Below are 72,089 nucleotides of genomic sequence, written 5' to 3'. Positions count from 1 at the left end.
ACCCCAGATGCAAAGACTATCTAAATGCTAACCTTTTCTCCAGGGCTTTATTTTGTAGTGTTGATGACTTGGCAAATGATTATTATCACTTTCCTCCGTAAAATGAAGGATGACAATCCTTATGTTCTCTTATGCATTTCTAAAGATGAATTGGTTGCCTAAAACAAAATGCTTTAAAATTTAATTTTATGCTTTTCTAATTAATTAAAGGGGTATTTTTAAAAATAATTGAAAAAACCTGGTTTAATGAATCAGAACAGTAATATATTCTTCATCTTGGCTCAAAATGAATTGGCTTGATTTTGCAAAGGTCAAGGGATTTTTTCTGCCAATGCTGAGTTCATTCACCTTCTTTTTAATTTTTTCCCACTACACACCTTTATTTGGAAATTACATAAGTCATATATACAACATTTTATTTACTTAACAAATACTCATTATTTACCACATTTTAGTTCTCAGATGCTATATATGAGTAAAACATGCTTATTATACCACCTCTTATGCCAAGAATTATCTGAGCATCCCATGACCTAGATTCAATAAATAATTCAAAGTTATACACCTTCTTAATCTTGGTTTGAAATATGCAATATTATGTGCAGAGTGGAGACTGAGGATCTCAGAACAGAACAGAACAGCTCTTTGAGATTTTTTTTTTTTTTTTGCTCTGTCACCCAGGCTGGAGTGCAGTGGTACAATCTTGGCTCACTGCAACCTCTACCTCCCAGGTTCAAGCGATTCTCCTGCCTCAGCCTCCCTATAGCTGTGATTACAGGCACATGCCACTATGCCTGGCTAATTTTTGTATTTTTAGTACAGACGGGGTTTCACTATGTTAGCCAGGCTGGTCTTGAACTCCTGACCTTAAGTGATCCGCCCGCCTCAGCTCCCAAAGTGCCCAAAGGCGTGAGCCACCGTGGCCGGCCCTTTGAGCTTTAATATAAAGAATTAAAGATTCATATTAAGACTTGCCTCGGGGTGACTCATAGATTCAGTAGTCATCGCTTTCTAAAATAAAATAACCCCATGTTTTTTCGGGGGGAAATGATTAGAGGTTCTGACTAATCAAGTTTCAATTCAAAAGAACCAAAATTTATTTTTTAATCTCAAGCCAAGTGAACTTCTTGAATCTCAGTCGATTTTATTTTATAACTGGAAAGTACCGGGACCACCCTGAAAAAACAGATGATAATTTGCCTTTAAAGAATAAAAGATTTATTAAATAAATATTGATTTCCAGGAGAAAAGCTCAAGGCACAGATGTCCACACCCAGTGACTAGCTAATCTACTTTAAATGCCAAAGATGAATTAAAAAAAAAAAAAAAAAAGTAGAAAAAGAAGCTACAACTTTTATCTGCAAATTGACAGGTATATGAAATACTTTGACCAAATTTTAGTTGCCTGGAGCTTAGGCTCCAATTGCTTTACTTCTTTGGTTTTAAATGTTTAATGAATTTTTAATTAAAATATTTTAATATAAAGTGCTATTTAAATAATTCTTTTTAGTGTTCTCATTCCCCTTTCCCTATGACTAATGATTGAGGAAATAGTCATTTTCACTCAAATATTATTTGAAGCTAGTTGTCTCCTTTACCTCAAAAATTAGCATTAACACTGCTGACTATTCACACTTTTTTCTTGTCATTTTTCGTTAAAAACATTTAGCCTGTGAAGGCACAAGATAAAATGTAAGATGATCTGTGGTGTTTGTACTTCAAGTTGATGTGTAATCTTTTCAAATGTTTTAATGTTAATATGTAAATAAATCATTCCCTGCATACATTTACTAATTTATACCAGAATATTTTAGAATTTTCATCTATGAAGCTGATTTGTTTATGCAGTGTTGTGAAATTGGTATTAATATACTAATGAGTAAGACCTAGTATGTATTGACTGATTGCTCCTGTTAGTAAATTTTATATTTGGGGAAAATAGAGTCAGGTGAAATACGTTTTAATAATAAGGTTGAGAGTTTTTTTCAGACAATTAAAAGAACATTATCCAAAGATATACTTACAAAACGCCTTATTATCCAGACGTCATTTCCATATATACTATAGAGATATGAAAGTTATTCCCTTTACTCCCTAATAATGAGGGACCCCTCAGGAACTATGTGGTTGGTTATCTTTTTAAAGGATTGAGTGGCAAGCATTGTCACTGAATGAGGACTTCATTTTTCTCACTTTGCTTTTGGTGATAAGATGCCTTTTAAAGGAAACACTATTCAAAATTTGAGACAGAGTAAAATTATTAAGTCTGGTCTTCCAAATCATGTTCTCTCTATGAAAATATAGAGTCACAGGACTCCTGGCCCTGTGCTTTTATGAGTCATAGGATTTCTACGGTGAAAAATAAAAGATGAATAAACTTAAGATCTGAGAAAAATAAAAAGAACCCCTTGAATACCATGTTATGTCATAACCAGCCTCTCTATTTTTTATATGTGTGTGCGTGTTTATAAAGAAAATTTTTCAAAAAATTATTTTGTCACATCTTCAGAGCTTCTTGGGTTTGAAAAAAATTAGATTAGAGGAAGTAACTGGCAAGTTAGGCATTAGAAACCGAAGCCTGCCAGTGCCAGACCAGGCATGGTGGCTCACCCCTGTAATCCCAGCACTTTGGGCGAAGGTGAAAGGATCATTTGAGGCCAGGAGTTTGAGACCAGCCTAGACAACACAGCAAGACCTTGTATCTATAAAATGTTAAATGAAAAAATATTGCCAGGTGTGGTGGTGCACGCCTGTAATGCTAGCTATTCAGGAGGCTGAAGCAGGAGAATTGTTTCAGGAGTTTGAGGCTGCAGTGACCTATGGTCATGCCACTGCACTCCAGCCTGGTTGACACAACAAAACCCTATCTCTTAATTAAAAAAAAAAAAAAAAAGAAAACCTGCCAGATGATGCCTATGATTTCAATGAAAATGACAACAGGAGTTACCTTAGTGATGCAGAATCAATACAGTCCTGACTTACCAAGTGCTCTTGTATCCACTTTGCTTTAACAGAGCAAATTTTTATGAATGAATCCAGATGGCTACTCCAGTTGCCTTTCCAGCATATGCACGAAGGTGAGAGAGATTTTTTCTCATATGATATTCTACTTTCTAGTTGGTGACAAATATTTTGCCCCTTGAGTTGAATTTTAAAAATCTTTCCCTTGGCCGGGTGCAGTGGCCTATGCCTGTAATCCTAGCACTTTGGGAGGCCGAGGTGGGCAGATTGCCTGAGGTCAGGAGTTCAAGACCAGCCTGGGCAACACGGTGAAACCCCATTTCTACTAAAATACAAAAAATTATCCAGGTGTGGGAGGATGCACCGATAGTCCCAGCTACTCGGGAGGCTGAAGCAGGAGAATTGTGAGACTCCATTTCCAAAAAAAAAAAAAAAAAAAAATCATTTCCCTTTCTGGATCAGAGCACAAACGATACAATTAAAAAAAATACCTTGGTTTTCTTTCTTGTCTGTTTGCAGAAACCTGCTTTCAACCTCATGATTGTTTCTTCCAATTGAGATCTGATTGGCAAAGCCACAGACTAAATCACCTAGTCTCTCCCTTTGATACTCTCATGTTTTAGTTAGACAATATCACAAAAAGAAGGGACCTTAACATCACTCTGTCCAACCCCTCATTTTTAAGGCAATGAAACAGGAGCAGAGAGGTGAAGGGTCCTGTTCAAGTAACATGGCTAAGTAGTAACAGGTTTGGTTTAGATGTAGCAGAGGGGCTCTTTCTTATACATTCTTTGGGTTGCACAGCTTCTTCCTTTTTTTTAACTGTTTATTATATAAATGTTGTTTAAAAGTGGCCATTTTTTTTCCTTTTCTAACTGAAAATATAAACATGACATGTTAGGCTGATATCACTGGTGGTGTTGCCTGCCTGTCACATACACTCCCTTCCTTTCTTGGGCAAGGAATGGGGTAAGGAATTATCCATTACTTTCAGTGTCCACAAAAGTAAGAAATGACGGACACTTGCTTTTGCAGATTTTGCAGTACCTAGGATAAAGGCATATAACCTGCCAGGAAATCCACTCTGGAGCAAGTGATGCAAAGATAGAGGGACAAAGGAGATTTTTGTCCCAGTGCAGGTAGCAGAGACAAGAGTTCCAGAGTCTGAATAGTGCTGGTGACAGCACTAATGACGGACAATGTCTGGGGTTGGTAGGGGCAATATCTGGTATTCTGCAGTGCGCCATAACGCCCATCCCAGTGTTTCCTGAGGAATAATTTTGGCCATATTCCTGGCACTCAGCCTTTCTTGGTTCCTGCTCATTTTCTTAGTCTAACATTCCAGCTTTTCTGGAAATTCTGTGAGTATACAATAAACTTTGACAATTCCTTTTGGATTTAACTCATCTGAAGTTAGTTTTGGTTATACTCAATGAAAAATTTTGGTCGTAGTTACATGGCTCAAATAAATAAAACAGACTTCACTTTCTGGGTCTGGGAATAACCAGTGAACATCTTTCTGAGCATCAGTTTCTCATGCATAAAATTTCAGAAAGAAAACCTGAGGGAGGTTAGCTGAATCACTTCTTCTTTCTTCGCAGAGTCAGATTCTATAAGAAAATGTTAGAACATGGAAAAATTTGCCCTGTTCTCTTCTCCTCAAGCCCCCAAAATATTTGTCTTCTGATAAAATACAAGGAGAAAGAAGAGGCAATAAAAGCAGAAAAGGAAAAGAAAAAAAGGCCAAATAAATCCTTATTTTGTTTTGATAGAAGCCCATGAAATATAGCAAGTTGGTTTCCATTTTCTGAAGCTTTGCACGATCAATTAGTTAATCTTAATCACTGCCTATGGAATTCAAACACACACAATTCCAAAATTTTACACAATCTCATTCATTAAAATAAAGGCAGAAGCCGGGTGTAGGTAGAGTGATATTTTTATGAAGCATAAACCTTGTAATTTTCCAACATCTGTGGGGAGTTAAAAAACAATCACTACAATTGCTTCAGTTGCTCTGAAGCTGGTAATATGTGAGTCATGTTTAGGTGCTTTCTGGGCCCTACAAAATCATCAGATAGATTTTCAAATGTGTTTGCAGAAAGAGCCGCACCTCTTTTTTCTGGGCATGGAAAAACCATGTAAAATAGGCTCTCAAAGAAGCCAGCATTGTAAGCAGCAGGCACATAGTTTATTTTTAGAGACTGGGCTACCATTAGCACATATTTGGACACTTTTTAGTCTGACTCAAATACACAAGAAACACTTTACTAATCATTTATAGAGCAAGTTCTCTGTCTCCACCCTACCCAGAATATAAAATATAAAGATTCTAATAACAGGAGTACACTTAATAAATGTATTGATGGGTGTTTCTCTTTCAACACGATTAATTTGCCCTTAGCAGTATCTAGTTAATGAGGCCTTAAATTGTCAGAATAAATAGGTGGGCTCTGCTCTAACTTCAACACTAGGCCATGGCAGACATGGCTCTTCAGCTACCTAAGTTTACTTTCAATCATTTTCCTACCCATGCAGTGTCCCTTTAGTGAGAATGGGTCGTGGACTTCAGCTGTCTGTTTCCTCCGGAAGAGGCCAGCTATCTTGCTGCACTAATGATTCCTCCTTTGTTGGAAGCTGACTCTATACTAATAAAGAACTGCTGGCAAACAACTGTAATTAAGAAATTTAAGCTGGAGAGTATTAGGATGAGGCAGCGTAATTCCTTGTTACCTTTGAGCATTTTTGAAAGGCATGAGGTACTTTTTGTTTCTGGTTAAAACCGAAGAAAACACTGAATCAAGTCTAGCCTTCCACATAATAAAAAAAGGTGTATATTTGGACAGGCTTTATTCTTAGTAGTTACTTCATTTAGATCCTTACTTTTAAAATGTTTCTAATAGGGAAAAAATACTTTCATTCAACTTTTCAAACTAAGAAGTAAAATGACCATGTCCCTGAGAGATGGTACATTTATTTAAATTTAAGTTTTACATACATTTAAGGTATACATTACTTGTATCTTTTTATTTTCTGAAGGTGGGTTAGGATAAAAAGAAAAGAGGTAAAAGAAAAGAACATTGAGACAAAAGTTAAAAAAAAAAAAATCTCAGGAGTCTGGCAGGAAGCATGATTCATCCATAAAAAACCATGAGGCAAACAAGTCTTTCATGAGGGAGCTGTGAGCTGCCTTGAGGCTTATCCACTAGCCACACAGAGGCTGGAGCTGTAACTTTTGTTTTAATGGGGGTTTCTTGGTCAGGCTTAGCTTGACATCCAAAAAATACATGGGGGAAATCTTGGCAAATAGAAATTCCAGGAGTAGGACTTTTTGTTTATGGTCTCTCTTTACTTCTGGTATGTGAATTCCTGGAGGGTAGGGTGTTATTCACTACTAGATCCCTAGCACCTGAAAAGTACCTGGGACCTGAAACAGACTGAAAAGGACAGTTATAGGAAGGGAGGGAGAGAGGGAAGGACAAAGGGAAGGAGGGGAACAGAGAAGGAACGGTGTTCCATTGAGACCCCTGGGGGAAGAAAATCTGGGGTATGTGGCTTTCAGTAGTTCAATGAGCACATAGCTGTCTTTCAGCCTGCACCTGTGGTGTGTACAGATTCATAGCACCCCAAGGGCACATGGTTATGAGATCGCCAAAGCAACATCCTCTAGGTTGACAAAGTTTATCGCGATGTGCTCACTCGCTCCAAAGCTCTCTCTGACTTTTAACTTACCTCCCACTACTTAATTTCTCCTTCTTGAATTGCTTCGATATTTCTGCATCTCTCATCATGCTGCACTTTGACTTGTATTTGGCTGCTGGTTCTCAACTGAGGTCTTACCTTTATTCCTGAAATTTACCACAGGGCCTGCAACTGGCCTTTAAGCACCAAGTCTGGACAAAATATGTGGCTACCTGGTGTTTCAGGTTGAGTAGCAAACATTTAATCTCAAGTATTACCCAAATCTGGTCACTGCTTGACCTTACCAAGTCCTGTGTTCACAATGTGGTCGAAACTTGTGGGTGAGATTGAGTCTTCAAGGGAAAGAACTAAAGAATTCACCCATGAGAAGCTAGCAACAGCACAGACTGACTAAAGAGGAAGAGAGTGGAAAGAAAGGGTTCGTGGAATCTGGGAGCACAGAAAGGGGAATGGGAGTGAAAAAGCTCTAAATACTTTGAAGTCTGACCCTAGATTTGTCCTGTTGTGAGTGCTGACTGTACCAGCCTGTAATACATTTAGAAAGATGCACAACTGTGCAAACAAAGCAAATTGCAAACCAGTTTTAGTAATTTCTCAATGAAGGGATTACCCTGTAATTCTCTGCGAACCTCCTATTTTGCAAGCCCAAAGGGAAAATTGTTTTTTCTAGACACATCTATTATTGCTTGTCCCACCCACAGCTAGCAATAAGGGAAGCTGCCCTTGCCTTCAAGTCCCTGCTGAACACCAAAACCATGCTCAATGTCCTCATCCATAAAATACAGTCAAAAGAGTGTCTGCCTCATACATTGTCATTGGGATTAAATGAATCAAGTCTAGAGTGTTTAGGAGATTGTCTGGTACATAGTAAGCATCTAAGAAGTGTTAGCAATGATATTAACAGTAATCATAAGAGATGACATGATGGTGATTTTGATGGTATTAACACATTGGCTGTGCCTGATTGGACAAGGAATGCTTTTATCCAAAGGCTACCAATCCAGAATCTGCATGTTGTCTTACAATTCCTGTGGCTGGTTGCAAAAGATGAACTAGGCCAGGGTCCTCTAAAAAATCAATAAATTGTGGCCAAAAAAAGTTATAGGCTGGGATCAACATCGTGTGGCATTGTGAAGGTTAAAATTAGGAGGCAAAAAGTAATTGAAAGATGGGTGAGTAAAAAAGAAGAGACATTGTAAAAATAATAATAATAACAACAAAGAAACAGAGACACTTAGTGAGAGAGCCCAGAGTACCCAGTCAGCCCCTGCCTATATTTTAATTCTGCTAGTCCCGCTACCAGTTTCTTAAAGTTCTCCTAGATTCCAACCATAACACTCAGCTTTTAGTTTTAAATTCATCTGGGCTTGAATATTCTTTGTTTCTTGAGCCTATAGAATCTTGACTAGATTAAAAAATACTTTTTATAGCACAATTAATCATACTACAAGAATGAGTCAGATATCATCTGGCTGCAAGTCTTCCTTTCAACTATGGTTTACAAATTTTAAAGCATAGTAATTATTACAAACACTGATGAACAGATTTAGCTCTGTATGGATATCAGAATTTCCATGGATAGGCATCCTATGCAACTTTATTCTCTAGGCCATTATAAAGAGATTCTTAAATGTCAGTGATATGAGCCAGTAACTGAAGTAGCAGAGGAAAGTGTCAGGGAGTGCAAACTCAAATGTTTATAGGAAAAATTCATTCATATATTGGGTGTAATACAATACAGTGTGGTAGGAATTTTGCCAAAATAAAGAAGTCTGCCATTCTGCGCCCCTCCCCAAAACAGAAATTTCTCTTAAGATCAGTCTTCTGTTGATGGGTGGAAATATGTTCCCAGCTAAAAAAGCCAAAAACGTAGATTTTTTAAAGTTGAAAATCTTTTGATTTTTAAATGTTAGAAACTAATTTAATTTTTTCTAATAAAATATCTGACCCCCGAAAAATGTATCTACAGAACAAACTTTATCTGAGTTTCTGCCCTCCGATATAATAGCATGGGAAATAGTCTATGGTAAAGAACCAGATGGTACACAACTTATCATATTTCCTAAGTCCACATTCTACTCTGGTTATACCGTAAAAAGACAAGAGAGAGGAGACTTTGAGACTTTTTGTTAGAGGGAAATAAAAAATGCACATCAATCTTTGTCCAAAAGATTCAAAAACAGTCTTAACATTATGATCACAAAATTGTGGATTCTGGTGATTAATAATGCATACATATATTGGGATAAAGTCATGTGGAGTCCTCCAGGACACTTGCATGTCATTTTGCAGTTGTCCTCCCCATCATTTACATTTCCTCAACAATATCTAGGAAATCATAATATGTAGGTAATTTTCAAAACTTTAAAAGAAATTCTAAAAGATTAGGATGAAACCCTTGGCTTTGGAGTTGTATTTAAGCATTCTCTTTGATGATGGAAAGAAAATAGTTTAAGTGATGTACATGTGTATTTTAGTAGCCCTAGCATAATGTGTTCTAGCTGTTATTTAAAAAAAAAAAAAAAATTCATGACTAACCGAATTAATTGAAATAGGATTGACTAGATTTGGTTTGGTTTTGATGAAGCGCAAAATGTTCTTTAAAGATAAACTTCACCAGACACGGGGCACGACTTTCAAATCATAATCCAGTGACAGTCTTCTTTGTATCTACTGCAATTGTCCTCATTTATTTTCAAAGGACTACTTAGACACCTCTGTGAAATGTCAATCTATTATATTCCACCTTTTGCTCTAAGTTCTTCAAATCTAAAGTAAAGTGTTTTTAATGGAGCGATTACCTTCCTTCTACATCCTGTCACTCAAAACTTGTGCATCTAATGCCGGAGACAAAAAGATGAGAGTTCCAGTCACTGCTATTTAAGAACTCTGGATTTTGTAGGAAAAGGTGCTTACTACTCCTGGTGTTAGCCCCACCATCTAAAAAGCTTAGAAGTCGAGCAGGCGTGGTGGCTCATGCCTGTAATCCTAGCATTTTGGGAAGCCAAGGTGGGCAGATCACATGAGGTCAGGAGTTCAAGACCAGCCTAGCCAGCATGGTGAAACCCCATCTCTACTAAAAATACAAAAATTAGCCAGGCATGGTGGTAGTCCCAGCTACTTGGGAGGCTGAGGCAGAAGAATTGCTTGAACCCGGAAGGTGGAAGTTGTGGAGAGCCGAGATCATGCCACTGTACTCCAGCATGGATGACAGAGTGAGACTCCGTCTCAAAAAAAGAAAAAAAAAAAAAAAGCTTAGAAGTCATCACTCCTATCCTTAAATAACAAAAAGTTGAACAAACTAAGAATCAGCAACTATTCTTAGACCTATCAAAGAATTAAAGTTGCAGAGCAACCTGCCACTGAAATCTGGACAGGCAGTAGGAGGCAAAATAATGGCTGAAGAGAAATCCAAGTCATAATCCTTGGATTCTATGAATATGCGATATGACAAAGAAAGGAGGAATTAAGATAGTAGATGGAACTATGGTTGCTAATCAACTGGTATTTAAAGAGGGAGATTATCCTGCATTATTAGTTGGACCCAATATAATTATAAGGGTCTTCACATTTGGAAGAGGGCAGCAGAAGAGAACTATTGTGACAGCAGTTTGAAAAGTCCTTGGCCTTATATTAATGCATGGAAAACACAAGAAAATGAATTCTCCCCTAGAGCATCCGGAAGGAACAAAGCCGTGCTGACTAATTGATTTTAGCCTGGTGTAAACGATTTCAGACTACTGACTTTCAGAACTTTAAGATAATATATTTGTGTTGTTTTAAGACACCAAGTTTGTAGTAATTTGCTATAGTGGCAGTAGAAATATAATACATACGTGAATCCAGAGAGTCACAGTGGAGCAACTTATTGGAGCAGAAGCCATTAGCATGATAAGCTGGCAGAAAAACTAAAGCATTAATTTTAACAAATTCCTAGAGATTGAGTATGGATTATTTGAGAGCAAAAACCTCCTAGAGGTCACAATCTTAGAGAGGTTTCAACAATTTCATGGATTTTTTTTACCTCTGGGAGCCCCTCCAGGTTCTCATGGTAAATATTCATGAAAGTTTCCTTTGCGGCACTAGCAGGGGAAAGAAAAACTAGTCAATGTAAAATATACTCACAGCCTCCTCCATAATGGACTACTTTGCAGAGAGAAGGACTTTACCTGAGCCTTATCCAAGCTGGAAAAGAGCATTCCTCCCACTTTAGTTCCCTCTAGTGTTTCTGCCGCAACTAAGAGAGTACAAAAACTATACAACAGGAGAAATGCTTGTGAAAGTCACAGCCCACGGACACAGGCTGACCAAAAGAGTGAGATTTCGTCCTAAGTATATAGAAGGCATCCCCTCACCGACATTTTACCACCACACTGGCAGGACTGCAATATAGTAACAGTGGATTACATTGGAAAGAGCTGCAAGATGCAGACTCTGTGAGGAGGAGTACTTAGGGAATCCTGAAGTCAAGAGAGAAGACAAAAGCAAGGAAACTAGAAGAACATGAAGCCTCTGGCACCCATAGCTACAGCTCTGATTAAACACAGCCTAGATTCCAGTCAGATTAATGTAACTCCTGACAGTAAAGCACAATTCAACTCAGTTATAATTACCCCATGCAACATGTTTGACTTTCAGCAAAAACTTCAAAATGTACAAAAAGGCAAAACACGCGTGTACACATGTGTGCACACAACTCACACACACACACAGTCTGAAGAGACAAAGCAAGGATAAGACCCAGACTGAAATGTAACACAGATGTTTGCATTTCAGACCAAAAATGTAAAATACCTATGATCAAAATGTTAAGGGTTCTATATTTGTTAGCTAGGGCTGCCATAACGAAGTACCATAGACTGGGTGGTTTAAATAAGGGAATTTTATTTTGCTCTGGAGGTTAGAAGACCAGGATCAAGGTGCCTTCAAGTTTTTCTTTTTCTTAGGCCTGTCGCCATGACTCGCAGATGGCCACCTTCTTGCTGTGTCCTCATGTGATATTTTCCTCTGTCTGTGTGCGTCCTTGGTATCTCTGTGTGTTTGAGTTTCCTCTTCTTTCTGACTCGCTTACTAGTAAGAAAGCGAGAGATAAAACTGTCTGTATTCACAAATGATGTAATTTTCTATTTTAAAATATCATTGAAATGACAGTAGATTCCTGTAACTGATAAGTGTATATAGAAGGGTCACAGGATAGATGGTTGAAAGTCAGTTGATTTCCTATATACCAGCAATAAACAACTAAATTTTGAAATTAGAAAAATAATCAATACGATTTACAGTAGCTCAACTATATAGATATAAATCTAATCTAATATATATAGAAAATACATGTAGGAAATGACAAAACATCAATAAATGAGATAAAGAAGACTTAAATACATGGAGAAAGATGTGTTATATGTATATACAAAACACATATATATTTCTTACTCTACAATCAGCATTCAAATTCCTAGGTATTTACCCAACTTGTTTGAACAAACTTAAGTGCACTCAAAAATGTGCACATGGTTGTTTATGAAAGAGAAACTCGTTACTCTATATTTGTTTCTACAGATGAGTAAAATTTGAACCATCTACAGTAGTTCCCCCTTATTCCTTGTTTCATTTTTCATTGTTTCAGTTACTCATGGTCAACTGTGGTCCGAAATATGAGCCATTTTATTATATTTTATATGTAACTCGATGTGAACAATTGGGGGAAGTATTGGTTTAGGCCAGTGGTTCTTAAAAAGTCCCAGAACCAGTAGCATCGTCATCTGGCAACCTACTAGAACATCAAGTCATTGGAACTCACCCAGAGCTATTGAATCAGAAACTCTGAGGATAGGCCCAGAAACGTGTGTTGACAAGACTTCCAGGGGACTCTGATCAGCGAACATGTGAACAGTAGGAGGTTTCAGCAAAAGGAAAGCTCAGGATAGATACCTTGCACCAACATGGGCTATCTTTTGGTGTGAAGGTGTATAGACATGTTTTTATGCTTCCCTGGGGGTGCTGAAGAAGGCTGATGAGAGCCAAGAACCAGCAGGCCTGGAATGGCTCACAATGTTGAGGAATAAATCTGCCAAGAGCAGAAACTCAAGAGCAAGTAATCTCTTAAACTAGGGGCTGGTGGAGGAAAGCATGACTGAGACTCAAGGTGTATTAGTTTGTTCTCACACTGCTCATAAAGACATACCCGAGGCTGGGTAATTTATAAAGGAAAGAGCTTCAATGGACTGACAGTTCAGCATGGCTGGGGAGCCTCACAATCATGGCGGAAGGCAAAGGAGAAGCAAAGGAACGCCTTACATAGCCGCAGGCGAAAGAGCTTGTGCAGGAAATCCCCCATTTATAAAACCATCAGATTTCATGAGACTTATTTACTACCACGAGAACAGTATGAGTGAAACTGCCCTCATGATTCAATTATCTCCATCTGATCCCACCTTTGACACGTGGGCTTTGTTACAATTCAAAGTGAGATTTGGGTGGAGACCCAGCCAAACCATATCACAAGGGGTTGGTAGCATCCGAAAGCAACAAGGAGGGGCCAAAACAACAACATGGTGGACCAGCCACCCTATCCAGCAAAGAGCCAGCACGCAGCGCTGGCCCAGCAAGCTTTCTGGTCTACTCAGGTGTTCTCCTGTGAGACAGAAAGGGAAGAAGACAAACAGCACTTACAAAGATGTTGAAACTTACACCCTCTGAATATTTATAAAAAATCAACTATTTTCAACTGCTTAATTTAGAAGATGAAGTAACTCTCATACTCTCTTCCTACCCAAACCCTGACCAGCTGACTAAGATATATAAGCTACAGATACATTTTTAAAAAGAAAAGAGAAACAATTTTGCAAATCTGTATTGAGTGCATATATTTCAACACAACAACATAAATCTACCTGACTCATTTCATCATTTGCTTATTTAGAAACTATTTCAGAATAAAAGATTATTATTTCAGATTCCCTTGTCAGATCGTCTGGAAAATGTGAAGACTGCTTAGGGTTTTGAAACATTCACTTTGAAGTCGTCAGAAATGTTGCAGTGACAATTTAAAACCACTTGAGGGCAGTAAAAGCACATTTCTTGACTGTACATTGCAGATGATTTAACCATAACCTCCAAAATTAAAAAGACTTGGCCAAAATACCTTATCTGCATTTCTAACTTTTGTCTAGAGTTATGCCCCCACCCCCATCTGCCAGGTTTATATTCCTAGAGTTTCTCAAATGTAAGTAGAACAAGAAAAAAATTTAAAGCACACATTCTGTTTTTGGTTTCTTTCATCAGCAATATTTTTGCTGTGGCTTATAATTGATGTAATTCAGATTACATCAATTAAGTCAAAAGTTCAACTTCTTTACCTCAAATACTTTTTTAGGTTCATGTAAGTGTATTTCAACATCAATTCATGTATGTGAGCATGAATGTTTGTGTGTAGATATGTGTGTGTTTACCCAGAGAGATTTGAGTATATAAATAAAAATAGTTGTTATCATTACAGTGAATGAGAAGAACTCTTTTGGGCACATTTAGGTACTTTACTCTTTCCCATCACAGCCCTGCAAATCCACTATCTCAGCATCTTCTTCATCACCACCTTGAAAAAAATCTTGGGGAAGTCCCATAATTTCTCAGAAATTAAAAGAAGAAAGGTTTTCTAGTTACCTTTTCCCCCTAAATTGTTTCATTTCAATAATTAATTCACCTATCTATGTGTAATAAATTAAAATTGCTAACTTCACCTAAAAAACTTCTTCCCTTTATTTTGCCTGCTTCCCTCTGGAAGTCTGCAGTGAGGAGAAGTGGTGAGGTGGTTACACATGTCCTGGGTCTATGTCCCCACCAAGTTTCTTTTTTTGTTGTTGTTTTTTTGTTTTTTGTTTTTTTTTTTGAGGCGGAGTCTGGCTCTCTTGCCCAGGCTGGAGTGCAGTGGCCGGATCTCAGTTCACTGCAAGCTCCGCCTCCCGGGTTCCCGCCATTCTCCTGCCTCAGCCTCCCGAGTAGCTGGGACTACAGGCGCCCGCCACTTCGCCCGGCTAGTTTTTTGTATTTTTTAGTAGAGACGGGATTTCATTGTGTTAGCCAGGATGGTCTCAATCTCCTGACCTCGTGATCCGCCCGTCTCGGCCTCCCAAAGTGCTGGGATTACAGGCTTGAGCCACCGCGCCCGGCCAATCCCCACCAAGTTTCTACTCTTCTTCCCACCAGGCTGCCTCTGACTTGAGGGTTCAAGAAAAGAAGAGGGAAGAAGTAAAGAGCAGGCGGTGTTTTCTTTCACTAATACCTCTGCAATCTGACATTCATTTGGCGAGTTGGGCGGCACTGTGGCAGTAGTTCAAATCTGCCCATTTCTCTCGTGGTCATTTTTGAGGACTTTTGTGAGCTGTGTGACTGCACAACCAGGTCAGGGCCAACTTCGTGGGTGTGAGCCCCATGTAGAATTTTAGGACCACAGGCCTAGAGGGGTCCTGGGCTTGGTTTAATGCTCTGTTGTTGCCTCTTGGCATTTTTTAAATAATTTTTGATCAAGAGACCCTGCATTTTCATTTTTCATTGGGCTCCAGAGATTCTGCAGCTGGGTTTGACTCAACCCCTCCAACAGCAGCTTTACTGCAAGACAGTGCCTCTTTTTCAGCTGATGATTTATAATCTCCCTCTGCTTCTCAGGTGAGATTTTGCCTCTGGCAGATACCCCCTTGGACAGAGTCCCATGAATAAAGATCACACACCAATCTCTCTGCTTAGGTTTTTTGCTCCAGAAAAGCAAGGACTTGTTGGGAGTACAGCTATTATAAACCCCTCTGCTGGAGTCAGAAGTCATCTCAGCCAACTTTCTCCAGTCATTTTCTCCAGTCCTCTCACTGGGCCTGAGTGAGGCGGAGCATCATATCTTCCTCCTCCAGATAACTGTCAACAAACCAATTCTTTCCCTAACTCCCTGGCATCTTCAGACTTAACTCTTTTGTACCCATAAGGTGGGTGAGAAGCTAATGGTCAAAACTTCAGTTTTGGGCCTCTCCTATTTACAGGGAGTTTAGCCTCACGGAAGTTGCAAGTTCTTGCTCTCTTTGTTTTGCTCTCAGCCTTTAGGAAACTCTATAGAAATGGAGACAGAAAGAGTCTAAGTATAATGTCCAACCACATCATTTATAGGGAAAACTTTTACTCAGCATTAGAAATGTTGAAGTTTAAATATTGATTTGAAGAACATTTTAAATATCCTAAATTCTCTTAAGATATTAATATCTTCATTAATAGAAGGGATCAATTCAACAAATATTTTGAGCATCTCCTTTGTGCAGGAATCAGTAATAGGTTGAGCTAATATGCAAATTAGCAAGAGCCTCCGCCTTCTTGGGGAGTTCACAGTTAGAAACTGAAAATGCAAAGACAATTTTCTAAAGATGAGTAATAATAAAGTGATGTACAAATGCAATAAGATCACAGGGAAGAGAGCAAATAAAACTCTGGAAAAAAAAAGAGAACATTTCACCAGAACTAAAATTAGATTTGGATTTTAAAAAGATAAGAAAATGGTGGGCAAAATGTGGAGAATAATTTCAAAGTTAGAGACAGTAATTTGTTCAAAGGCTATTGCAATAATCCAGGTAATATAATGAGGGCCCAAACTAAATCAGGGTCTCTTGGGGAAAAAGAAAAGAAGCCTAAGTAGGTGGTAGAAATGAGAGAAATTATTGACCAATTAAATGAGAAAGAAAAAGGAACTGAAAAATAATTCTAGGAAAAAAACAATCTCAAAATACCATCTTGCAGAAGATGGAGTATTAAATATAAATAAATGGAGGATGAAAATGTATCATTTTTGTATATAGGTACATGTTAATTCATTTTAATTCAATTACCAAACAGTAGAAGTATGCTTTTTTAAATTGAGCATTTGTTTTATATAATATAGCCAATGTTGGATGTGGTGACTAGCCTGCTCTTTGCAAAATCTTACTGTTTAAATTTCCAAGAACATCGTGTAGACAGGTAAGTCGATTTTAGCAAATTCCAAACAAGGAAACTACATTATGTCCAAAACTGTAATATAGTTTGTGCAAAAGTAATTTAATTAAGTTCAAAAAATGTTTACTATATGCTGTGTGAGTTGCTGGTGGGAATGTAAATGATGCAACTACTTTGAATGACTTTTGGAAAGTTTTCAATAAAGAAAAATATGTACTTATCCTATTTCAGCAGAAATAAGAACACATGTCGGCTAAAAGATCAGAGTGTTTACTGAAGCTTTATTCACAATAACCAAAAACTAGATTGGATGATAAACCAGATCATGAACAATGCATTGTTTGTTAGCATACAATGTGTATTAGCCTGTTCTCACATTGCTATAAAGAACTACCCAAGCCTGGGTAATTTATGAAGAGAAGAGGTTTGATTGACTCACAGTTCCACAGGCTTAACAGGAAGCATAACTGGGAGGCCTCAGGAAACTTAGAATCATGACAGAAGGCAAAGGGAAACAAGCATCTTCTTCCCATGGGAGCAAGAGAGTGAGACAGCAAGGGGGCAACTGCCACACACTTTAAAACCATCAGATCTCATGAGAACTCGCTATCATGAGAACATCATGAGGGAAACCGCCCTCTTGATTCAGTCACCTCACACCAGGTTCCTCCCCTGACACATGGGGATGACAATTCAAGATGAGATTTGGGTGGGGACACAGAGCCAAACAATACCACAATGGATCACTATATAAGAACAAAGTGAACAAACTGTTACATGTGACAACATGGACATGAACATCATAGATATGATGCTGTGTGAATGAAATTTAGGCACAAACGTGTAAAGACTATATAATAAAACCTTCAATATGAGGTTCAAGAACAAGTAACACTAATAAATGATGTATTGATTTTCTATTGCTGTAGTAACAAATTAAATGTACTGATTTTAAACAATACAGTTTTATAGTCTCACAGTTTAAAGGGACTAGAAGTCTGGCAACAGCTTACCTGCTTACCTGGGTCCTCTGCTTAGGGTCTCACATGAGTGCAATCAAGATATCAGCCAGGATGTTTTCTCTTATTCAGGATTGATTAGGACAGAATCCTCTTCCAAACTCATTCAGAGTGTTGGCAGAATTCATTTCCTTTGGTTGTAGAAATGAGGGCTCTGGTTTCTTGTTGGCTGGTGGCTAGTGGCCACCATCAGTTCTTAGATCCTGCTCACAATTTTTTTTTTTTTTTCAAGACGGAGTCTGGCTCTGTCGCCCAGGCTGGAGTGCAGTGGCACGATCTCGGCTCACTGCAACCTCCAGTCCCCGGGTTCAAGTGATTCTCCTGCCTCAGACTCCCAAGTAGCTAGGATTACAGGCATGTGCCACCAACCCTGGCTAATATTTGTATTCTTAGTAGAGATGGGGTTTCATCATGTTGGCCAGGCTGGTCTCGAACTCTTGACCTTGTAACCCACCCACCTCGGCCTCCCAGAGTGCTGGGATTACAGGCATGAGATATCGCACCTGGTCCCTGCTCACGGTTTTTAAGTACTATCTGCATTTCCTTCTCAAGCTGGCTTTTTCACTTTGGCCACCTACTTCATCAACCCAGTAAGGAAAGACTTTAGAATAAGATCAAGACAGTTTTATATAGCATAACATAATGGAAGAGAAGTCCCCTCAGCTTTGCTGTACTAGGTTAAAAAGCAGTCACGGGTTGCTCCTATACTTCAGTAGAGGTTATTACACAAATTTGAACACAACAAAGTGGTGATCATGAGTGGCCACCTTAGAATCTGCCTGAAACAGATGATGATGAGAGAATATGATTAAGAGTTCCCTCTTTTTAGGAGTTGTGTATAAATTTGGAAGGGGCATCAGGGAACTGGGATGGTAGAAATAGTTCATATCTTCCTCTGAGAAGTGGTTAGGGATTATATACATATTTAAAAAATAATAGTACACATGTATACACTTTACTATATGTAAAGTCATACATCATTAAAAATAATAAAAATTGACTATTAGGAGTGCTTTTGGTTCTACTAGAATTATAAGAGAAACTGTAATGATGATTGTTAATCATAATATACTATTAGAGAAAGATATGTGGTATGTAGGTAGAGAGATAGATGGATAGGTAATTGGTAGGCAAGTAGAGAGCGCGAGTGAGACAGAGAGAGAGAGAGAGAGAGCTCAATCTATCTACCTACCAATTCTGATAGAACCCAAGTTCTGTGCTGTCACCACTTTTTAAAATTTTCACCTAGATGCCTCAAACTCCATATAGCCTGCTGAACATATTACGGAGCCCTCAGGATTGCTCTTCTTCCTATATTACCCCTGCTGACTAATGGCTTCACCATCTACTCAACCATACAAGCTGGAACCAAGGAAAACTTCTTTACTTGCCTATTATCAGACTCCATCCACACACTTCCACTCCATTTACCCATCCAAGAAGTCTCCAAGCTTTATTCATTGCAAAGACTAAGTATTTCTGGGCTCTGCTATCATCAATTGGCCAAGCCGGAAGCTCACAGTTGAACATATACTAAAGGGCAATCATAAAATAGAACAACAACGAAAAAATGAGAGGATGTTGTATAGAAAATGTACAGAGAAAATACTTTGGCATTTGTTTACAGGCAAACAAATCTGAGTAAAAAAGACAATAGATGATTATCTCTGTAGTCCCAGCTCCTCAGGAGGCTGAGGCAGGAGAATTGCTTGAATCCGGGAGGTGGAGGTCGCAATGAGCCGAGATTGCACCACTGCACTGCAGCCTGAGTGACAGAGTGAGGCTCCATCTCAAAAAAAAATTAATAATAATAGTCAGAGTGGGTGGCAAACTTCTTGGATTTTCTAACAAAGGCTGTAAAACTAGAACTTCCTGGGAATCTTCCTTCAAAACTATTCTAAAAGCTTACACCCAATCCACAAGAACAAGAGCATTTATTTGAAATGAATTTTAGTAATATGAGCAGTCCATAGGAGACATAATGGAGAGATATATACTTGTTATTAAAAGATCATGATTAACCAGTTTCTTGCATATTAATTTTTCCTCTTTATTGGTGATTTATTCTTAGTCCTAGATCCAAGTATCCCATTCATAGAAATAGTTTTGGCTTTTTATTTGACTAATCCATACCTTCCCCTTCATCCTCATCACCACTTTATAACAGGGGATACATAATTTCCCTTGGTTAATCGGGTGTCAGAGTCATGATTAGACCTAAGTTTGACCTCAAATTCGGGACTCATATATTCCAACTACTTATTACAGTGAGTCAGACCTTTCATAAAATAATCACTCCTTTCCTTTCCAGACTCATCTGTCATCGTTAGTCTACATGTCTCAGTGCTCCCCTCCAAATCGAAGTACTGAGATAATTCAGAATTTTCAAAAATTACCACGGATATTTATTCAGAGTGAGCCAAACTGTTAGGTTTGAGGGCACAGTCCACATACTGCCATGTATGCACAAGACTGCTGACACAGTTTTAAAGGAGCTAGGGTCCAACTACAAAGTTAGTGTGAAGAGTCCATACAAGACCACCCTCTTTTCTGACACCAAATACAAGTTCTGGAGGTTCTCCAAACCATTCTAAGTTTTGAAAAGTTACTGGAAGTTCTCACAAAACTCACTGAAAGCTATGATACTAGTGGTTTATTACAGGGAAAGGGGACAGATAAAAATCAAGTAAAGGAAGAGGTGCATAGGGCAGTGTCTGGAAGAATTCCAAACATCAAGTTTTGGTTTTACTCAGGATGCATATTTCATTATCAATTTTTGATAGCATGCGTGGAATACTGCCAACCAGGGAAGCTCACCAGAGTTCTGCTGCCCAGAGTTTTTATTGAGGCTTCATTCTGCAGGCATGCTTGTCGATTGCCCATGTAGTTGATCTCAGTCTCTGAGTTGACTGATACCATGCCCCCAAAGTCCCTACCCTAAATCATACGACTGGTCCTTCTGATGTAGCCAGCTTCTGCTGTAAGACTATGGAAATCAAATTCTATCCTCAAGAAAAACACTCCTTTCAGCTAAAACATAGATTATCTCCCCAAACCCAGGTCTGTTTTAGGGCAAGGCCAAATTCTTTACTACACATTAATCCTGCTTGTTTGTTTTTGGACATAGAATATTATTCTCTTTGTATATCTGGGAAATATTCATTGTTCCTTTGTGACTCAGTTCAAATGACAGCTACATCATGAGGCATTCCCTGTAAAACCTTTCTACCTCTTTCCCATATACAGTTAAATCTCCCTTTTTCTCTGCTCTCTTTAGTGTCTTTTCAATACCTCTGCTATAGCTGGTATAGCACATTTTATTATAATTTTTACTTCTTCCCTCTCTATAATGTGATCCACTAGTAGTCAGAGACTTAACAAGTATTTATCTACTTATCACCAATGTCTGCAAGCATTGCTTACACAGAACCAGTGCTCATGAATAGCATGCCAGGCAGCATGGAAACGTGAGATGGCACAAAGAGCTCTTGCTACCACCATGATTTTGGGTGAATATCCAAATTCCTTCTACAGGAGAAGCCAACTTTTTTCTCATGATGCACTTCTCATTGTTGTCCTGCCTGCAGTGGGTTGATCCAGTGGGCTTCAACTCTTCTGCCTGGAGAATAAGGTCTTTGGAGGAGCATTCATGACATCATGGTGTTATAACAGTATGTTTCTCACCTTTACCCAAAGTAAAGGGTACACTGGAACTACCCTTAAGGAGAGGCTAATACTTTCTTTCTCCTCTTCCTTGCTAATGGAGAAGAAAATGGGAACTCTTCTTGCCCTCATTTGGACCATTGAGTCATGAGTTTTACGTAAATTTTGGGAGTTTGTGGGTAGGGAGTGGCGTTGCAGAGCTGCTTCTGTGAAGCTTCCTGTTTGACAAATGGTTTTTAAGAACCTCTTGATAGCCCCATCCCTTGTCTCTGGGTCTCTGGCTCCAGCATATACGCAAGATGAAATCCCAACTGATATGCTTTCAGACATGGGATTCCATTTTACCTATCAAGTATTTTATGCTTATTTGAAACTAAATTCTACAGGCTTTGTAACAGGGCATCTTTAATTTTTTTCTATATAATTGCTGTGATAAATCAACATAAAAGTTGGCTGACAAACCCCTTATAGCTTCTCCTGCAACTTAGGAGAAGCAGCCTACAGACAGCCATGGATGGGCATAAGGCTCTGGTAATTCCACTAAGAGACAAAAAGGGAATCTAGTAGCAACACTCTTAGTGACATTGGATGCCTTGACTTGAAAACCTATTGCACTTTCTGCCTCCTAGGAGAGTTCCCATATGATTAATAAACTTGTTAAGTCTCTTTGGCATGGGCCACCTATGGAATGATAGCAGCTTTTGATCTCCAACAAGTTTATAATCTGTGGAGATTAATTGATAAAAATATTTCCAGATTGACTAAAAATAAAATAAAATTCCTTTGGTTGGAAAGAAAACAAGTGGAAAATTTCAGATTGGAATTATCTGGGCACAGAAATTATAAACTGATTTATAACTTGGAGAAAGTTGTCCAGATTTTGTCTCTCTGATTCTAAACACAGGAAAGTCAATGCATACTGATTATAGAGTGTAATGACTGAGTCATTCCCAGATATACTGATTTGCTGGAAAATATTTTTCTCTGGGAAAATAGTCACATTTTGTGTGAACATTAGCTGCTGTATCCTGCCTTATGATTGATTCTGGCATGTTTCCTTCCTAAAGCAAATTATTATGCCTCACTCTCAGCACAATGGAGCAGTATTTCTGAGCAAGACCAACTGCTTCCATAACTAGTGCCTTGGGCATGACGACACTATATCATATACCATTAATTGGTGATCATTTCTTCCATGCTCAGAATAAGGTTCTCATACTTTTAGGGAAGATGTAGATACACTTTGCTAGAATGCTTACCTTTCTCACTCCACTCTGATCCATACCTCCGAATCTGTCCCAAAGGCCCTATTATCAGTCCTTCATTTCCACTTGGAAAGAGGCTAGACTTGAAGTTGCATAATCCTCAGTTGCTGTCAGTACAATCTCTGGTGGAAGTACTAGATTATCAATCATGTCTCTGCCCACCCCAACTATGTGAGGCTCATTCAATCATCATCCCAAATAGAGTTTACTACTTCACTTAAGAGGGTATCAGTGGTCTGAGGGTGATACCTGCCTAACAGAGCATTTGCCTTCTCTGGCTAAACCTTGGCCAGCAACAACTCTCATAGCCAGCGAAACTTGTAGTACTGTCCCACCCAATTTAGAACAGTTGGGACATAAATAAGAAGTAAGAGTGTTGTTACTGGTCAACTCTTAAAAAGGTCTTTCAAACACATACACCTTAAATTTATTCATGTAGCCCACCTCTTCTATGAAAAGTCTACTTTGTGAATAAGAGGTTGAGCTTTTAGTCATGGACTAGCAAATGCCAGAGTTTCCATTCTCCAATTATTAGATTTTAAAAAATATATTACCACTCTTTGAACTTCTGGCCACCATCCGTGTGTGATGTGCAATGGTTAGTAAAGTCAGCAGAATTCAAATTGAGATGTTTGATTAAGACAAACATGTTTAATCTCACTAAATATTAGAGTCTCCTGGGGAAGCCTTAAAAGGAAAATCAATTACTTGAATTGGAATTTCTGAATTAAAAAAAAAAATACCTCAACAGGTTGTTTTAATAGTCAGCTAAGGGGGAGAACACCTGGTTGAGGGTTTAGACTACCTACTCCAAGCTTCCCTGGAGGTGGTAGGGTCACTCCTCTCTCTCCCACAGACACTATGGGCATCTTTGAACACATGGGAGGGAGCTTTGTGCTAATCAAATGCTTACAAGTCACATGAATGGGGATCCAGGTGTAATCTTTCACTGACAGCATGAAACACCAGCTAAACTTTCAAAGCATCTTTACTTCTCTAAATCTCCTGAAAGAGGCCAGCAGATAAGGACAACAGTTCCTCTGATGAGAAACTATATCTACTATATAATTAACAGAGGAAAAAGCGCAGGCACAACAGAACTAACACTTCTTAGGGAACATATTCAATTCTGACTCATTGGGATAGTCTAACACTATAAGGATTTAGTTTTGTTTTTTTTTTTTTTTCTCCAAAGTCTTTCCTAATACAATCACATTATCTAAATATCCTAACACTTGTAAATGCTACCACAAATCAGTAAATGGTATCTGGAGAAACTCCAATCCATTGTTTTAGGATAGAAATAAATTATTCTGAACAAATGAGTACTAAATTCTTCTTACCTGTTCTGGCTTCATAATAGCCATTCTTTAAAACTAACAGTGACTACTGTCTCCACTAGAAAGCCCAGGGCATACTAACAACAAGGTATATTGGTCAGACTTAGACCATTTGTTTAGTATATAATAGTCAACATCTATTTTTTTTTCTATATTTTCCAAGAGTCATTTGGACTCCAAAAGTCAGTTCTGTGATGATTACAAGGTCTTTCATATGGTATCATGATTTTTTAACCATACTTTATTAATGATCTAGTGTCTTATAATTGTATTTAATACTATTCTTTTTTCCAACAACCCATCCCAGTCTTAGAGACTATTGCATCCTTGTCAGGTAGATCCCTATTTTGTCTCCTTCTAATGTACAATTCTAAGGAGTTATTGGAGTCAAAATTGTCTAAACTCAGCTTTCAGGCTGCTTCCATTTGAAATTACTAGTTGGGACATGTTGGAAATTACATCTTTGGGTAAGTCTTCTGACATCTGTCAGTCTCCACAATCATGTGAATAATTATGGTCATATTCAGTTATTAGAAAAACTTCACTGAAAATTCTAATTCAAAGCCTTTTCTGCCTTGAGATTATACCCTCCTTTCTCTTCTGCTCTCAGATTCCTCTAAAGTTAGATTGTAGAGAGATAGGATTAAAAGAAAGAAGAAACAATCTTTTACTTAACTCATCTTGCTGTAGTCCCTGGTCTTAGACGTCATGTAGGTAACAAGCCTCCTAACAGTGGCCTGCATGGACAACAAGTATGAGTTCCTTGGAGGACCTGTAGGAAGTCTCCTTGATGCTGAGTTGTCTGGGTCTTGTGTTTTCAAGCAGACGTTTTTGAGCCACTCAGCAGCTCCAACTTGTTCCTATGATCATCTTAATGAGGTGATGGGTCTCTGGACTGAGGACTAGTAAAATGGTTCAAGCCTAATTCCCCTTGATCAATGAAAAACTCACATCTCTTTGCCAGGCTAATAAAAGTTGCATTGCTTTCACTTCCTATATCTGATATAGCTGATATGGACTAATCTAGCAAGTTTTTAATCTTCTCAGTCTTCAGGGTAAGAAACAGTTTGAGTCACTACATTTACATATACATTCAAACTTCTAGAGATTTATGTCTGGTCCCCTAAGAACTCTCTTATTTTACTATATCCTTTAGATTGACATCTTCTTTGCTGATTACATAGCAGAAAATTTTTGTCATGGGATCATCTTTATTTAATCTTCAAGAACTTCCTTTGAGAGTGAAACTAATTAATTGCCCTATTATTGCTCTGGTATTAAACTCTCATTCTATTCTATCTGCTGTGGCTAAAGAGATGGATTGTGTGGTAGCTTAGTCTGTTCAGGCTGCTACCACAAAATACCTTAGACAGAATAATTTATAAACAACAGAAATGTATTGCTCATAGTTCTAGAGTCTGGGAAGCTCAAAATTAAGATTCTGTCTCCTGTGAAGTCTCATGTTTTATACATTATGCCAATGGCAGAAGACGCTAGAGGCGTCCTCCACCTTCTTTTTATAAGAACATCAATTTTGGCCGGGCGCGGTGGCTCAAGTCTGTAATCCCAGTACTTTGGGAGGCCGAGACGGGAGGATCACGAGGTCAGCAGATCGAGACCATCCTGGCTAACCCAGTGAAACCCCGTCTCTACTAAAAAATACAAAAAACTAGCCGGGCGAGGTGGCGGGCCCCTGTAGTCCCAGCTACTCGGGAGGCTGAGGCAGGAGAATGGCGTAAACCTGGGAGGCGGAGCTTGCAGTGAGCTGAGATCCGGCCACTGCACTCCAGCCTGGGCGACAGAGCGAGACTCCGTCTCAAAAAAAAAAAAAGAAAAGAACATCAATTTTATCCTAATCACTTCATAAAGGCCCTACTTCTTAATAGTACCACACTGAGTATTAGGTTGCAACATAAGAATTTTGAAAGAAAATCTACATTCAGAACATAGCATGTGGTCCTTGTTCATTTAGGAGTTTATCTGGGAGTAGAATCTCTAATTACAGGGCATGGGCAGATTTGTCAAGGGTGAGTGAGGCAGAGTGGAAAAGAGTAATTTCATGTCCACTGTACTTCCAAAATGTAATTCTTCAAAATATAGACATCTGGGGAAGAAGAGAAAAAAACAAGAAATTTAGATACCTAAAGGAATTAGATTTTTAATAAGACCTGGTTATTATAAATTCTTTACCAGCCTTACTAACTCACCTAACAAGACAAGTAAAATTAGTGTAAAGATACTGATTAGATTTTCTAAAGTGATAACAATTAAGGGAAAGATGGAAGTTTCTTGCAGTAATTAACATTTACAGTCAGTTAAAAAAATTATCCTGCTACTAGATGAAAGGATTTTGTTTTATATTTTAAAGATCTATATATAGTGAAAAATAGACCCTATGCTCTTTTAATAGGTTTTTAGATTTTACCTAATATACTCTATGTGAGTCTCTGTAACTTACAACCAATGACCCCTGACTAAAATATGAATCATTATAGCCTTAAGTAGATCTTCAGACAACCACATCTTTTTATTTTACCAATCAATATGTAACAGCAGTGAGGGAATACCTGGATTAATGAGACCAGTTTCCAGAGGGTTAAAGATGAACATCTTAAGATGCAAATGTAGGAAAAACACAAGGTTTATGTGTTAATCATCCCAACAGCAAATAAAATAAAATCTGTGCATTAACCCACACTGGACTTAGGAACATTCTAAAGAGGTTAGTAATATGAGGGGCATGTCTCACTTTCAGTCATGTATTATTGCTATTATATGTATTACAGTCCATATAATGCTTTGCATGTATTACCTTCTTTGTGAAACTATGAAGCTCTAAGGATGTGGTTCCTAATTCCTCTCCATATCTTCTCTTCCATCAGCATGAAGTCTTGTATTTAGTATGTTTTTAATAGATTATTTGTTGAATGAATGAAAATGATAGGGGAATAGGATTAACTTGACTCTTACGGAAGATTCTGGCATTCAGGGATACCATATTTAAAAACAAAGGGAAGATTCCTTGAAAGAATAGACTCCCTGGGATAGCATCTTATAGATAGAGTAGTGGTTCTCAACTAGAACCAGTTTTATCCCAGGGGAAATTTGGCAATATCTGAAGACATTTCTTGTTGTCACAACTGGAGTTAGGTCTCCCTAGCATGTAGTGAGTAGAGGCCAGGGACACTGCTAAATATATAACAATGTCCAGAATATCCTCCAGCCCAGCAATAAAGAATTATCTGACCCAAAGCGTCAATAGTACCAGGGTGACAAATACTAGAGTTTTTTATGCTCAGACTTTTTCTTGCTGAGTGAAGCAGGAAGAAAACCTCTGGACTTCAGTTCTTAACACCAACAGCTGGGGCCAGAGGCTTCTATTTGTCCTGCTACAGAAACCTTCTTCTTATTTCTTTCAGTTATAGAACATCCTGAGTTTTAGCTGGAGCCTTGGCTACCAATTAGAGAGACTCTATGTCTCATTTTCACTTGCAGTCAGGATTGACGGTGGCACTAAATCCTAGCAAATGGAAAGGAGTGGAATGGATATGTGCTTCATGTGGTTAAAAAAGGAGGCCTTTTGCACTCTCCCTTCTCTCCTTCCTGAAACTTATAACGTGGATTTGGAGGGTGTATTCGACCATTCTTGCATTGCAATGGTGAAATACTTGAGACTGGGAAATTTATAAAGAAAAGAGGTTTCAAAAAACAGAAGGCAGGAAAGTAAAAGCAAACAAACACCTGCATTCCCCTGCATCACCACTAATAAAAAAGGAAAGAAAGAAAGAAAGAAAGAAAGAAAGAAAGAAAGAAAGAAAGAAAGAAAGAAAGAAAGAAAGAAAGAAAGAAAGGAAGGAAGAAGGAAATAAGGAAAGAAAGAGAAAGAAAGAAAGAAAAAGAAAGAAAGAGAGAGAGAAGGAAAGGTTTAATTGGCTCACAATTCTGCAGGCTTTACAGGGAGCATGGTACTGGCATCTGCACAACTTCTAGGGAGGCCTTAGGAAGCTGACAATGATGGTGGAAGGTAAAGGAGGAACAGGCACATCACACGGTAAAAGCAGGAGCAAGAGGGAGAGTAGGGTGGCGGGAGGTGCCACACACTTTTTAATGACCAGATCTCTGGAGAACTCACTCACTATAGTAAAGACAGCATCAAGCCTAGAGGGATCCCCTCCCATGATCCAAACAATGTCCACTAGGCCCCATCTCTAGCATTAGGGTTTACAATTCAACATAAGATTTGGGCAGGGACAAGTATCCAAACTGTATCAAAGGATGTAAATAATATTTATCCTTTTACATATGGATGTAATTGCATAGGCTGGTGAAGCAATCAGATAGAAGAGTCAACTAAAAAAAAAATCTATAAATCACAGTATCTATAAATTTGGAAAGGAGATTTTATTTCTTATAAAGGGTTACAGCTTGCAAGGTGGCCATTCTGACAGGCTGGAAAGCATAGCCCCTGGCAGAGGCCATTGGCAGGCACTTTGAGGGAGGGAAGGATGAAACAGGAATTTGTACAGAATGCCTTGATCAAATATATCCAACAGGTTACAGCTCTGAATATTCATGAAGGGGGTCTTAACACATGAAAACTGAACAAACATACACATGTATGTACATTTGTCCCATGTTCACTTTGGGGTGGAGACTTAACATTTAAATGCATGACAGTTAGGCCCTGTATGTCAAAATGTGAAGTGGGGACATGAAGGCATTCAGTGCAAAGCCTCAGTAAATAAGCCAGAACTTGTCCACGTGGGTGGTCTCTTATCAGGAGAAAGTTACTGAAATCAGTCTCTGGTCTAATCAAAGCTACAGTTAAGGCTTGTGGAACAGGGGGATCAGTGAGTCAGTGCCTGGAGGTGGATGAGCTGCAATTGTTTCAATATTGTTTATCTCAAGGCCAGTGCTTATTTAGCTGCTAGAGAAAAAGGAAATCCTTGTGGCAGTGAGAACATAGTTTATTCTTTAAGTGTAGGGGTGAATGATGTAACGTTTGCCTGCAATGGTCTTATGTCTTGTTTATAACTTGGTGTCTTTTTGTCAGAAAGAGCCCATTCTGTCTATCTTATCATCTCTATTTTTACATTAACACTGCTCAGTTGTATGTCTAAACCACAAAACGGAGGGGCTGTAATTAGGCATATCCAACCCCCTGTCTAGTTATGGATGGCCAGGAGCTCAGTTCTTAAGGTTTCTCTAGAGTCCCCTTGGCTAAGGGTGAGCCCAATCAGTTGGTTGGGGGTTTGGAGGGTGGGTGTAGAATTCTATTTTTAGTTCTCAGAAGAAAGCTGTGTCCCTGAATGACCTTGTTGTATGTCAGAAACCGTACCCTAAAGCATGGCGCTTTGACATGCTGGACTGAAGAAGCCTCAAGGTCTCTCTGACCTTCCCCCACCATTGTCTCCCCAAATCTTTTATCTGCCTAAGTAAGATCCAGATCCACCAAAAGGAAAAATTTTCTCCCCTGTTCTCTGTAAGACCAGGAATGTAGCCACGCTTGAGCAGACCCTTTCACAAGATAATGTGCAAATTAATGTCTGTTCTCTGATTCATTAATTCTCCCTAGAAATCTTCTCGATCTCATTCCTCTTCTCCCGCCTTCCATAACCTGATTTGCCAGGACTGTATATAAGCTTCTGAAACAGATGGGGGTGTGGGTAGTCACTCCGCGGTTCTCCCTGTGTACACGTTAATAACATTTGTTTGCCTTTTCTCCAATTATTCTGCCTTTTTGTGAGTTGATTTTTCAGTGAACCTTCAGAGGGCAAAGAGAAGCTTTCCCTTCTCCCCTGCATCTTCATGGAACAGAGTTACCTACTTGTCGTGCTCTGCCTGTTTCTTGCTAGACTGTAGTGTAAGAAACAAACTCCTTTGAACCACAGTATTATTTGAACCCTTTGTGACTGCAACTGAGCTTCAATCCTAAATAATACAAACCAGATACAGTTTTTGTTGTTCTGGATGATTACTGGAAATACATAGCACTACAGGAGATAGACAGCTACTCTCACATGGTTTAGAATGCTATAAGTAAAAATAATAAAAACTGATCAATACAAGGGGATAATGGACAAAAGGAAGTAGACCACACCTCAAAAGAGACCATATTATCTATGCGCTGTAGCCCTTGTAGCCATCAACTAACCATAGATCACACAAACTATATACCGGACGTGGTAGGATTTGAAGTTACTGTAAGTTTTCAGTTGTAACATCTAGAATATGCATTTTTTTTCTTTTTCTGTGTTGATACTGCTTTTAATTTGTTTGTTTATAAGCTTAGGAGTTGTGATTAGGATACATGACCATTTAGTAGAAAAAGATATTCCCCATTTTCTGGGAGAATGTTTAGGAAAGAAATGAACATTTGACTCTTATTATAAGCATTTGAGATCTTAAGAATAATGCAGTTGTCTTATTTAATAGTGTGAGGAAAATTTGGGGAAACTATACTTTTTTGAGCAGCTACCAAGTACCTGACACTCTGTTTCTTGTGGGATGAAACCTGGAGGAGATAATAACTGTTTTGTTCTTTTTACACTTTTAGGTTTTTGCTCAGATCTCCACCCATCAAGTTAAATGGCTTTTATCCTCTCCAGGGAGGGCAAATGCAGCTGAGAAAGAGGAAATCAATTGAGTTCCTAGGAAATCTGTTAAAACTCTTGAGCCAGGCATTTTGAAAGCCAAGTCTTATAAGAGCCAAGCTTTTTGAGAACACAAAGGACTTTTGAGCTACAAAAGGCTAAGCCTCTGGAGACTGCTGAAGATGGAGTCCTGAGGATAAAGTTGGGGGGGGGGGGTGGGAAATGCATCCTGAGATAAGAGTATTTTCTCACACCAGTGGCGATGAGGTTTAATAAGTGAAAGGGAAGAGCATTAGCAGAGACCAAGAGGATAGAGTTTAGAAACTGACAGTAACTGAGATGGCACATTGTTTCCTACCTTCACTCCCAGCCAAGCTCTGGATGGTGTAAAATGCAGAGCCCAGATAAATTTGGCAGAGGTCTTGAAATAAAGGATACAAGTTTTCTTGAAGCCTGAGGGAGCACAAGTCTTGAAGGTAAATCTCAATATAAAGTCAACCAAAGTCATCATTGTCTAGAAATTGAAGAGTAGAGTCAGAGATGTTTAATCAGAGATGGAGAGTACAACCTATTTCAAGTTTCTCACAATTTTGCACTAGCACAGAAGAATTTCAGAAAGTTTTCTGTGTCTTTGAGACAGGCACAAGAGAGCTGATTAGTGGTTTGGACAGACTCTACAGGTAAAATAAGCAGGATGTAGAGTGGCCTGCTTAGTCACGGCAGAGGGAAAGTAGAGGGGTATGTGGATGCTGTGGCAGTGGGCACAGGCAGGCTGGAGGCTGAACACATAGCAATAGACCTCCATCATAGGACCAGAGAAAGTGAGAAAAAGAAAGAGAAGCACCTGCTCCTCAGTGTATATCGATGGAAATTGAACCCCCTCTCCCAAAATAATTTATGTCATCTCCTAGAGGAAAAAAGGTGAAGGGAATGAAAGTAATCTGGAATTGGCTACTTACTCATAAGAAACAAAGAAAATCTCATAAGCAACTGAGTTTAGTTTTAATCATTCAGATTATATTCAGGACCTTTAGTAGAAACTGGAGAGCAGGGGGAAGGGTGGAGAAGTGGAGAGTAAGGTTATTGATGATGATGACATTGTAAAATGTCCACTTTTGCACCACTGACTGTGATTGAAAATTCAAACTCTACCTGTATGATCTAATCAGAATATCAAAGATTCCCCACACCATACACACCTGTAACATGGCTGGTAGTTTGTAAGTTTGCTTAGAGCGAACTTTTCTTTGGAAGTGAAAGATGTCCTGGGCAAAAGGAGAGGGACACAAGCTGATTTTAGTGTTTATGTTGTAGAACTGCATCTAGATACACTGAACCTCTTTTAAGTGCAAGAAAGCCAACTCTGGCTGTGATATCTCTAATCATAAGTGTTATCAAAACAGAGTATGTGGGAGAGTTGAGCTGAGCCATCAACCCAAATGAACTCCCGAGTTAAAAAACAAAAAATAAATGATCTTAATCTTTTTGCAAAGCCCAGCCCAGGCTAAACATCCTGAGGTTGGGATAAAGTAGGAAAGTTTGGTGGTATAGCAATAGGAGGAAAGAGAGCCTTTTGCATAAATACACAGTGAACTCCAGTGGAGGGAGGTGAGAAAACCTTTTTATCCACAAAATCTTAGCTAGCCATGGGAGAGGTTTTAGAGCAATGAACTCTAAACAGAGACAATAGATCCCAAATTCTAACAGTTAGAAATGGATTAAAATAAATATTCTTTAAAGGAGAAATTGAGGGACAAATGTGATAGAATAAACTTGGGGGGTGATATCTGTAGCTTTCTACCATCTTCCCAAAAGGTCTTGATGCTCATCATGTAGTGTGGGCATGAATTGCCTTGAGAGAGGAATTGATAGAGTTGAAAAAAAGAAGTCATTTCATATATATATATATATATATATATATATATATATATATATATATAATGAAAACTAAAGTTTATTAGAACAAAAGCCAGAGTTATGAGAAATAAAAGATATTTACATAACACATTTCTAAATGCAAAGATCACCAAACTTTGAGTTTAACAACTGAAGAGGAAGAACATATGATGATTTAAGGGTAGTTTACTCAGTCAAAAGAGAGGAGTTTTACCACAGGCAAGGAAGAGGAGCTTCACACAGCATAGGACTGAACCTTCAAGGTTTGTGTGCTTGGGAATGGGAGCTTTCAGCCTCCCTCATCACCTCCATGGATCCCAAAACTGTGCAATAAATAAAGCAGAAAATAATTGGTGTCACTGGAGTGGTATAAACTACATATTCTGTCTGGATGGCCAGACTCATGAAAATGGCTACCACCTACGTAGAGAGTCAGGTAGAAAGCTGAGTTAAAAACAATGTAACATCCATGAGGAAAGTTTAGTCATGAAGTTTTCACATGTAGAAAAGAAATACAGAGAAGGCTGGGCTTGGTGGCTCATGCCTGTAATCCCAGCACTTTGGGAGGCCAAGACGGGTATATCATTTGAGGTCAAGACTTTGAGACCAGCCTGGCCAACATGGTGAGACCCCATCTCTACTAAAAGTATGAAAATTAGCCAGGCACCATCTCTACTAAAAATAGGAAAATTAGCTAGGCATGGTGTTGCGCACCTGTAACCCCAGCCAGTCAGGAGACTGAGGTAGGAGAATCTCGTGAACCTGTGAGGTGGAGGTTGCAGTGAGCTGAGATCACGCCACCGTACTCCAGCCTGAGAGACAGAATGAGACTGCATCTCAAAAAAGAAAAGAAAAGAAAAGAAAAATACAGAGAACAAAAAGACAGTGGTGTTCCCTCTACCACAATTTGCTGAAAATGGAAGACTTGCCTTATTTTACTAGATTTTTAAAAATTATAGTTGCCAGATGAGTTCATCCTGCCCTCTGCAGAGACAAAGTCAATTCTCTGGGACCAAAAGAAAGAGTTTAGTTGATGCGAGGCCAGCCATGCCTTGTAGGAGGCAGAGTTGTTACTCAAATCAATCTTCCCGAAGGCTCAGAGGGTAGCTATTTTCAAGGATAGTTGATGGGCAGGGGACTAGGGAATGGGGAATGTTGATTGACTGTGGATGAAATCATAAGGGTGTGGAAAACAGTCCTTGTGTACTGAGTTCACAGGGTTGGTTGAGTCAAGAGCCAGGAGTCTGGGTGGGGTCAGTCTGAAAGACATCTCAGAAAAACAGCTTTAGGTTCTGAAACAGTGATCTTATCTATAGGAGTAATTGGGGAAGTCACAAATCTTATAACCTCTGGACACATGACTCCTGAGCAATAGGGATTACAGAAACTACGCCCACATTTCAGCAGAGTTCAGGCCTTTCTCGGAATGCTAACCTTGTGGCCTTTCGTTTGTTTTACAAAGGTGATTTAGTTTTGGGAAGGGCTACTATCATCCTTGCTTTAAGGTTAAACTGTAAACTAAATTTCTCCCAAAGTCAGCTTGGTCTATCCCCAGGAATGACCAAGGATAGCTTGGTAGTTAGAAGCAAGATGGAGTCAATTATGTCAGATTTCTCTTACTGTCATAATTTATCTATATCCCTACTTCACACCATTTTATTTCTCTCTTAAAAGCAGGTAGTGTTTGCCATAGTATAGATATGAATCCTAAGGGCATAGGGCAAAGAAAAGAGGCCTGAGCGCAGGAGCCAGGCTGTGGAGCGTGTGTGTGAGCCTGCATCTGGGTCTGGGTCTGAAGCTGGAGCTGGGGCTGGGTCTGAGCTTGGAACTGGGGCTTGTTCTGATGCTTGATCTGGGTCTTGGCCTGGGGTTGAGGCTGAGTGGGACAAGATCGAGGCCTGAGCCTGGTCCTGGGTTTGGGACTGGGCCTGGGACTTAGGCTGGGTGAGCCTGGGGCTGAGCTGAGGCTGAGGTTGTGACTTGGGCTGAGCTGGGCCTGGGGTGGTAAGTTTCCACCTATAAGAGGAAGTCAGGGCTGCTGCTGAGCTCCAGAGGCCTTGACCCTGATCAAGTCAGCAGATATCAGGAGTCCTATCTACACTTTCTCTAATAAGGTCACTGAACTGTCAGTGACAGTATTCTGCCCCTTTCAGATGCAGACTTTCTTTTAAAATTCAGAAATCTTGATATCTGAATTAAAAGAAAGGTTTATCAAGAGAAGAACAAAAGTGAAGATATAGCTTTAGTTTGGGCAGAGTCTTAACAAGTAATTTGTATGCAGAACACATTTAGGTTTTTTAGTTTTTTGAACCTTGAAAACTTTTAGTTACTAGGTCTTACGAGTTTCAAAGTAATATTTTTAACTAAATATTCCTTTTGTTTGTTACTGATATGTTTGGAATTGAGGGATTATTTCTGTAACTTTTGTTTCTAAAACTTTGTGTATCTATGATTCTATAAAAGTAGCTAATAGTTTTTAGCTATCCATGTTAGAGGCTGTGTAACATACCTTGAGAACAACTCCTTCAATTCCAGCTCTGCCTTTAACTTGATTTTGAATGTTTCAGTTAGCTCTCACAACCTCATTTTTGATATAATAGCGTTGCCTCAGGGAATTGAGAGCAGTCCGTCAGCTAATGAGAACAATATATGCAATAGATAAGCTATAAAATATTCATTCCCTTCATAGGTCGAAGCATCCCCATCCTCCAGATCTCACTGTCAAAATTGTGTTCCAAGAAGACAAGAGCTACTTTCAGCTGAGTTGCTTTCTGAATTGAGTAAAAGTGGCTATGAGATTGTAAAATATCTCATGCTAAGTTGTTGAAGTTACTATTCCAATGCGGACTCATTTTGCTTCTTTGGTTTGGTCTTGGTAAAAGAAAATAACCATTATTAAGTTTACAAGATGTGTCTAGCACTTGAGACTCATTTTCTCCTTTAATCTTCACAACAACCTTCAAAGGAGAATTATTTTCCCTATTTAATATCTGAGGAATATGGGTTTGAAAAGGTTTAATAACTTGCTCCCAGTTACGTAAATGTACTAGAGAAAGCCTCGATTTGATATAGGGCATGGTACTGCCCTTTGCTCCTACAACAGGATACTGCCTGATTTCTTCCAGTTCTCTGACTGCAGTGGTGCCTATGTAGGTAACAGTAGATTGCTTTCTGACTCATAATCGTATACCTATCTTCTGGTTTCTGATATTTCCTAGATTCCCCGACTCTTGGCTATCTTTCAGTATTGTGACTTGGCTCTTTCTGTCTTGAATTGAGCCTTATGCCTGTGAGTCACTGTCAACCATTCTCTTGGTATGGTGGCTAAAGCTAGAGTTTTAAATGCATATAAAACTTGTTTTATTTTGACCTATGTAATGATAAAGTAAGATATATGATATATAAACCAAGAAAAATAAATATAGCATTCTTTCTTGATTTTCATGAGAAAGAGAGAGAGTGTGTGTGTGTGCTACTCAAGATAAATTACAAATCCTGAGGCAATTTCCTATCGTGTATGCTGCTGGCTCCACCAGTCTGTTGTTGTTGCTTTTTTTAAGAATGCAAATTAATTTTAATTTTGGGGTAAGGCATGTTCAAGGAAGGGAAATTTGTTATTAAAATGTCACGTTATTTAATTTGCATTTGTATTTCACTTTGATTAGTATTGCCTGTGGCATTGCTTCATGTAGTAGCACATATGGTAAAAATGTGTTTATATCTCCACATTTTTCAATATTCTTTACCAATTTTATTTCTAATATTTGGCACTGTCAATAGAGACAGTTATAATTACTGAGATTCTCAGATATGTATAAAAATGACCCGTTCAGTTGCTCTGAGTAAACAAATCCAGGAAATTCAAGGTCATGAGAAAGTCATTAGTTATGACCTTGAAGAGTTAATGTAGCAAAGAAAGTCTGGAGGAAAGATATGTCAACAACAGGTCATTACTCACACTATTTTTGGTTAAAAAAAATTTACTGTAACTTCTGGACAGCAAATATTTAAATTAACTCGCCTAAGCTTTGGCTATTTTAAACAGAGTGCTGAAGAATGATGAAAAGGAAAGATGACTTGAGAGATTTAATAAATATCGTCAAGTCTTATGAACATAGCAGTGAAAAGGAACTTGACAGTCAGAGCTAGATTTATATATAATAAATTGTCTAAATGCTAACCTGTTATAAATTCTACAGTGTAGAGAAAGTAAAAGAAAAAATTAACTCCTGCCTGTAATCTCATACCATCTTTGTTCTCCCTAAGGTTAGAATTTTGAACTCTAACAAATGCAGATAACTCACCCTGGAAGATACAGCACAAGTATCTGGTAAAAAGTTGCTTAAAGGAGAAACTCAGCACGTTGGTGAGTGTACCTAAGTATGCTGATTTAATGGAGAAAGGGGAGAGACGATGACTTTGCCGAAATGTACATTCCTACTATGTTTCTCCTTCATTTATTAACTCTGTAATTCTTAGCAGGATATTTACCATCAAATTACCTTGATGTTCTCATCTGTCAAATGAAGATAATAATACCTACCTCATGAATTTAAGAGGATACAAAGTTTTAGTGTTTGTGGAGCTATTAAAACCATTAAATCCTGCAAGTAGTAAGCACTCAGTAAATGTTAATTAATATTCCATGTGTAGCATTTTAAGTAGTGTAAATAGCTAAGGCAATTTGAATAGATCAATGGCAATTTGAACAGAAATGAGAAGGCTTTTTTGTTTGTTTGTTTGTTTGTTTGAGACAGTCTTGCTCTGTCTCCCAGGCTGCAGTTCAGTGGCATGATCTGGGCTCACTGCAATCTCTGCCTCTGGGATTCAAGCAATTCTCCTGCCTCAGCCTCCCAAGACACTGAGACTACAAGCAAATGCCACCACGCCCGGCTAGTTTTTTGTATTTTTAGTAGAGATGGGATTTCATTGTGTTAGCCAGGATGGTCTTGATCTCCTGACCTTGTGATCTGCCTGTCTCGGCCTCCCAAAGTCCTGAGATTACAGGCATAAGCCACCACGCATGGCCTTTTTTTTAAAAAAAAATGGTTCAAACTGACCTCAGGTGCATGAAAATTGGGAATTAATTTATGTACAAGCCTCTGTTGTGCTTCCAGCAGTACTTGCAGACATAGAATCTTCAAGCAGAAGGGAACCTAGAAGTCATTCAGGCCAGTCTAAGATTTACACTCTCTTTACAGCACCTCAAACAATTCGGGACATAGACAATGATGGGGAGTACATTACTTTTCAAGATAGCTCATGCAGTTTTCAGACAGTCATAGGAACACAAAGTTTGTTATTGTGTGGAGCTGAACATCACATCAATTCCCTTCTACCAACTGGCTAAGTTGTGACCTGTAAAGCAACACAGACCAAAGCTAATTCTTCTTCTTTATGACAATCTTTCCAAGTGTTTTAAATAGTATCTAAGTCCATTCAGGTTTCTATAACAAAATACCATAGAATTGGTGGCTTATGAGCAACAGAAATGTATTTCTCACAGTTCTGGAGGCTGGAAAGTCCAAGATCAAGGTGCTGAGAGATTCTGTGTCTGCTGAGGGTCTACTTCCTGGTTCACAGACAGCCAGCCATTTGCTCACTGTGTTGTCACATGATGGAAAGGATGATGGAACTGTCTGGAGCCTCTTTTATAAGCACACTAATCCCATCCCACCCTCATGACATAATCACTTCCCAAATGTTCTACATCCTAATACCATCACTTGGAGATTAGGTTTCAGCACATGAATTTTGAGAGGACATAACCATTCAGTCTATTGCAAAATGTACCCTTTTCCTCAATATATTGAGTGAAATTTCTCTTTTCTTGAACCTCTTTCATTTGTTGCTTGTATAAGAGCAGTGCAAAGATCTAAAAAAGCCTGGCCTTTGGAACCAGAATGAGTGTACATCAAATTTTCATGTGTGTAACTTGAACAGTTTATTAGATCCCTCAGACACTTCACTGCCTCATCTGGAGATGAGAGTAGTAATATTTAACTTTAAAGGTTGATTTAGGGATTAAATATATGAATATATTTACAACATAAGATGCAATATAGGTACTCAATAGCAAGTGACTATCCTGATAATTATTGTTTTATACGAAATGTTTCTCCTGCCATTTTGGGCCTTCTTTAATAAAGGTATTTAGTGTTTATATCAAAAAGACACCTGCATGCATATGTTTATCACAGCATGTTGCACAGTTGCAAAGATGTGGAATCAGCCTGAGTGCCCATCAACTGATGAGTGAATAAAGAAAATGTGATTATATACGTGTGTGTGTGTGTGTGTGTATGTATATATATGTATACTGTAGAATACTACTCAGCCATGAAAATAATGAAATGTCTTTTGCGGTAACTTGGATGGAACTAGAGGTCATTATCCTAAGTGAAGTCACTCAGGAATTGAAAACCAAATACTGCATGACTCCTTTATAACTGGAAACTAAGCTATGGGCATACAGAGTGTTATAATAAACGTTGGGGACAGGGTAGGAGGGATGAAAAGCTACCTATTGGGTACAATGTACACTACTTGAGTGATAAAAAACATTTCAAAAATATTTATTTTTACTGACAGATATCTATAAAATGTTGAAATGAGATTTAGAGATAAAATCAAACTTCTGCATATCCTGGAATTACATAAAGCATCCCTTCACTGGGCTGCCATGGTAACCTATGCCTGAAGGTTCACAGAGGTTGTACAGTCCATGCCCAACTGAGGGGAGAGTGGGCCTGGAAACTGGTCAGTGCTCTGCAAGCCAAGCCTTGCACCTGTCATGAGGTTACATTCTCCATAGGGTATGTTTTCACTAATTCTTACAAAGGCATCATACGGGCTATAGAAGCCTTTCTTATGCCCCATTCAATAATTTTTCATATTTTTTAAATTCTCTGTTTGTTTCTTTTACTTTTTGGATCACTTATTTGTTTCTTTTTTTTTTTTTTTCTCATGAGCTGCCCTAGTTCTAAGCACAATTCCCAAACCATGGAGAGATATTAGATGAATAAATACCCATGAATGTTTATTTGATTAAAAAATAGATGATCCAGGTGAAACATGATGAGGAAATGAAGTAAGAATAGAAAAACTAAATTAGAGGCTAGACAAACAAGAGGATATAGACTTGAGGGAGAGGAAGCAAAAGAAATGGCATTTTTGTTCCTGAGACAATGTGCAGAAGGTACAAAATTTGTTGAGTGAGACACTGAGCTCCCTCTTTTGAACCCATGAATTTATCTTCATATAGAGTTGCACAGAAAGGCAGGTGAAAACCTCTGCAGGTAGCATAGAAATCAATTCAAACTCAGAAATAAGATGTAAATCCATGTACGAGAATAACATTTTCTGAGGGAAAAAAGAGTGAAAAGAAAATGGAGCTGAGAATGCTAATATTTAAGAGATGGCTGGAATTGGAATAAGGACGACAGTGTTGGCAGGGCATTCAAAGAAAGCTGGCAGGACAGAGTATGTAAAATTAATTATTTAAACATTTATCAGATTTTGTTTTCTGTCTTTGCTTAAACCTTTCTTACGAAAAGAAAAAAAAAGTCATCTTTTGAAAACTCTTGAACGGTTCCAGCTATAGTGCATTGCAAGCTGAACAGTATTACATATATGTATTGCTTTTCTACTAACTACCAGTTATCTCATCTGAAAAGGCACAGTGATACAAAAATTGCTCCCTCATTGGTTTGCCTTCAAATGCCCACCTTCCACCTTTATACTTCAGCTCCATCTCTATTGCTGCGCTCCCTCCATGCCAGCCCTAATAGAATTAGTATCACTTCCAAATCATCCCCTGTCATAATGAGCAAGAATTGCGACCTCTCTTCCTGTTCTTTTGCAACCTGGGCACATCTCTTTTTTTCACCGACCACTTTATGTATGTGTATTTACACATCTGATTTCCCTAAAAGACCGTGAGTTAATTAATGGCAGAAAATATTTGCTATTTATAGTTTAACCAACAGCAAAATTTCTGGCAAATGCTGAGCATCCAAAGAATATTTGTTAAAAAAGTAGAATTGTTACAGAAGTGGCAAGCTGCCAAGCAATTCTACTCACTTAAAATCATTTTATTTTGAATGTGTTTAGAACCAAAAAGACATCTCAGCAACTTAATTTACTTCTCACTAGTACTGGATATAGACAAAGTCTAATGAGCAAATGTGACGTAGGAACTAAATGACTGTATGATTGATGTAGTGAGCCTCACTTTCTTTTAAAATGTACTAAATATGTGTATATTTCTGTCTATACATAATGCTTTGAATTATCTGGTTTGAATATGTTTTCTAAATTTCATGTGTTGAGACTTAATCTCCAAATTCTTGATTGAAGACGGGATCTTTGAAAGTAGTCAGCATTAGATAAAGTCATCAAGGCAGAATCCCCATGATAGCACTGGCAGCTTCATAAAAAAAGGAAGCGAGATCTGAGCTGACATACATGACACACATGCTCTTGCTCTCTTACTTTGTGATCCCTTCTGCTGGGTTATGATGGAGCAAGAAGGCCCTCAACAGATGTTGGTGCCATGATTCTAGACTTCTCGGCCTTCAAAATCATGAACTAAATAAACCTTCATTTTTTTATAACTGACCCTGTCTCAGATGTTCAGTTGTAATAGATCATGGACAAAGACAATAGCAAAATTTTCTGTGTATGTCAAGAATTTTCCAAGTCCACCAATTTGGGAACTCAGATGGAATTGTGGAACACCAATGCTCTTTCTTTCTTATGCTCCACCTCTTCAGCATGTCTACAGTTCTACCCAGGTATATATTTATGTAAAGCCCCTCGGATGTGTCTCATTTACAATCACGTACTCATGCTTCCTTCCCCTCTTCTACTCCAGGTTCTTTTCCATGGCATTTTCCTGAGATTGCCAAAGACAAACATTTTCAACAATCAGTTTGCTCCATTGTGTTGCACTCAGAATTGCCCATCTTCTCTATCTGAGGCTTTATTCTTATATAAGATAAGGCTGAACTTGCCTGTTTGACTTACATTTTTATTGGGATGAGTTCACCTTCCAGAGAACACTTCATACACTCAAAGCAAAGGCTGCTCTGCCCCATGGTCACCCAACACAAGTATTTATCCCCACTGTGGACACAATGAATATTAAAGTTGAGTTAACAGTGTACTGGGTACACATATAAGTCTGGTAGGATGTGCCAATTTTCAAACACACCATATTTATTGCTTAGTTTTGACCCGTTAAAAAACCACAGGAAGTGTGTACAATGTAAGCTGAGACATCAGCGGTTTCAACACCTGCCCTCTCCTTCTTTCACCCTATGATAATAATTTTGAAGTTTACCACAAATGAGCTTGAATGAGGGTTTTTAAAATATGCACTTTTGTATATTTTGACTTACAGCACTTTGGATGGAAAGCTCTGAAATTAGGATTCATTAAATTAATTTCAAACTATATTGTCAAAAAGTTAAATCTTAAATGAGAAAAACTACATTTTCAGAAGGAAAAACATTTCTCCTCCCTATATCAGTGTTTTCCCATTGAAAATGATGTTCCAGGCCAGGCACAGTGGCTCACACCTGTAATCCTAGCACTTTGGGAGGCCAAGGTTGGTGGATCACCTTAGGCCAGGAGTTCAAGACTATCCTGATCAATGTGGTGAAACCCCGTCTCTACTAAAAATACAAAAATTAGCTGGGAATGGTGCCGAGCACCTGTTATTCCAGTTACTTGGGAGGCTGAGGCAGGAGAATCCCTTGAACCCTGAAGGCAGAGGCTGCTGTGAGCAGAGATGGTGTCACTGCACTCCATCCAGCCTGGGTGACAAAACGAGGCTGTCTCAAAAAAAAAAAAAAAAGAAAGAAAGGAAAAAAAAGAGAACAAAAAAAGAAAAAAAAGAAAATGATGCTCCTCTATGGTTTATAAATACTTTTCTTTTTTATATATCTGTGGCTTAAACTTTTGGATGATGACTTTGATTTCATTTCAAAAGAGATTGTTACAGAGAGTTTATTTTTCTTTAAAGCCAGATGGATCTAGATTTCAAAGCCAACTCTGACACTTGCCTTGAGGACTCCTTTACTACATCTCTGTCTTTTGTATTTTCTGTAAAGATGGGGCCTTGATTTCTTGCCCAGGCAGGACTTGAACTCTTGGGCTTGAGTGATCCTCCTGCCTCAGCCTCTCAAAGTGCTTGGATTACAGCCATGAGTCAGTGCACCCAGCTACTAGATATCTTAAAGCTTGTTTCCTCATCAGTACATTGGAGCTAATAATACAACCAAGAGACAGGCCTGAGTTACTGTAACAAAGCTAATAATTTTGTACAGCACATTTCTTCTTCCTTTTCTTTATGTGAACTATACACACATATCCATGTAGCATTTTATCTTTCAAGTATTGGTCTATGTAGATTTAAATGTGACATGAAAAGGATAATAATTTTCTATCTTTAGAAATCTAATCAAATTAACTATTTTTACAGTTAGAATTAATAATCTAGCAAAGTTTGTATTTGAATACAATATTTCTTTCAATAGAAAGTTACCGAAAAGCAAATTTCCTAATAAAATATTCTCCATATTATTGATATTTAGACAAAATATGACCAAGACTCATTGTCTCTGTCTGAGAATCTTACTGTAACATGTACTGTTTTGTGCCATAGGATTTATTATTGCATCACTGAAGCAGTCAGCTTTCTATAAACATAGTATACCTAGGCATTATTTAGATAAATTTCTATTCTGAAAATTTACATATTCTCAAATTTATTGTATACTGTGTGAACGCTATCTATAGGTTTCATATTTCATATCCATAGAATTCCATAAGACAAAGTTCAAGATTAGAAAAAAATCAAATTATAAAAGAATCTTGCACATGTAAACAGACTGTGACTGTGATTCAAGAGCCTATTCTGATACACAGTCTCACATCATCCTGGAGCTGCCTTCATTAAAGCTGTGTTATAAGATGTCACTGGGATCAAATAATATGATAAACTATAAAATAAACATCCTTAAATTCATTACAAGAATGACTCTTGAATGTATATCAGCTTCCATGCAATTGTGATTTACTGCATGGTGGTTAAGAGCATGGTCTGTAAAATCAGGCTATCTGCTTTGATCAAACCACTAAATTATCTGTGCCTTGGTTTCATCATGTCTAATTTTCATAGGGTTTGGTGAGAGTTGAATGAGTCAAAAATATATAAAGGGCTAGAGTAACAGAGTCTGGTGCATTTTTAAGTTCTACCCAAGTGCTATTTGTGTTGAAGGTTTAGAATGGAATTTGGCACCTGAATCCTGACTGATCATATTTCTATGTCTCAGATTCCTTTGGGAATCTGAAGCCAATGGAAATCGAAGCACCTGATTTGTTACGGTGGACTTGGATTGGAAAGTGGGGTTTTCCAATCTTTGGTCCAATTCTAGACCAAAGTGGAGTTTTCTCACTAATTTGAACATGTAAATGTAGCCATAGATATGGCCACTGGGAAATCTAAAGCCTCATCTACACTTTTTTTTTGAAGAAGTAGAACTGTTTATATATATATATATTTTTAATTATACTTTAAGTTCTGGGATATATGAGCAGAACGTGCAGGTTTGTTACATAGGTATACACGTTCCATGGCGGTTTGCTGTGCATATCAATCCACCATCTACGTTAGGTATTTCTCCTAATGCTATCCCTCGCCTTAGCCCCCACCCCACAACAGGCTCCAGTGTGTGACTTTCCCTTCCCTGTGCCCATATGTTCTTATTGTTTAGCTCTCACTTATGAGTGAGAACGTGTGGTGTTTTGTTTTCTGTTCTTGTGTTAGTTTGCTGACAATGATAGTTTCCATCTTTGTACATATCCCTCAAAGGACATGAACTCATTCTTTTTTCTGTCTGCATAGTATTCCATAGTGTCTACATGCCACATTTTCTTTATCCAGTTTAAAATTGATGGGCATTTGTGTTGGTTCCAAGTCTTTGCTATTGTGAATAGTGCTGCAATAAACATAGGTGTGCATGTGTCTTTACAGTAGAATGATTTGTAATCCTTTGGGTATATACTCAATAACAGGATTGCTGGGTCAAATGGTATTTCTGGTTCTGGATCCTTGAGGAATTGCCACACTGTCTTCCACAGTGGTTGAACTAATTTACACTCCCACCAACAGGGTAAATGCGTTCCTATTTCTCCATGTTGTCTCCAGCATCTGTTGTTTCTTGACTTTTTAATGATCGCCATTCCCACTGGCATGAGACAGTATCTCATTGTGGTTTTGATTTGCATTTCTCTGATGACCAGTGATGGTGAGCTTTTTTTCATATGTTTGGTGGCTGTGTAAATGTCTTCTTTTGAAAAGTGTCTGTTCATATTCTTTGCCCACTTTTTGATAGGGGGTTGTTTTTTTCTTGTAAATTTGTTTAAGTTCCTTGTAGATTCTGGATATTAGCCCTTTGTCAGATGGATAGATTGCAAAAATTTTCTCCCATTGTGTAGGTTGCCTGTTGACTGTGATGATAGTTTCTTTCACCGTGCAGAAATTCTTTAGCTTAATTAGATCCCATTGGTCAATTTTGGCTTGTATTGCAATTGCTTTTTGTGTTTCAGACATGAAATCTTTGCCCATACCTATGTCCTTAATGGTATTGCCTAGGTTTTCTTCTAGGGTTTTTATAGTTTTAAATCTAACATTTAAGTCTTTAATCCATCTTGAATTAAGTTTTGTATAAAGTGTAAGAAAAAGGTACAGTTTCAGTTTTCTGCATATGGCTAGCCAGTTTTCCCAACAATATTTATTAAATAGGGAATCCTTTCCCTGTTGCTTGTTTTTGTCAGATTTGTCAAAGATCAGATGGTTGAAGATGTGTGGTGTTATTTCTGAGGCCTCTGTTCTGTTCTATTGGTTTATACCTCTGTTTCAATACCAGTGTCATGCTGTTTTGGCTATTGTAGCCTTGTAGTATAGTTTGAAGTCAGGTAGCATGATGCCTCCAGCTTTGTTCTTTTTGCTTAGGATTGTCTTGGCAATGTGGGCTCTCTTTAGGTTCCATATGAAGTTTAAAGTAGTTTTTTTCTAATTCTGTGAATAAAGTCAATGCTAGCTTGATGGGAATACCATTGAATCTACAAATTACTTTGGGCAGTATGGCCATTTTCATGATATTGATTCTTCCTATCCATGAACATGGAATGTTTTTCCATTTGTTTATGTCCTCTCTTATTGCATTGAGAAGTGGTTTGTAGTCCTCCTTGAAGAGGTCCTTCATATCCCTTGTAATTTGTATTCTTAGGTATTTTATTCTCTTTGTAGCAATTGTGAATCAGGGTTTGCTCATGATTTGGCTCTCTTTTTGTCTATTATTGGTGTATAGGAATGCTTGTGATTTTTGCACATTAATTTTGTGTCCTGAGACTGCTGAAGTTGCCTATCAGCTTAAGGAGTTTTTGGGCTGAGATGATGGGGTTTTAAAAATATACAATTCTGTCACCTTCATACAGAGATAATTTGACTTCCTGTCTTCCTATTTGAATACACTTTATTTCTTTCTCTTTCCTAACTACCCTGGCCAGAACTTGCAATACTTTGTTGAATAGGAGTGATGAGAGAGGGCATCCTTGTCTCATGCTGGGTTTCAAAGGGAATGCTTCCAGCTTTTGCCTATTTAGTATATTGGCTGTGGGTTTGTCATAAATAGCTCTTATTATTTTGAGATATGTTCCATCAATATCTAGTTTATTAAATGTTGTTAGCATGAAAGGATGATTAATTTTATCAAAGGCTTTTTCTGCATCTATTGAGATAATCACGTGGTTTTTGCCATTGGTTCTGTTTATGTGGTGGATTACATCTATTGATTTGTGTATGTTGAACCAGCCTTGCATCCCAGGGATGAAGTCAGCTTAATCATGGTGGATACACTTTTTGATGTGCTGCTGGATTTGTTTTGCCAGTATTTTAATGAGGATTTTTACATCGATGTTCATCAAGGATATTGGCCTGAAATTTTCTTTTTTTGTTGAGTCTTTGCCAGATTTTGGTATCAGGATGATACTGGCCTCATAAAATGAGTGATGGAGGAGTCCCTCTTTTTCTATTGTTTAGAAAAATTTCAGAAGGAATGGTACCGGCTCCTCCTTGTATCTCTGGTAGAATTTGCCTGTAAATCCATCTGGTCCTGGACTTTTTTGATTGGTAGGTTATTAATTACTGCCTCAATTTCAGAACTTGTTATCAGTCTATTCAGGGATTCAACTTCTTCCTGGTTTAGTCTTGGGAGGGTGTATGTGTCCAGGAATGTATCCATTTCTTCTAGATTTTCTAGTTTATTTGCATAGAGGTGTTCATAGTATTCTCTGATGGTAGTTTGTATTTCTGTAGGATCAGTAGTGATCTCCCCTTTATCATTTTTTATTGTGTCTATTTGACTCTTCTCTCTTTTCTTCTTTATTAGTCTGGCCAGCAGTCTATCTCTTTTGTTAATCTTTGCAAAATTCCTGCTACTGGATTCATTGATTTTTTGAAGGATTTTTCGTGTCTCTGTTACTTTCTGTTATGCTCTGATCTTAGTTATTTCTCGTCATCTGTTAGCTTTTAAATTTGTTTGCTTTTGCTTCTCTAGTTCTTTCAATTGTGATGTTAGGGTGTCAATTTTAGATCTTTCCTGCTTTCTCCTGTGGGCATTTAGTGCTATAAATTTCTCTCTAAACAGTGCTTTAGCTGTGTCCCAGAGATTCTGGTATCTTGTGTCTTTGTTCTCATTGGTTTCAAATAACTGATTTATTTCTGCCTTAATTTCTTTATTTACCCAGTAGTCATTCAGGGTCATGTTGTTCAGTTTCCATATAGTTGTGCGGTTTTACGTGAGTTTCTTAATCCTGAGTTCTAATTTGATTGCACTGTGGTCTGAGTGACTGTTTGTTATGATTTCCACTCTTTTGCATTTGCTGAGGAGTCTTTCACTTCCAATTATGTGGTCAATTTTAGAATAAGTTCTATGTGGTGCTGAGAAGAATGTATATTCTGTTGACTTAGGGCAGAGAGTTCTGTAGATGTCTATTAGGTCTACTTGGTCCAGAGCTGAGTTCAAGTCCTGAATATCCTTGTTAATTTTCTGTCTCGTTGATCTGTCTAATATTGACAGTGGGGTGTTAAGGTTTCCCACTAGTATTATGTGGGAGTCTATGTCTCTTTGTATGTCTCTAAGAATTTGTTTTATGAATCTGGGTGCTCCTGTATTAGGTGCATATATATTTAGGATTGTTAGCTCTTCTGTTGCATTCATCCCTTTACCATTATGTAATGCCCTTCTTTGTCTTTTTGGTTCTTTGTTGGTTTAAAGTCTGATTTATTGGAGAGGAAGATTGCAAACTCTGCCTTTTTTTTTTTTTTTCTTTTTTTTGCTTCCTATTTTCTTGGTAAATCTTCCTCCATCCCTTTATTTTGAGCCTATGTGTCTTTGCACACGAGATGCATCTCTTGAATACAGCACACCGATGGGTCTTGACTCTTTATTCAATTTGCCATTCTGTGCTTTCTAATTGGGACATTTAGCCCATTACATTTAATGTTATGTCTGAATTTGATCTTATCATTATGATGATAGCTGGTTATTTTGCCCATTTGTTGATGCAGTTTCTTCATAGTATCAATGGTCTTTACATTTTGCTTTGTTTATGCAGTGGCTGGTACAGATTTTTCCTTTGTGTATTTAGTGCTTCCTTCAGGAGCTCTTTTAAGGCAGGCCTTGTGGTGACAAAATCCCTCAGCATTTGCTTGTCTGTAAAGGATTTTATTTCTCGTTTACTTATGAAGGTTAGTTTGGCTGGACATGAAATTCTGGGTTGAAAATTATTTTCTTTAAAAATGTTGAATATTGGCCCCCACTCTCTTCTGCTTTGTAGGGTTTCTGCAGAGAGATCTACTGTTTGTCTGATGGGATTTTCTTTGTGGGTAACTCGACCTTTATCCCTGGCTGCTCTTAACATTTTTTTTCTTCATTTCAACCTTGGTGAATCTGATGATCATGTGTTTTGGGGTTGTTCTCCTCGAGGAGTATCTTTATGGTGTTCTCTGTATTTCCTGAATTTGGATGTCGGCTTGTCTTGCTATGTTGGGGAAGTTCTCCTTCCTGGTTAATATCCTGAAGTTTGTTTTCCAGCTTGGTTCCATTCTGCCTGTCACTTTCAGGTACACCAATCAAATGTAGTTTGGTCTTTTCACATAGTCCCACATTTCTTGGATGTTTTACTCCTTCCTTTTCACTCTTTTTTCTCTAATCTAGTGTTCATGCTTTATTTCATTAAGTTGATCTTCAATCTCTGATATCCTTTCTCCCACTTGATCAATTCTGCTCTTGATACTAGTGTATGCTTCACGAAGTTCCCATGGTGTGTTTTTCAGCTCCATCAGGTCATTTATGTTCCTCTCTAAACTGGTTATTCTAGTTAGCAGTTTCTGTAATTTTTTATCAAGATCCTAGCTTCCTTGCATTGGGTTAGAATATGCTGCTTTAGCTTGGAGGAATTTGTTATTACCCATATTCTGAAGCTTACTTCTGTCAGTTTGTCAAACTCATTCTCTGTCAAATTTTGTTCCCTTGCTGGTGAGGAGTTGTGATCCTTTGGAGGAGAAGAGGCATTCTGTTTTTTGGAATTTTCAGCCTTTTTGCACTGGTTTTTCCTCCCTTTTGTGGATGTATCTACCTTTGGTCTTTGATGTTGGTGACCTTCTGATGGGATTTCTCTGTGGATGTCCTTTTTGTTGATATTGATGCTATTCCTTTCTATTTGTTAGTTTTCCTTCTAACAGTCAGGCCCCTCTACTGCAGGTCTACTGGAGTTTGCTAGAGGTTCACTCCAGACCCTGTTTGCCTAGGTCTCACCAGCGGAGGCTGCAGAACGGTGAGGATTCCTGCCTGTTCCTTCCTCTGGAAGCTTCATCCCAGAGGACACCTGCCAGATGCCAGCTGGAGCTCTCCTGAATGAGCTATCTGTCTGGGAGGTTTCACGCCCTCTGGAGGCAAGGGGTCAGGGACCCACTTGAAGAGGTGGTCTGTCTCTTAACAGAGCTCTGGTGCTGTGCTGGGAGATCTGCTGCTCTCTTCAGAGCCAGGAGGCAGGAATGTTTAAGTCTGCTGAAGCTGTGCCCACAGCTGCCCCTTCCCCCAGGTGTCTGTCCCCAGGAGATGAGAGTTTTATCTACAAGCCCCTGGCTGGGGCTGCGGCCTTTCATTCAGAGATAGCCTGCCCATAAAGGAGGAATCTGGAGAGGCAGTCTGGCTACAATGGCTTTGTGGAGCTGCGGTGGGCTCCACCCGGTCTGAACTTCCTGGCAGCTTTGTTTTCGCTGTGAGGGGAAAACTGCCTACTCAAGCCTCATTAATGGTGGACACTCCTCCCCCATTAAGCTTGAGCATCCAAGGTTGACATCTGACTGCTGTGCTGCTAGGGAGATTTTCAAGCCAGTGGATCTTGACTTGCTGGGCTCCATGCAGGTGGGATCTGCTGGGCAAGACCACATGGCTCCCTGTCATCAGCCCCCTTTCCAGCATGAACAGTTCTGTCTCACTGGTGTCCCATGCATCCCTGGGGTATGAAGAAAAAAAATTCCTGCAGCTAGCACAGTGTCTGCCCTAACGACCACCCAGTTTTGTGCATGAAACACAGGGCCCTTGTGGTGTAGGCACCCAAGGGAATCTCCTGTTCTGTTGGTTTCAAAGACCTTGGGAAATGTGTAGTATCTGGGCCAGATAGCACCATCCCTCACTTCAAGTTCCCTCATGGCTTTCCTTGGCTAGGGGAGAGAGTTCCCGACCCCTTGCACTTCCAGGGTGAGTTGACACCCCACCCTGCTTCTGTTCACCCTCTGTGGGCTGCACCCCCTGTCTAACCAGTCCCAGTGATATGAACCGGGTACCTCAGTTGGAAATGCAGAAATCACCCGCCTTCTGCATTGGTCTCACTAGGAACTGCAGACCAGAGCTGTTCCTATTTGACCATCTTGCCTGGAAGTCCCCTTGTCTACATTGTTATAAGCACATAAAGAAGAAACCCTTCATGATAGTAGGCAGTTCTGAGAAAAAAATTATTTTTATTATTGTATACATGTACGTTTCTAAATGTATATACAAAAATATCAATACTCTTTGATGGAATGTAACAGAATCCAGAATCTCTGCCACACATTATTCATCATCTAGAATAAAATTCTAATTTACTAGACATATAGAGAAACAGGAAAATTATGACCCATACTTAAGAGAAAAGACACCAATGAAGACCAACTCCAAGATGACCCAGATTTGGAACAAGGAGACAGAGATTTCAAACAGTCATTAAAACTATGCTCAAAAGTCTAGAGGAAAATGTGAGAGGCAGTGCAATGGCAACTGGCACATGGGTTTATGTATATGCACTCTATTCTTCATAGAAAATAATGTTACTTATTAAAGTAATGATGACAAAAAATAGCTTGATTACGCACATTCAAGGAAGCATTGACTCTGAGTTTGTTCTGTAAGACATTCACTTATAATAAACCATAATTTTAAAAGTACTCTGCTATGAAGACAATAATAATTAGGTATAATTTCCAACTCACAGACCTTGGAGTTGACTTAAATCTAAATAACTGTAATAAAAATAATGAAATTCAAATAAGTAGTATTAAAAGTATCTGAAGCCCCAGTGGTAGAAAGTTTTACTTTTAGATTTGGGGAAGAGAGGATATAACGGCAAGCTTCAACAAGGAATGACAGATGAGATGAACCTTGAAAGATGTTTAGAATTACTATATATGCAGGTATGATGAAACCAAGATGAGCAATAGGGGTACAAGGTGAAGAAAGTTCTGAATATAATAAACTAAAGTAGCAATCTTTAGCTATAGGGTATGGTTTGTGACAACAGTGATAGGCGAAACGTAAGAAGAGTAGATGGGTCCAGATGGAAGAATCTGGACCAAATAGTTTAGACATCATTCTGAAGATACCAGGGAGCCAATTAAAAGACAAAATACAAAAGTTCAATATTATTTCCTTAAAAACCACAAACCCAGAAAGGATTTCCATGATTTATTGTTTGTGATTCTTACAATTACCCAGTAAAAAAAGCAAATGAAATAGCTCTTATAATTTTAGTTTAGGGCCCTAAAGTCTGTTTAGGATTAAGTTATCACATGATAGATTTGAGGAAGAAAATAATTTTTAAATGTGCTATAAAATGTCTTAACCTCTTGTTTACAAGGTATATATGTGTGTGTGTGTGTGTTTATGGTTTGAAAAAATATTTCACTGCACTATTAGAAAGAGTCCATTCCTGTGACTTCTTGGAGTTGGGGTGTAGGGGAAGCAAATTTAATTTCATCTTTACAAGTAAAATTCATGCATAAAATACAAATTAAAGTTAAATTACAGATTGCCAAGTTCGCAGAAGTAAGTGAATCTTTCTTTCCTAAGGCCTTTTCTATGGCCCTTTCTGATGAGGAAACTCAGAAGTTCTGTTTTCAGTTTGTTATTAGGCAGTTATAAAATTACAGTGAAATTTTTATAATATTGATACTAAAGGCAAGGCATGGCAGAAAATATCTTGAAGCCTAGTGCAATGTAAGAAAATAAATCTTTTGTGACTAATGCATTTTTATAATATTTCAGTTGTTTGAGGTCTAGAGATATTAACTGGGAAAACTGACAGATTAAAAAATATCAGAATACCTCCCAGAGTATTTCAGAAAAGGAAGGACAGTGGAATTTTATGTCTCTGTATTCATAATGCTTATTTTACCCTTCACATTACTCACTCCTTATAGCTAATGACATCAAGGAAAGGAATTTAGATATGTGGCCATAGACACTTTATGTTGCATATCAGGGAATTATTATGTGATACTTCTTTGACTTTAAAAAGCTAATGCAGCACCCATTTTTTTTCCCTGCATTTGTTTTGTGCACGATATGGTGCCTCATTAACCCTCTTGGGATAATACAGATTAATAAGCACATAAATATTTTTATGCTCTATAATTTCATAAAGTACATTTTGTTTGAAACATTTACTCCAATGGTCTTACAGTAATGTTGCACAAAAACAAGGCTCACTCCAGATGTGATTCACTCTCGCTGCAATAAACTTATCCTTGTAAATTATTCCAGTGTTTACAAAAAAAGGGGGATCATGGAAAAAAATTGTGACTTTCCCTCCAAAAGAGAAAACTATCCCAATGAATCTACTATTATCAGTTTATTTGTCCTCATTTGCTGGTTTATGATATTAATATATTTTAAAGTTCACTATTAAATCAAGAGCAGAAGGCTAATGAACTTTAATATATTTTCATGCACTGGTGGTCAAATTATGATAATAAAATGCCAGGTGGCAAAATCATTATTTAAAATGATGTACTCACGTTTGCTCTGTTTTGCTTTGGGTTTCCCGATAGGCACTTTGTGTTCTACAAATCTTTTTTTTTTATTATTCAAATATCCTTGGTGTATCTCTCTAGTATTTTAATATCTAAATTTCCTGACAAGCTCAAACATATTCTATACTTTTGTTGAATTATCTCTTTAGGTTCTTTTTAATTTAAAGTAAGATTCTTTCTACTATAAACCATACAACAAAAAAGGATAGATATATTAAAAGACTACCCCAATTCATGATGAATATAAAAAATATATCAGATAGATATCCTTGAACTCATTATATTGCTTTCTTATATTGCTTTCTTAATCATTATTACTGTTAACTTTAAATTTGCTTAACAGCACAACTTCTGAAAAATATTTAATAATACATCTTCTGCTATTCAGTTCTCACATAAAGTTCTAGGATCATATGAATAAGAATAACATAGAGAATGTTGCCAAAACAATTTTTTTTTTTTTTACAATCTGACCAATGATCAAATGCAGACAACTTGTTGCTTTATATATCTTCCATTTTTGCACTGAGTGAGAAAGCCTTAAAACACCTAGTATTTTGGAGTTACATGCCCAAACATGAGGCAATCCAACTCCTTTCAGTTCTTAGGAGAAGAAACCAGTACATTCTTGTCATCCCATTCTTTTCCCATACTCTGGATACAACTTGTCTTTAGATGAAGGTTAAATCTGTGACACTCTCTGATTGATATTTACGAGTTAAAGCAAACTGTAACTGGCTTACAGATGCATTCGTAAAACAATCTGTTTCACAAACACCTCACTTTTCTCTGGAGGTAAGGGAGGTAAGGGATTTAAAGTTGTGTCTCAGTTGATTCATCAGCATGTCCCTGAAGTGATCTCCCAAAAGAAAATAGAAGACAGGGTTGATGACACTGTTCAGAAAAGCCAACGGTCGTGTCACAATGTAAAAGGAGTGGATGATGACCTGAGTGCATTGATACTGCTTCCAGCTCCCCAGGCGTGAAGCGATCCTCACATTCCGCATGACATGATAGGGTGTAAAAAGCACGGAGAAGATTACCACTGCCATGATGACCAAGTTGAGAGGCTTTTCAAGGGGTAGAGCAGGAGCAACCTGTCTACTCCTCTGCTTTAGGAAGACAGCAATCTTATAATAAAAGAAACACATTACAAAAAGAGGAATAAGGAACCCCAACAGTGTTAGACACATGCTGTAAATGAGGTTGTAGTTGGGGTCTCCAGAACTTGCAAAATCATTACAGGTGGTGCCATTGTCAGTTATAACAGGATTTATAAGGGGAAGTATGGGCAGTAACTCTAACGTTACTAAAACCCAGATGGCCAAGGAGATTAAAATAGCAAACTCTTTCTTTTGCAGAAGGTGTTCTCGGAAAGGATACTTAATTACCAAGTATCGATCTATGCTGATAAAAGTGAGAAAGAGAATGCTGGTATAGAGGTTGGCATGGAGCACATATCGGTTGCTTATGCAGAGCACGTCTCCATATATCCAGTTTCCATTGGCGTAACTCCTTATCAGCATGGGGAGGGTACACAGAAAAGCGAAGTCAGAGATAGAGAGGTTAAAGAGATAGACATTACTGCTGTTCCAATTCTTCAGAGAGAAGATGTAGCCATAAACAACAATAGTATTTCCAAGGATTCCCACAATGAACTCAATCCCATAAAAAATGGAAAGGTAATACTTTTCCAGGGCAGCCTCTGCGGCCAGCCAGTTTTCGCAAGTTGCATTCCATGCCTTAAAAAGAGAAAGAAAATATAAGGATTAAACACTAGACTGTGACTAATGACAAAACTGTGCAGAACATAATAATAATGAAAAACACTTGAATGGTGAACTATAGAAAGCGGGTTACATTGGTAAGGAAAGCATACATATATATACATATATACATATATATGTCATTAATGTATTATTTTAACAAATATTTTTGAATACCTTTCAACTATGTGCTGAATATAATTTCAGGCATGGGAGATAACAGTGGTGAATAAATCAAAGTTCCTAATCTCTAACAATTTATACTCTCTTGGGAAGAATCAGGAAGTAAACAATGAATGATACCGATAATAAGTGCTATGCATAAAAACATATGGGAAGGTAAAAATGTTAGAAAGTTTTGGGATGGAGGGTGGCAGTGAGTTATTTTTTATATGTGGTGATAAGGGTGAGGCTTTTATACAGGATGACATTTAAACAAAAACCTCAATGAAGAAAGTGAAAGAGACATATCTATATTTGCAGGAAGTGTTCCAGGCATAAGAAAGAGCACATGTGAAGGCATTAAGGTGGAAACACACATAGAGGGCTTGACAAATAGCAAAGAAACAAAGGGAAAGTGTGATAAAATAATTGAAGAGAAGATTTTGAATTCACTTTTGTGTCTGTAAACATACCACAGTCCCCAGCATATTGTAGTTGCTCAACAAATTCTTCTGAGTTAAACCATAACCTAGAAAGGGAAATAAGAATTTTTAGAACGTCAGTCTTACTATTTTAAGCTTTTACTTGTTTCCATATTGCTAAATAATTCTGCATATTGTATTAAATTCATAAACTATGATACAACTTCAGTTTTAAAACTTAATTTTTAAAAATTCAAAATATGAAACTGAAAATCTTAGTAATATTAACATTGGTCATTATTTATTGAAAGATGATATGCCTCAGACTGGGTAATTTATATAAAATAGAAATTTATTTCTCACAGTTCTATAGGCTGCAAAGTCCAAGATCAAGGTGTCAGTAGATTTGGTGTCTGATGAAAAGTCAGCCTCTGCTTCAAAAATAGTGGCCGTTGTGTCCTCACAACAATGTCAGAAGGGGCAAGGCAGCTCCCTTAAACTTCTTTCACAGGGTACCAGTCGAATTCATGAAGGCAAAGTCTTCATGGCTTCATCACTTTCCAAAAGGCCCCATCTCTTAATACTATTAGGTTCCAACATACAGTTTGAGAAGACACCAATATTAATACCATGGCACTTGCCTAGGTCGTATACTTAGTAAAAGACCTTTATTGTAATGCCTTCTGAATATGTACCATGGAAATAAGCAACCTGACTCACTCAAACCTCAAGTGTCTTGCTAACCTACCATTTTTTCCTCTTGTCACGAGGCCAGATTGTGATTGGATAGGGTATTTCAATAACTTTAATGATCTGAAAAATGTACTGGATTGCCATTGTTAAACATTAAATATTACTTATTTCTAGTGAGGAAACCCAAGGTTGAAAACAAAATGTTCTAAAAACCTCCTTGTCAAGTAGGCTTCTGAATATTAGTTGCAAACAATTCTTTCAATATAGAATTTTGGTAAATAGAACATAATAAGAATAAATGCACCTAAATTGCTTTTTATAAGTATGCAAAATTCAGTATAATTTGCTATGATAAGGCATCTGGAAAACTGTATTTTTGTCAAATTCAAGTGGTTTACTTAAGTTAAAGATCATTGTTGTTTTGAGAGTGTTGTATTTATGAAAATAAGTCACAGAGTTGTAGATATGATGAGTTTAACATTTTGAAAAGTTATTTTTAATCACTTACTTTAAAACATTATACATTTTTCTGAGTCTCTCTAATCCTTCTATGGCAACCTGCCACTAAGTCCAATTCCAGACAAAGCTGCATGGGAACTTTCTCAAGCAGCAGACACATGAATGCTGCTGAAGAATAAAGCAGATTGGTTTCGCTCTGTCTTTGAGGTCACCTAATTCTACTGCTCTCTCATATTGCCAGCATATTCCTATATTTCTCCATTCCATATTTTTTAATCGCTTAAAACTTTTCTCATTTACTCTACCTTACTCATTATTAGCAAATGGTTTTACCTCCTAGTTCATTGAGATAAAAACCATTTGTTGAGCTTACTCTAGATCCAACTCATTCCCAAATTCTCAGTATTCCTATGGTACCATTATTTCCTCTTTTTGACTCTTCGGCATTCTTCACCTCATCTTCAGTCTTCATCTCCTCTTTTCCATCAGAATTTAAACACTCTCATCTTTTCAGTCTTAAAATAAGGAGCAACATAAACAACTCTCCCTAATTTCACATGTTCCTCTCCTCTTCATAGTTTGATTTCTGAAAAGAGTCATCTCACTAAGTGTTTTGACATCTCGACACCCCATTCCCTTTCAATTTACTCCAATTTGGCTTCAGACCTACCAGTCCTCCAAGTAGCCTCCACATTACTCCTTCCAATAATCATTTTTCACTAGTCTTATTTTATTTATCAGTTGTTTTTCATAGTCTGTCTTCCGGAAACACTCTTCCTTTGACTTCTGAGACATGACAATATCCTAGTTTCCCTTGTTTCTCCCTGCTTGTTCTTTGCAGGCACTTTTGGGGCTCAAGTCTTCTTCACTCAAGCATTAAATGTTGAGTTCCTCAAGGCTAATTTCTGGGCTCCATCTTTCTATAGATTGACCTAAATGATGTTATTCACTGTTGAGGTTTGATGACCAGCTATACATCAACAACTCCCAGATTTCCAGCCCGGCTTGTATCTGCCTAACAAACTGTAGTTGTTTATTGCCATTGATTGATTTTTCTCAGGTTTCTCTGCCTCTAGAAATCCTATACTAAATTCTCCAAGTTCCTTACCAAGCCTGCAGCATATCCACCTATTTCAGTAAATGGTTCTGCCATGTACCCAGGTGCTCACCACAAAAATCTAAGCAATATCCTCCAGGTCATCTAAAACTCAATGCCAATAATGAATAAACTACTCGTTTGTTTACTGTAATGTCTGGATGTTTCTCAAATCTGCCATTACTGCTCCATAGCTTTCATTATCATTCTCGTCCAAGCTATTCTCATCTCTATTTTGCACTATGTCACATTATCCTATTGTCTCCTCACATCCTCTCTGGCCCTCATCAATTCATGTTTACCATTATAACTAAATAGTGTTGAAAAACTACAACTCAAAATCTGGTCATATAGCTTTTCTTGATCAAAACCCTTAATAAACTTGCCACTATCCAAGGAATATAGTCTAAAATCCTTAATGGGGACATCAAGGTCTGCATGATCTAGCCCCTGTACCCACTTCAATTTTGCTTGGCATTACTCTCCTCCTAACCTTCTTCATGTGCAGTCCCTCTGTCTGACTCTCTTTTCACTGCTGTTTTTGTCCTGTGATTCCTGGCCCATCGTATATTTGTCTTATATCTATACTTCTTTCATACCTCTGTTCAAGTGTAGGTTTCCTAAGGTAGGCTGTCTGACCCTCAGTCTAAACTAGATCCTCCCATTTATGCTTTCATTGTATACTAAACTTCTTAGAATTTTTTATAACTTTGTCTTACTCATTTTTATTGTCCATATCTGGCACAGTGACAAGCAGATAGTAGGTGGTCTATAAATCTTTGTTGAGTGAAGAGATGAATATAATCACCTGACTATTTATAAGCATTTTTATAAATATTTTCTCCAAGGCCAGATAAGTAACAAGACCATCAGATTAAGCTCATTGCTTATTTCACTATGAAAGTCAACACGATATATAATATAAGTATTAAATATTGGTAATTGTAGTAATAGTAGCTATAGTTTAGAAACACATTTGAATAAAGCAAAATTAAATGTATATCTTCCACGATAAATTTTAAAATTGAAGCCTTTAATTAAGAAATGACACCTGAAATCAATAAGCATAAGAAGTCTAGAAAGACATGCATCAAAGTGTTAATAGTTTTATTTCAAATGATGAGACTGTAGGTAGTTTTTATTATGTCCTTTCTCCTTTTATCTAAATTTCCTATCATTTTTTTCTCTCAAAATTGGCATCTATTTGATAATATTAAAAACTTTAAACTTCTAGAAATATAGCAAAAATGTCAATAGACTTTAAAATATTATTAACAAACTTCATTTTTTTAGCTCAATGGTCAGTTTTTACTATTGTTATTTATTCTCAGTAGCTTTTAAATCCACACTTTCTGGAAACACTCTTCCTATCTTCTATGACACAACAATCTCCTTGTTTTCCTCCTTTCTCCATTTTCAGGCTCTTTCGTGGCTTAATCCTTCTTTGCCCAAGTTTTAAATGTTGGACCATCTCAGGCCTTATTTCTGAAATTTTATTATTTTGGGGGCACTGAAAAAGCTGGTGCACAAATTCAAATTTTCTTGAATTTGTTTCAAGAAAGTTTCCTTGACACAGGAAATTTGTTTCACTTTTGCATTTCCTTTTTTTCTGGTCATAAGGTTTATCTTTCTGCCTAGTCACCACTGGAAATGTTAATAGCTTATGTATTGTGCACAGCAGAAAGGTTTGACTACAATGGAAGGAAAATATAGCCATAAAGACTTGTGCAACTAGAGCCCAATTTCCTGCAACTATCATTTAGGCAAGTGACGGGTCACATAAAAGTTAAGGAGCCTTTCTGCTTTACAGTAGTCCAGAAGATTGGGGATTGATGGAGAAATAGGGAAGGAGTAGATCTGAAATAAGAAAAATGAATGGCTAAATTATCATATTTGTCTTGCTTCTCATAGAGTTGTTTCTTCATTTTTTTGAAACAGCTTTTTAAAATGTGTGTATAAAATTATTGTTAATTGTGTAACACTCATAAAATCAAATAGGCAAAAATAAGAAATAAAAATTGTCTGTAAACAGACCACTCCTAATATTTGGGTACCGTTCTACACTTTAATATTTACCTGAATTTATATTTATAAAAATGAGATTATATTTTTATGATGTTTTATAATCTTTTATGATACATTTGTTTCATTCTTTTTTCTAAGTTCATAATTCTAATAGGTTATGATTTTATAAATATGAGCTGTCCAATATTTGCAGACCAACTTAACTTCACCAGGATACACAATTTTGAAGGTACTATATTTCAAATTGGATATATTTGTAGTTGGGTATATTTTTAGTGTGGTATCACAATTCTATAAACATATGAAGTAAGTTGCTCCTTTAAGCAAGACTCCCAATTACAGAGAAAATTCCCTCATGAAAAATTAATATTCTCTCTTCTGCTATCTAGTAGTTATATTCTTAATTTTTAGGAAATGGAAATAGTGATAGATTGTAACTGATTTGGATGAATTATTTTGAACAGGTTTTTTTTTTTAAGAGCAGAAATTAAAGTGAAATCATTAGTTTCAAGTCTAAAAATATATCTAAAACTTAGAATTATTGAACTAGAAACAATATCTAATTTACTTACATAAGCAGATCAATAATACTAATTTTTAATTTGAAAATGTTTTTTACTTTAAAAATATTTAGTCTTTTGAAAATCTGCATTTCTGAAATTTACTTTAAAATATATATATATTTGATACTTTCTTAGCTTTTTAATTGTTTGTTTTTATAGTCTTCACAATTAAACAAATAATACTTGCAAAATGTTTACTTTTAAGTGCTACCTTAAGGCAAATTTACATGGTAACATGAGAATTTCTTTTAACAAATTACTTTTTTGATTACTAAACAATTTGAGCAAAACTATGTATTCACACTGACAAGATATAATAATTTAACATTTGTAACTTTATTTTTATGTATTTCATACATTACACCAGAAATTAAGACATTAAAAAGTAATAGTATGGCACAAATTGTGTATTAATTTCTTTAAGAATACCACACACATTTGAAAAGTTATGGAAGGTTTCCATACTTCTTTCATACTTTCTATACTTTCTGCAATTTTTTTGCAGTTTTTCTGCAATTTTTTTGCAGAAATGGTTTCTGCAATTTTTCATTTTTCCTAAGTAAATTATGTTATTAGATAATATCATTTTTATGCACATAAATGTTAAATTTAATTTTTAGGATGCCTGAAAATTCCCCCAAATACATTATTTTCTAAACATAAAAATATGATGTCCCAGAGCAGTGGCTCACACCTGGAATCCCAACACTTGGAGAGGCTGAGGTGGGTGGATCTCCTGAGGTCAGGAGTTCGAGACCAGCCTGACCAACATGGTGAAACTCCGTCTCTACTAAAAAATACAAAATAAATTAGCCAGGCGTGGTGGTGGGCACCTGTAACCTACTTGGGAGGCTGAGGCAGGAGAATTGCTTGAACCCCAGGGGCAGAGGTTGCAGTGAGCCGAGATCACACCATTGCACTCACAAGAGTGAAACTGTGTCTCAAAAAAAAAAAAAAAAGAAAAAGAAAAATATATATGTGTGTGTGTGTGTGTGTGTGTGTGTGTGTATGTTTCAAATCATTTAGGAACTTTAATTTTTCCCCATAAGTAGTTATATTTATTTAATTAAATCCAATTACTATTTTGTAGAAATATAAGTTGCTGAGATGTTAGCAAATATAATAAATCCCTTTAAATAAAATAAAATTAGTACTTGACAACTAAAACAAGACAGTTAATTTGTTGAAAAATAAATGTAGAGATAAAAATGACTTTTTGTTTCAATTCTTTTGCTGTTTTACATCTATTTATAAAGAATTAATTTAAACACTTAATACTGAAAACCTTAATTACTCACAGGCCACCTTTAGAAGGAAATCTGGCCTTACTTTATACACTGAGAGGCACAATTTGCCATGTAGCTTACCATTCTCTTGAAAGACCTGATCCCTTGACAGGAACTCTGCCAGCAGCAGGATATACCTTCTGACCCAGTGCTGTGCCGCTGGACATGGTTACTACAGTCTTATTTGCATATCTTGCAGCCAAGATTAATAATTCAAAAGCCCAGGAATAATTTATTCAGTCAAACCTCCCAGTCAGAGATGTTCATGCAGGGGAATTTTTGTGAGACTTTTATTTTCACATTCACATTTATTTCATTTTCACATTCAATTTCTCAATTGAATGACAAAAAACAAGTAACTCATTTCACAGGAAACACATTTATGGCATAGATTTCTTAAAAAAACACTGTTGAAATTATTTTATCCACTACCAAAGGAACAGAGAAGCATTCCTTATTTTCATTTTATTTTCATATTTAAACAATAAGATGTGGTAAATACTGTTTATATTGGGAATACAGTTGCCTCTGCTTTTCTTCTTTTTTAAAATTAATTTTCTTGGTGAATTTTATATTGAGAATGTAATAATGATACCTGTTTTCAATAACTTTGAAGGAACTATAAAACTGAAATTTTAAAGGGAAACCTGGATACATGCTATGTTGGTATACTAGCAAAAAGATACTAGAGCTTCAAGTTATTTTCCATTTTATTTTCTGTGATTAAAATCAAGAAACACATAGCGGATACATCAGATGGCTAGGGATTAGGGGGAGAGATGCTAAGTAAGATAAGCTTAATAGATGGCAATTTATATATCCCAATTGATGCTCTGTAAAACACCTGGAAGTACACTACCACCACCTCAGCCAGGAAGCATACCTGGCTTTTTCTGAGCATTATATTAGGTTTAGATTCAAGGAAACACTCAGTCTTCTTGATGTGAAGCGTAGGAATTATACTAAGAAAGCCCATAATTGTGCAGGCAGCAGTAATTCAATTTAAATGCTGTGTAAGTTGAATATTGAGTTAGCAATGACAGGCAGAAGCCCAAAAAGAAGCTCTGTTACAGGCATCCTCCTAGCTAAGCATTTCCCCTCACCAATATCTGACAGCCTAAAACTCAGAATCTTCAAAATATATATATGTATATATACACATACATATATACATACATATGTGTAAATATTACACACTTTAAAGTATATACATGTGTAAAATATATTTATACATGTATGAATATTTATGTATACAAACATGTGTATTTACACAAAATAAAAACATCTATAATTTGTTGAGTTCTTGTGATGTGCCAGGCAGATATTACACTAAGTACCTTTATGCATCAAATGCATATAGTAAGCCTCTGAGGTTGTTATGATTTAAGATTTTTCTCATTTTGCAGATTAAAAAGCTAAGGCTCAGAGAGGTGAATTAACTTTCTCAAGATTGCAGAATCAATAAGGGCAGGGACCAGAGCTTAAGCCTATATACTTGGATTCTAAAAGCACTAACTCTGATTCTTGACTGCCTACAGAATTGAATGACAATACTTTTGTGCACAACAAAGTCTAAGAATTAATAACAGGTATTTTTCAGTGACGCATCTCTTTTCTACTTTTAGAAGGAAGAAAAGTTAAAACATTATTTTTGTCTCTATTTTTAAACGGGCAAAAAGCATTTGAATAACCAATGCCAGGCTTGTTAATTTTAGACATAAATTAACAAGAACCCCTTCCAAGAAACAAAGACAAATGGATGTATTTCACAGGTTTCTGCCGCCATTCTGATAGAAGAAAAGGGTAATTCCCCCTTTGTGGGGTGGTGGGAGTTCCCAAGAGCTTCCTCTTCCTTCTCCCCACTTCCTGACTACCATCTCACTCTGGCTGCTAAGACAAAAATTGGTCTACACTTCTCCTTTTTCATAGTACAAGTCCTTTAGACTGTAGCCTGGTAGCCTTGCATCCCTCCCAAGTCCTACTTCCTGTTTCCTCAGAATGCTCTCAGTTGAGAAACTAGAGTGTTTCTGGGAAAGACTTACCAAAAGGTCACCAGTATTTCTGCTACAAAGCTTTATGCAGGTCTGCAAAAGGATAGCTGCACAGGAACAAGGCTGGATTCAGGATTATGACCCTGTGAGCTGGGCGGGTTTCATGGCATGCTACTGTGTAGTCTCACAGTGCCTCACACTCAAAAAGATCACACACTTGAATTAATGCTCTACTGTCACATTCTTGATTAAAATGTTTCATAATTTCTTAACAGGGGACCCCATATTTTTCTTTTGCACTGGTCTCTACTAGATATGTAGCCAGTTCTGCCTATGAGAGTAGAAACCTCCTCAGAAACTATTTCTATTCAGTATAGCACATCAAAGTTTGAGGGGGCAAAGTTTTTGTTTTGTCTTTCTTTTTTTTCCCCCCCGACATATAACATGTTGAGATTCCGCACTGCTTGAGAATCAATGGAAGTTTGAAAGGCAGTGAAAGTTTGCAGTACTGGCTGGGCATGGTGACTCACATCTGTAATTTCAGTAATTTGGGAGACCAAGGCAGGCAGATCCCTCGAGCCCAAGAATTGCAGACCAGCCTCGGCAAAATAGCAAAACCCTGTCTTTACAAAAAGTGCAAAAATTAGCTGGGGCATGGTGGTGCGTGCCTTTAGTTTCAGCTACTCGGGAGGCTTGAGGATTGCCTGAACCTGGGGAGGCCAAGGCTGCAGTGAGTCATGCCTGTGCCACTGCCTTCCAACCTGGGCGACAGAGTGAGACCCTGTCTCAAAAAAAAAAAAAAAAAAAAAGAAAAGAAAAAGAAAAACAAAGTTAAGAGTTAAGTACAACGGTGAACGTTTTTTAAAATAAGTATTTTTTAAAAGCTTGCACTACTATTTGCTAAGAGGTGGTATAGCACAGTGTTTAAGAGCATAGGTCCTGGAGGCAAACTGCTTTGTTTCAAATATTGACTTCACTACTTACTAGCTTTCAGTTTTTGTGTTTGTAAAACAGGGATAATGAGAGTTATCAATCTTATGAGTTGTTATGTATATAGTAGAAGTACATATGCTATATAGTATGAGGTACTAGTATATACATATGCTGTATAGTAAGAGGTACATATTAGTTGCTAAATAATTGTTGGCTATTATAGAAATTTATAACAAATGAGAGAACACGTTCTCTAAAATGGTAATGGTAATCCAATGCCATTGATGTTAGAATACTTGCTGCCCATAAATATCCACTTAAAAGGTCCTTATAAAAGCTCACACGGTAAAAAGATTAGTGAGTTCTTATCCTGGCTTTGCCTTTTACTAGTTGTGTGATCTTTGAAAAAAAGTCACATTACCTGATTTCTTTGTTTGGAAAAGGGGGATAATAATTCCTACCCATCAAACTCATAATGTTCATAGTATCAAATTATATAATGTTTGAAAATGCAATGGACTTGAAATTGAAGAGCAGTTCATGTAAACCAGGCAAACTAATTGGGAAATTCAAGAGGAAAAAGAAAATGGTGGGAAATATAAATATTAATTAAATCCTATGCTAATAATAACTCTTTCTGGGTCCAGTGGCTCACACCTATAATCCCAGCACTTTGGGAGGCCAAAGCAGGAGGATCATTTGAGCTCAGGAATTCAAAACAACCTGGGCAACATAGCAAGACCTCTTCTACTAAAAATCGAAAAAATTAGCCGGGAGTGTGGCACACCCCTGTAGTCCAGCTACTCAGGTGGCTGAGGTGGGAGGATCGCTTAAGTCCAGGATATCAAGACCATAGTGAATCATGATGGCATCACTTTACTCCAGCCTGAGTGGCAGAGTGGGATCCTGTCTAAAAAATATTAATAATAATAATAACTTCTAACATTTTTCAGCATTCACTCTATAACAACACAGTGTATACAATGATTCTTTTAATATTCACAATAATTTAATGCAGTAGATACTATTAATATCACAAAGAAATCAAGGTTAACAAAGATTAAATAAATGATCCACAAACACACAGCTAATACACGATTTTGCTATATAATTTGAAGCCTTGTCTGTTTGACTCCTGAATCCAAACCCTTCTCCATTATTCTCCTGAGTCACTCATGGTAAAGATGAAAATATTAGATTGAAACATAAAATTATTGATATTGGAACATTTTTACCTTATATATGGTAATTTTACATAGTTTAGTAAAATAAGTTTAAAACTAAAACTAAATTTAATTGTTAGTTATAAAACTTATTGATTATCAAATTTAATAATTTAAATCTTCCAACTAAAAAGAATAGAGCATTTTAGATAAGAAATCAAGCATGTTAAAAATAAATAGTTAAAGTATTTATAGAAAGATTCTCCTGGCAACATCTCTGGGAATTTTTACAAGACACATTTAACAACCCAAAAGTCTGCGTGGAAAACAAACTGGTTTAAGGGTCATGCTAATTTCAAGGATCACAAGCAAAGAGGAGGGCAATTAATCTAATTCGAGGACTTTCCTCTAAACCTGTAAGTAGAAATAATAATAATAACACCCCCCAGAAGTTGAAACAAATCAAGATTATTGAGGAGGATATTTTGGTGTTTCTGGATAGATATAAGTAAGATTACATGGTTATTTCATTTTCCAACAAATGGTTTTATGTAGCAAAATAATAAAGGACAAACAGCAAAAGGAAAAACACAGTAGAAGGTATTTGTGAGTGTCTCAAAATTCTTCCGGCTTCTAGAAATCAACAAATTATATTAACCAAATTTACTTTGCCAGGGAAAATGGTCTATTCAAAATAGGCACTAAGTAGCCTACTTCCTTTTCATATGAAAATCCTTGTCATTTAAGAGCTACATTATTAATGGACATTTTTGCATTATTGACTTTATTCTGATTATACAGTTAAGAAAAATATGTGTCATATCTATTGGTACTGGGCATAACTCAAAGGAATTGTTCTGCTAAATTAAACCACATTATTTTTTAAAAGCATCTGACTATAGCTCAATTATTCTAAGTTCCTTGAAGTACTAACAATTAACCTAGAAATACAGCAAATTCACCTTTTATCTTTCAGTTTATACTCAAATGCCACAGCTAATTCATTTTTAGTAATATGTAGTGAACCTTAATCACAGGTGTTTCTCTACAAAAATAATGTTGTTTTGTTTCCTTGAATAGAAATAGCAGTATATGAAATTCAGGCATTTGTGTAAAATTAGAGACAGATTTCATTCCCTCTCTCTCTATATATGTATTTTTAGTTTTATTATTTATTTATTTATTTATTTATTTTTGAGACAGGGTCTTGTTCTGTCACCCAGGCTGGAGTGCAGTAGCGCGACCATAACTCACTGCAGCCCTGATCTCCTGGGCTCAAGCGATCCTTCTGCCCTCAGCCTTCTGAGTAACTGGCACTACAGGTGCACACCACCATGTCTGGTTAATTTTTTTTTTTTTAAGTTTTTTTGTAGAGAAAGTGCTGCCCAGGCTGGTCTCGATATCCCGAGCTCCGGCAACCTTTCCACCTCAGCCTCCCAAAGTACTGGATAGCACTTTGCTATCCAGGCATGAGGCATCACACCAGGCCAGATTTCATTCTAAACTGTTGCTGATCTGATCAAGGCATTTTTTTTATTAAAAAAAAAAAAAAGAGTTTGCCTAAAATATTAAAGTAATTTATTAATTTGCTAATTGGTTACTCGGCTACTCAGTGTCTTCCAGTCATATTTACTGTACTTTGTACAAATTTGCTTGATTCCTGGAATATTTTACATTATTTATAAAAACAAAAAAGCAGCTAGTTTATCGTCTTGATGTACTTTTTCAATTGGCTACTAATTAACCACTCTTCATCTTACTTGCTTGAATATATTATTAGTCCTTGAAATAAGAACAAGAAGTCAGTCTGATTGAATCTCATTGAGCATCCTAGTAATTGAATTGAGAGGTTTTCAAAATTCCCTGGAGTACAAGAGTATGTGTTCATTAAGCGAGCTAAGTGGCTTGTGGCTGTGTTATGAATTAAAGAAAATTACCTGCCCCTGTTAATAACACACTTAGTGGCATGATTTCTTTGTATTAGTATCTTTATCGCTATAATATAATAATTAATGTACTCATTAAATTTAAACATATTTTATGCTGATTTGTTTACGTAAAGCTGATAAAATTTGACTTCACCATTAGGTCAATTTTGTAATAAAGCAAAAAAAGAATTTTCAGAATGTAGCAGTCTGACAGTTTTATAAGCAATGTAAAGGGTTAAGGAAATATTTCATTCTCTGCTTTAAAAATATCTCCCTATCCTATATTTATTATTTATGTGTCCATACGTTGTATCTTTTCAGATTAATCTAACTTTAAATCCTAACATGACTTGTGCTACTTGAAAGAATTATTGCCAGTCAAAACAGTATGCGTGGACTGTCAGATCTAGAAAAGTGCTTATAAGTCATTCACTTTAGATCCCTCATCATCAGAACAAGGACATCAGCCTCTGAGTGGTTACAGGGGATATGGCTGGGAAGGCTGACCCTGGGAACAATGAAGAATGTCTTGTGCACAATGGAAATGCTAGGGCTCACCCTAGGGAAACAGAGAGTGGCAGAGAACCCTCCTAGACAGCGGTATGTATATGTATGTATGTATGTATACGCTGCTTCCTGATGTTAAAGGAGAAAGTCACTCTTACCCATCCTCAGGCTAGGACTTAGCAATGTCTACTCTAAAAAACATGAAAAAAAAAAAAAAAGAAGAAGAAGAAGGAAAGAAAAACAATAGCAAGTTTGAGAGAGAGAATACAGCAGTTTGACTTTCCACCATGCACCCATCTTGGGGAAAGGGATGCAAGTCTTCTCCCTGTCAAAGGACCTCGAAACACAGAAACTTTTGCCAAAAGACCATTTACTTTAAACAAAAGTCTGCATTTGTTCACTGTGGCTGCAGTGAAATGCAACAGCTGCATCAGTTTGTTTTGTCACTGAAAAAGCCTGTCATCCTCAAACTTGAAGCATACTTTTTGAGTGAAAATGGCCCTTCCTTTTATTCTACTATTTCCCCACTCTTCACTCTACATTTTTCAAAGACATGTACGTTTATCTATCAGGAACTGGTGAAATGCTAATTTGTAGCAGAGATTAGAATACAGGGAAAATAAAACAAAACTGTTTTCAGTAGCATTAGATTCTGGAATGTTAAATACCAAGCATTATGAAAGGAGGAGGAGAAGCCGTGATTAGAAAAGCCCTTCACAGGCTAATATTCAGAATCTACAAAGAACTTAAACAAATTTACGAGAAAAAAACAAACAACCCCTCAAAAAGTGGGTGAAGGATATGAACAGGCACTTCTCAAAAGAAGACATTTATGCAGCCAACAAACATGAACAAAAAAGTTCATCATCACTGGTCATTAGAGAAATGCAAATCAAAACCACAATATGATACCATCTCATGCCAGTTAGAATGGCAATCATTAAAAGTCAGAAAACAACAGATGCTGGAGAGGATGTGGAGAAATAGGAATGCTTTTACACTGTTGGTGGGAGTGTAAATTAGTTCAACTATTGTGGGAGACAGTGTGGCGATTCTTCAAGAATCTAGAACAAGAAATACCATTTGACCCAGCAATCCCATTATTGGGTATATACCCAAAGGATTATAAATCATTTTACTATAAAGACACATACACATGTACATTTACTGCAGCACTATTCAGAATAGCAAAGACTTGGAACCAACCCAAATGCCCATCAATTTTATACTGAATAAAGAAAATGTGGCACATATACACCATGGAATACTACACAGCCATAAAAAAGGATGAGCTCATGTCCTTTGCAGGGACATGAATGAAGCTGGAAACCATCATTCTCAGCAAACTAACACAGGAACAGAAAACCAAACATCACATGTTCTCACTCATAAGTGAGAGTTGAACAATGAGAACACAAGGACACAGGGAGGTGAACATCCCACATGGGGGCCTGTTGTGGGGTGGGGGCAAGGGGAGGGATAGCATTAGGAAAAATACCTAATGTAGATGACGGATTGATGGGTGCAGCAAACTACCATGGAACGTGTATACCTATGTAACAAACCTGCACGTTCTGCACATGTAGAACTTAAAGTATAATTTTAATAAAGCCCTTCACAATGCAATATCTGATATTTCTCTTCTAATTTCTCTTCCATAGTTTTAACTCAGACATCAATATTTCATTATCTGTCTCACATCCTACCTTCTTTTCAATAATCAATTCAAAAAAACACATATTGATCACCAGCTATGTCCAAGGCAACATGTGAAATAAAAGAATAAGCATAAAACCTGACCTCAGAAAACTTACAACCTTTTTATACTCAAAACCTTTAATAATTCTCAACAAGTTCTCATAGCACATGAACATCTCCTTTTTCTTTCCATATCACTTCAGCTAGTCACAACGTGATTCTTGTTATTGTTTGAATTCTTAAAAGATTGAGTGAATATCGAGTATCTACTTAGCTTTTTCATAATTCCTGGCTGACAGTCTCCCCATTTTATTGATTTGGTAAATGAAATAAAATGTAATATGACATCTTGAAAACTCATGTCATTATCTAAGCCTTGATTTTCTCATATATGAAGCAAATTTGTAGGCTGGGTCATGGATGTTAAATACCAGGCATAAGGGCTGCCTTTGCCCATGCTTGAGTCTATGGACATTATTTATCAGTCATGCTGTTGTTGCTGCTGTGTTCAAACTTAACGTCAAAATATTTTCCAACACAGTTCTCCAGGAAGTTCCTACCAATAACAATGCCATTCTTAGTATATCTTGGCTTAATATAGGAGCTCTAATTTAATTATAAGTTATTTGTTTCTACCATACGAACCTTTCCTCTTAAAATGTGTAGTGTCAAGAATTTTTCTTTTCCCAAGCAAAGAACAAATAACCCTGTTAAAAAGTTGGTAAAAGACATGAACAGATACTTCTCAAAAGAAGACATACAAGTGACCAACAAACATAGGGAAAAAAATGCTCATCATCACTAATCATCAGAAAAATGGAAGTCAAAACCACAATGAGATACCATCTCACACCAGTAAGATGGCTACTGTTAAAACGTCAAAAAACCGATGCTGGTGAGGCCATAAAGAAAGGAAATGCTTATACACTGCTAGTGGGAAGGTCAAATAGTTCAGTCAGAGTGGAAAACAATTTAGCAATTTCTAGAAGAACTTAAAACAACTACCAATGAATCCAGCAATCCCATTACTGGGTATATACACAAAAGAAAATAAATTTTTCTACCAAAAAAAAAAAAAATGCACTCATCTGTTCATCACATCACTTGCACCAGTTGATAATAACTTATTGTTAAATTTTCAGGAACTTTTCAAGCTAGTTGAGGTCAAGGTAATATCTTGAACATGGCCACAGTGATGGTATTTATACTATGGAAATTGGCAAACCCTTTAAAACAGCACCATTCTCTCCTCAGACTCTACTTTTTACAAAGACTTGGTTGTTAAACATTTATCAGTACATCATTCCATAAATCCTTGCATTTGTCATTATTACTGCCTATGGGAAATATATATATAAGACAAACACATCCAACGCACGTGCACGCACGCACGCACACACACACACACACGCACAGACTACTTTTCCAACAAGCGCACATTTTAAAACTACTCTTTGGCGGAAACTGTACTAGCATTAGGGAACACGAACATGACTTAAAGGAGTACGCTGCCTTATCTGCAAGGGAGTATCTAGTTGAAAAAAAATAAGAAGCAATATTGTGAATGACTGGTAATTAAACAAGTATTTGCAGAAATGATTGCTGAAAAATTATTTAGTCCCTTTGGTGAGTTCACTCAAGTTCTCTCCCTGCAGTAAGTTACAAACAACAATAGTGATACAAAGCACTATAGCATGTGTTCTAAAAGTTTCTAGTCCCTTTTTCTCACAGGTATGCACTCACAAGCAAGGAATAAGGAATGTCTCCTATTTGGATAGAGGATTCCGGTACATCTGTGCAATTATGGCTGTGGACATGAGAAGGAGTCCTGTTAAAGGTCTGGGAACCTTTAAAGAGAATCTTGCCTCCTCTTCTCTACAGTATCGCAACGCAGCACACTCCTCAATCTTCTTCAGGGCATCCCTTTTAAGCTGAAGGAAATCATATTATTTCATCCTATTCCCCTCTTTCAATTCGAAGACGACCCTTTCTCTCATCTCAGACTGCAACGAAGTTTTAAATTTCTTAATACAGACAGACTTAAACGACCTATCTAGGCCTAAAGGGAGAAAATGCTATATTAAATGTGTTGAGTATTGATTTATTTTATTCCATGTTTCCTTCACACATTTATAAGCTAAATATAGAGTAATAAAATATCTGTCAAATAAGAAAACATGACTTATGATTGAGATCATTAAGTTTAAAGTGACAATTCTGCTTCGGTGCCTTATTGTTGCCTTTCAGGAACTAGATGATAAATGACTTGAAATTGTGTTGCCTATTTTGAATCATGAAATTTCAGAGTATTGTTTATGTAATGACATAAATGACTGCTGCACCATCCTTGGAAGGAAAATTATGTACATCCGGATTCGCACCTGCCTTAGTTTAAAGTTGCATGTTGCTGTTAGATGAAATCATAATACCAAATAAAATATTATCTTAATAGTGTTTAATGTACTGATTATCATTTATATGGCTGTGTTCTTAAATGTCTGCCAGTTTAATGTGTTTCATTACAAACTGTGAAAGTACTGTGAGGAAAAAGAAATGAAATGTAAAAT

At 37.3% G+C, this 72,089-nt stretch overlaps 1 protein-coding gene across 1 annotated transcript; it reads right to left on the bottom strand.

The window, feature by feature from the left end:
• Positions 1-50,474: 50,474 nt before the first annotated feature.
• Positions 50,475-61,448, bottom strand: SUCNR1 (succinate receptor 1). Its single transcript, XM_005546129.5, has 3 exons — positions 61,384-61,448; positions 55,232-55,287; positions 50,475-54,572 (listed from the first exon to the last, which is right to left on the bottom strand). Exons 2-3 carry the CDS (start codon positions 55,244-55,246, stop codon positions 53,610-53,612), a joined length of 978 nt encoding a protein of 325 aa, XP_005546186.1. The 5' UTR covers positions 55,247-55,287; positions 61,384-61,448; the 3' UTR covers positions 50,475-53,609.
• Positions 61,449-72,089: the final 10,641 nt, after the last annotated feature.

The sequence above is a fragment of the Macaca fascicularis genome, chromosome 2 (assembly GCF_037993035.2).
Source record: "Macaca fascicularis isolate 582-1 chromosome 2, T2T-MFA8v1.1".
NCBI lineage: Eukaryota > Metazoa > Chordata > Mammalia > Primates > Cercopithecidae > Macaca > Macaca fascicularis.
This window is presented reverse-complemented; position numbering and strand designations above follow the sequence as displayed.